Source organism: Hippopotamus amphibius, chromosome 6 (assembly GCF_030028045.1).
Source record: "Hippopotamus amphibius kiboko isolate mHipAmp2 chromosome 6, mHipAmp2.hap2, whole genome shotgun sequence".
NCBI lineage: Eukaryota > Metazoa > Chordata > Mammalia > Artiodactyla > Hippopotamidae > Hippopotamus > Hippopotamus amphibius.
Genome location: NC_080191.1, coordinates 96,071,905 through 96,143,993, shown reverse-complemented (window position 1 = coordinate 96,143,993; position 72,089 = coordinate 96,071,905).

The following is a 72,089-nucleotide window of genomic DNA, read 5'->3' as shown; positions in this document are numbered from 1 at the left end:
AACACTCCCAAACTCATTGTACGAAGCCATCCACCTGATCCCCAAACCAGACAAAGATACTACAAGAAAAGAAAACTGGAGAGCAATATCACCGATGAACTTAGATGCAAAAATCCTCAACAAGATACTAGACAACAGACTCCAACATGACATTAAAAGGATCACACACCATGACACTGTGTTTTTACTTTCAAGCCTTGGCTCTTGTCAATAGGTGTGCAGGGGACGCTGGCCTGCCCGGGTCTCCCCAAATGATACTTTACTGTGCAAAGACAGCCAGGAGGTGGATTGCCACATCATGTGGCCGGCTCTCTGGTTTTGTTTTTCTTTGGCAGGAATCTCTTGATTGTTTTCAGTGGTGCCTGTTACCAGGGCGCAATACCACCAGTGGCTTAGGAGGCTTCCCTTTTCTCCAGGCCCTCTCCCGAAGGTATTGCTTCCAGACGTATTGACACTGGCAATCCTAACGGCTGCCAGGTGAAACCGCGAAGGCGTTTCAATTTCCATTTCTCCCATTCGCATGGGCGTGGAGCATATTTCCTGGGCCTTTCTTAGAAACCAACACAAAGGGAAACAAAACACGCATGGTGAATTCAACTTACCTCTTGAAACCGCCTGTTGCCAATCAATCCTGTTTCGGGCTCTTTTCCAGTGCCTATCCCCAGGACATTTTTGCAGCGGGGGTGTCAATTACAACCCCGCTGGCCTTTTGAACAGGAAGGGCCGCTGAGCTCCCTTTGGAACGTTGTAGTTACAGGAGGCGGCCACAAGGCGGCAGCATTTTCCCACAGCTGGTCGGATTCCCCAGGAACGCAGACCTTGCGCACACGCGTGTTCTTGGAATATGAATTAGAGAGGAACGTGTCCGGACAGACACCTAAGGGCTTGTGTCTCACTCCTTCTCCCACTTACCCTTCCCACTCTCGATTCATCACACCCCCTGCAAACCCCTCCTGAAGAGTGTGTTGTCGGAGGCAAGTGGGGTGACTCTAAGGAAGGAGGTGAATGGCGGGAACCCCACCAGCAGGAGACCTGGACACCAGGTGATGTTTGAACACTGTTGTGCATGTCGGACCACCATCCTCTGGCTGCAGTGGGCTTGGCTTAGCTGCAGGAGGGCACACCTACATCTACAGAGACTGCTGCCAACCAGAAGGGACCAGGCACCACAGGTCCAAAGGGGATAATTCGCTGGTGCGACCCACTCCCGCGCCGACCTGCCTCACTGTGACCACACTCCAACTTTGGTGCCCAAGCCTGCTCACGCTCCAGGGAAGTGACACCCGCGCATCTCTCTGAGGCCTGAGAGGAACATACTGGATCTCGATCATTTTGCTTTTTATAGAGATTCTAATTTCTGTCCATGTCTAGTGAATTTACAATGCTGTTGACTTTCGCTGTGCAGCACCTTGATTCAGTTCTCCGTGTATGTATATATATACACATCCATTCTCTTTCGCATTCTCTTCCCACGTAGCTTAGTCCAGGGTGGTGCCGACCGCTCCCTGTGCTTTGTAGTAGGTGGTGGTGGATCGTCTGCTTTATACATATTAGAATGCATGTGTTAATCCCACCCTCCTCATTCAACCCACCTCCGCATGCCTTTGCCCTCTCGAAACCCTGTACTTGCGTTCTAAATCTGTGACTCTGTTTGTGCTTTCTACTTTCCTGGTATCGACTTTGAGATGCCACCTATACGTGCTATCGTTGGAATTTTCTCTTTCTCTGTTGGACGTCCCATGCTGAGTACAGGGAACTCCGGATCTATCGAAGATGCTGGAAATGGCAGGATATTATTCTGTTTCATGGCTGAGCAGTATTCCATGCTCTATGTGTACCAACTCTTCACTTTCCATTCATCTGGGGATGGACATTGTGTTTTTACTTTCAAGACTTGGCTGTTGTCAATAGGTGGCTAGTGACAGCTGGGGCACCTGTGTCTCTCTAAAGTACAAATGGTTCTGCAAACGCTTCCAAAACACTGCAGAGGAAAGAACACTCCCAAACTCATTGTACGAAGCCATCCACCTGATCCCCAAACCAGACAAAGATACTACAAGAAAAGAAAACTGGAGAGCAATATCACCGATGAACTTAGATGCAAAAATCCTCAACAAGATACTAGACAACAGACTCCAACATGACATTAAAAGGATCACACACCATGACACTGTGTTTTTACTTTCAAGCCTTGGCTCTTGTCAATAGGTGTGCAGGGGTCGCTGGCCTGCCCGGGTCTCCCCAAATGATACTTTACTGTGCAAAGACAGCCAGGAGGTGGATTGCCACATCATGTGGCCGGCTCTCTGGTTTTGTTTTGTTTTTGGCAGGAATCTCTTGATTGTTTTCAGTGGTGCCTGTTACCAGGGCGCAATACCACCAGTGGCTTAGGAGGCTTCCTTTTTCTCCAGGCCCTCTCCCGAAGGTATTGCTTCCAGACGTATTGATACTGGCAATCCTATCGGATGCCAGGTGAAACCGCGAAGGCGTTTCAATTTCCATTTCTCCCATTCGCATGGGCGTGGAGCATATTTCCTGGGCCTTTCTTAGAAACCAACACAAAGGGAAACAAAACACGCATGGTGAATTCAACTTACCTCTTGAAACCGCCTGTTGCCAATCAATCCTGTTTCGGGCTCTTTTCCAGTGCCTATCCCCAGGACATTTTTGCAGCGGGGGTGTCAATTACAACCCCGCTGGCCTTTTGAACAGGAAGGGCCGCTGAGCTCCCTTTGGAACGTTGTAGTTACAGGAGGCGGCCACAAGGCGGCAGCATTTTCCCACAGCTGGTCGGATTCCCCAGGAACGCAGACCTTGCGCACACGCGTGTTCTTGGAATATGAATTAGAGAGGAACGTGTCCGGACAGACACCTAAGAGCTTGTGTCTCACTCCTTCTCCCACTTACCCTTCCCACTCTCGATTCATCACACCCCCTGCAAACCCCTCCTGAAGAGTGTGTTGTCGGAGGCAAGTGGGGTGACTCTAAGGAAGGAGGTGAATGGCAGGAACCCCACCAGCAGGAGACCTGGACACCAGGTGATGTTTGAACACTGTTGTGCATGTCGGACCACCATCCTCTGGCTGCAGTGGGCTTGGCTTAGCTGCAGGAGGGCACACCTACATCTACAGAGACTGCTGCCAACCAGAAGGGACCAGGCACCACAGGTCCAAAGGGGATAATTCACTGGTGCGACCCACTCCTGCGCCGACCTGCCTCACTGTGACCACACTCCAACTTTGGTGCCCAAGCCTGCTCACGCTCCAGGGAAGTGACACCCGCGCATCTCTCTCAGGCCTGAGAGGAACATACTGGATCTCGATCATTTTGCTTTTTATAGAGATTCTAATTTCTGTCCATGTCTAGTGAATTTACAATGCTGTTGACTTTCGCTGTGCAGCACCTTGATTCAGTTCTCCGTGTATGTATATATATACACATCCATTCTCTTTCGCATTCTCTTCCCACGTAGCTTAGTCCAGGGTGGTGCCGACCGCTCCCTGTGCTTTGTAGTAGGTGGTTGTGGATCGTCTGCTTTATACATATTAGAATGCATGTGTTAATCCCACCCTCCTCATTCAACCCACCTCCGCATGCCTTTGCCCTCTCGAAACCCTGTACTTGCGTTCTAAATCTGTGACTCTGTTTGTGCTTTCTACTTTCCTGGTATCGACTTTGAGATGCCACCTATACGTGCTATCGTTGGAATTTTCTCTTTCTCTGTTGGACGTCCCATGCTGAGTACAGGGAACTCCAGATCTCTCGAAGATGCTGGAAATGGCAGGATATTATTCTGTTTCATGGCTGAGCAGTATTCCATGCTCTATGTGTACCAACTCTTCACTTTCCATTCATCTGGGGATGGACATTGTGTTTTTACTTTCAAGACTTGGCTGTTGTCAATAGGTGGCTAGTGACAGCTGGGGCACCCGTGTCTCTCTAAAGTACACATGGTTCTGCAAACGCTTCCAAAACACTGCAGAGGAAAGAACACTCCCAAACTCATTGTACGAAGCCATCCACCTGATCCCCAAACCAGACAAAGATACTACAAGAAAAGAAAACTGGAGAGCAATATCACCGATGAACTTAGATGCAAAAATCCTCAACAAGATACTAGCCAACAGACTCCAACATGACATTAAAAGGATCACACACCATGACACTGTGTGTTTACTTTCAAGCCTTGGCTCTTGTCAATAGGTGTGCAGGGGTCGCTGGCCTGCCCTGGTCTCCCCAAATGATACTTTACTGTGCAAAGACAGCCAGGAGGTGGATTGCCACATCATGTGGCCGGCTCTCTGGTTTTGTTTTTCTTTGGCAGGAATCTCTTGATTGTTTTCAGTGGTGCCTGTTACCAGGGCGCAATACCACCAGTGGCTTAGGAGGCTTCCCTTTTCTCCAGGCCCTCTCCCGAAGGTACTGCTTCCAGACGTATTGACACTGGCAATCCTAACGGCTGCCAGGTGAAACCGCGAAAGCGTTTCAATTTCCATTTCTCCCATTCGCATGGGCGTGGAGCATATTTCCTGGGCCTTTCTTAGAAACCAACACAAAGGGAAACAAAACACGCATGGTGAATTCAACTTACCTCTTGAAACCGCCTGTTGCCAATCAATCCTGTTTCGGGCTCTTTTCCAGTGCCTATCCCCAGGACATTTTTGCAGCGGGGGTGTCAATTACAACCCCGCTGGCCTTTTGAACAGGAAGGGCCGCTGAGCTCCCTTTGGAACGTTGTAGTTACAGGAGGCGGCCACAAGGCGGCAGCATTTTCCCACAGCTGGTCGGATTCCCCAGGAACGCAGACCTTGCGCACACGCGTGTTCTTGGAATATGAATTAGAGAGGAACGTGTCCGGACAGACACCTAAGGGCTTGTGTCTCACTCCTTCTCCCACTTACCCTTCCCACTCTCGATTCATCACACCCCCTGCAAACCCCTCCTGAAGAGTGTGTTGTCGGAGGCAAGTGGGGTGACTCTAAGGAAGGAGGTGAATGGCGGGAACCCCACCAGCAGGAGACCTGGACACCAGGTGATGTTTGAACACTGTTGTGCATGTCGGACCACCATCCTCTGGCTGCAGTGGGCTTGGCTTAGCTGCAGGAGGGCACACCTACATCTACAGAGACTGCTGCCAACCAGAAGGGACCAGGCACCACAGGTCCAAAGGGGTTAATTCGCTGGTGCGACCCACTCCCGCGCCGACCTGCCTCACTGTGACCACACTCCAACTTTGGTGCCCAAGCCTGCTCACGCTCCAGGGAAGTGACACCCGCGCATCTCTCTCAGGCCTGAGAGGAACATACTGGATCTCGATCATTTTGCTTTTTATAGAGATTCTAATTTCTGTCCATGTCTAGTGAATTTACAATGCTGTTGACTTTTGCTGTGCAGCACCTTGATTCAGTTCTCCGTGTATGTATATATATACACATCCATTCTCTTTCGCATTCTCTTCCCACGTAGCTTAGTCCAGGGTGGTGCCGACCGCTCCCTGTGCTTTGTAGTAGGTGGTTGTGGATCGTCTGCTTTATACATATTAGAATGCATGTGTTAATCCCACCCTCCTCATTCAACCCACCTCCGCATGCCTTTGCCCTCTCGAAACCCTGTACTTGCGTTCTAAATCTGTGACTCTGTTTGTGCTTTCTACTTTCCTGGTATCGACTTTGAGATGCCACCTATACGTGCTATCGTTGGAATTTTCTCTTTCTCTGTTGGACGTCCCATGCTGAGTACAGGGAACTCCGGATCTATCGAAGATGCTGGAAATGGCAGGATATTATTCTGTTTCATGGCTGAGCAGTATTCCATGCTCTATGTGTACCAACTCTTCACTTTCCATTCATCTGGGGATGGACATTTTGTTTTTACTTTCAAGACTTGGCTGTTGTCAATAGGTGGCTAGTGACAGCTGGGGCACCCGTGTCTCTCTAAAGTACACATGGTTCTGCAAACGCTTCCAAAACACTGCAGAGGAAAGAACACTCCCAAACTCATTGTACGAAGCCATCCACCTGATCCCCAAACCAGACAAAGATACTACAAGAAAAGAAAACTGGAGAGCAATATCACCGATGAACTTAGATGCAAAAATCCTCAACAAGATACTAGCCAACAGACTCCAACATGACATTAAAAGGATCACACACCATGACACTGTGTGTTTACTTTCAAGCCTTGGCTCTTGTCAATAGGTGTGCAGGGGTCGCTGGCCTGCCCGGGTCTCCCCAAATGATACTTTACTGTGCAAAGACAGCCAGGAGGTGGATTGCCACATCATGTGGCCGGCTCTCTGGTTTTGTTTTGTTTTTGGCAGGAAACTCTTGATTGTTTTCAGTGGTGCCTGTTACCAGGGCGCAATACCACCAGTGGCTTAGGAGGCTTCCCTTTTCTCCAGGCCCTCTCCCGAAGGTACTGCTTCCAGACGTATTGACACTGGCAATCCTAACGGCTGCCAGGTGAAACCGCGAAAGCGTTTCAATTTCCATTTCTCCCATTCGCATGGGCGTGGAGCATATTTCCTGGGCCTTTCTTAGAAACCAACACAAAGGGAAACAAAACACGCATGGTGAATTCAACTTACCTCTTGAAACCGCCTGTTGCCAATCAATCCTGTTTCGGGCTCTTTTCCAGTGCCTATCCCCAGGACATTTTTGCAGCGGGGGTGTCAATTACAACCCCGCTGGCCTTTTGAACAGGAAGGGCCGCTGAGCTCCCTTTGGAACGTTGTAGTTACAGGAGGCGGCCACAAGGCGGCAGCATTTTCCCACAGCTGGTCGGATTCCCCAGGAACGCAGACCTTGCGCACACGCGTGTTCTTGGAATATGAATTAGAGAGGAACGTGTCCGGACAGACACCTAAGGGCTTGTGTCTCACTCCTTCTCCCACTTACCCTTCCCACTCTCGATTCATCACACCCCCTGCAAACCCCTCCTGAAGAGTGTGTTGTCGGAGGCAAGTGGGGTGACTCTAAGGAAGGAGGTGAATGGCGGGAACCCCACCAGCAGGAGACCTGGACACCAGGTGATGTTTGAACACTGTTGTGCATGTCGGACCACCATCCTCTGGCTGCAGTGGGCTTGGCTTAGCTGCAGGAGGGCACACCTACATCTACAGAGACTGCTGCCAACCAGAAGGGACCAGGCACCACAGGTCCAAAGGGGATAATTCGCTGGTGCGACCCACTCCCGCGCCGACCTGCCTCACTGTGACCACACTCCAACTTTGGTGCCCAAGCCTGCTCACGCTCCAGGGAAGTGACACCAGCGCATCTCTCTCAGGCCTGAGAGGAACATACTGGATCTCGATCATTTTGCTTTTTATAGAGATTCTAATTTCTGTCCATGTCTAGTGAATTTACAATGCTGTTGACTTTCGCTGTGCAGCACCTTGATTCAGTTCTCCGTGTATGTATATATATACACATCCATTCTCTTTCGCATTCTCTTCCCACGTAGCTTAGTCCAGGGTGGTGCCGACCGCTCCCTGTGCTTTGTAGTAGGTGGTTGTGGATCGTCTGCTTTATACATATTAGAATGCATGTGTTAATCCCACCCTCCTCATTCAACCCACCTCCGCATGCCTTTGCCCTCTCGAAACCCTGTACTTGCGTTCTAAATCTGTGACTCTGTTTGTGCTTTCTACTTTCCTGGTATCGACTTTGAGATGCCACCTATACGTGCTATCGTTGGAATTTTCTCTTTCTCTGTTGGACGTCCCATGCTGAGTACAGGGAACTCCAGATCTCTCGAAGATGCTGGAAATGGCAGGATATTATTCTGTTTCATGGCTGAGCAGTATTCCATGCTCTATGTGTACCAACTCTTCACTTTCCATTCATCTGGGGATGGACATTGTGTTTTTACTTTCAAGACTTGGCTGTTGTCAATAGGTGGCTAGTGACAGCTGGGGCACCCGTGTCTCTCTAAAGTACACATGGTTCTGCAAACGCTTCCAAAACACTGCAGAGGAAAGAACACTCCCAAACTCATTGTACGAAGCCATCCACCTGATCCCCAAACCAGACAAAGATACTACAAGAAAAGAAAACTGGAGAGCAATATCACCGATGAACTTAGATGCAAAAATCCTCAACAAGATACTAGACAACAGACTCCAACATGACATTAAAAGGATCACACACCATGACACTGTGTTTTTACTTTCAAGCCTTGGCTCTTGTCAATAGGTGTGCAGGGGTCGCTGGCCTGCCCGGGTCTCCCCAAATGATACTTTACTGTGCAAAGACAGCCAGGAGGTGGATTGCCACATCATGTGGCCGGCTCTCTGGTTTTGTTTTTCTTTGGCAGGAATCTCTTGATTGTTTTCAGTGGTGCCTGTTACCAGGGCGCAATACCACCAGTGGCTTAGGAGGCTTCCCTTTTCTCCAGGCACTCTCCCGAAGGTATTGCTTCCAGACGTATTGACACTGGCAATCCTAACGGCTGCCAGGTGAAACCGCGAAGGCGTTTCAATTTCCATTTCTCCCATTCGCATGTCGTTGTGCATATTTCCTGGGCCTTTCTCAGAAACCAAAACAAAGGGAAACAAAACACGCATGGTGAATTCAACTTACCTCTTGAAACCGCCTGTTGCCAATCAATCCTGTTTCGGGCTCTTTTCCAGTGCCTATCCCCAGGACATTTTTGCAGCGGGGGTGTCAATTACAACCCCGCTGGCCTTTTGAACAGGAAGGGCCGCTGAGCTCCCTTTGGAACGTTGTAGTTACAGGAGGCGGCCACAAGGCGGCAGCATTTTCCCACAGCTGGTCGGATTCCCCAGGAACGCAGACCTTGCGCACACGCATGTTCTTGGAATATGAATTAGAGAGGAACGTGTCCGGACAGACACCTAAGGGCTTGTGTCTCACTCCTTCTCCCACTTACCCTTCCCACTCTCGATTCATCACACCCCCTGCAAACCCCTCCTGAAGAGTGTGTTGTCGGAGGCAAGTGGGGTGACTCTAAGGAAGGAGGTGAATGGCGGGAACCCCACCAGCAGGAGACCTGGACACCAGGTGATGTTTGAACACTGTTGTGCATGTCGGACCACCATCCTCTGGCTGCAGTGGGCTTGGCTTAGCTGCAGGAGGGCACACCTACATCTACAGAGACTGCTGCCAACCAGAAGGGACCAGGCACCACAGGTCCAAAGGGATTAATTCGCTGGTGCGACCCACTCCCGCGCCGACCTGCCTCACTGTGACCACACTCCAACTTTGGTGCCCAAGCCTGCTCATGCTCCAGGGAAGTGACACCCGCGCAGCTCTCTGAGGCCTGAGAGGAACATACTGGATCTCGATCATTTTGCTTTTTATAGAGATTCTAACTTCTGTCCATGTCTAGTGAATTTACAATGCTGTTGACTTTCGCTGTGCAGCACCTTGATTCAGTTCTCCGTGTATGTATATATATACACATCCATTCTCTTTCGCATTCTCTTCCCACGTAGCTTAGTCCAGGGTGGTGCCGACCGCTCCCTGTGCTTTGTAGAAGGTGGTTGTGGATCGTCTGCTTAATACATATTAGAATGCATGTGTTAATCCCACCCTCCTCATTCAACCCACCTCCGCATGCCTTTGCCCTCTCGAAACCCTGTACTTGCGTTCTAAATCTGTGACTCTGTTTGTGCTTTCTACTTTCCTGGTATCGACTTTGAGATGCCACCTATACGTGCTATCGTTGGAATTTTCTCTTTCTCTGTTGGACGTCCCATGCTGAGTACAGGGAACTCCAGATCTCTCGAAGATGCTGGAAATGGCAGGATATTATTCTGTTTCATGGCTGAGCAGTATTCCATGCTCTATGTGTACCAACTCTTCACTTTCCATTCATCTGGGGATGGACATTGTGTTTTTACTTTCAAGACTTGGCTGTTGTCAATAGGTGGCTAGTGACAGCTGGGGCACCCGTGTCTCTCTAAAGTACACATGGTTCTGCAAACGCTTCCAAAACACTGCAGAGGAAAGAACACTCCCAAACTCATTGTACGAAGCCATCCACCTGATCCCCAAACCAGACAAAGATACTACAAGAAAAGAAAACTGGAGAGCAATATCACCGATGAACTTAGATGCAAAAATCCTCAACAAGATACTAGACAACAGACTCCAACATGACATTAAAAGGATCACACACCATGACACTGTGTTTTTACTTTCAAGCCTTGGCTCTTGTCAATAGGTGTGCAGGGGTCGCTGGCCTGCCCGGGTCTCCCCAAATGATACTTTACTGTGCAAAGACAGCCAGGAGGTGGATTGCCACATCATGTGGCCGGCTCTCTGGTTTTGTTTTGTTTTTGGCAGGAATCTCTTGATTGTTTTCAGTGGTGCCTGTTACCAGGGCGCAATACCACCAGTGGCTTAGGAGGCTTCCTTTTTCTCCAGGCCCTCTCCCGAAGGTATTGCTTCCAGACGTATTGATACTGGCAATCCTATCGGATGCCAGGTGAAACCGCGAAGGCGTTTCAATTTCCATTTCTCCCATTCGCATGGGCGTGGAGCATATTTCCTGGGCCTTTCTTAGAAACCAACACAAAGGGAAACAAAACACGCATGGTGAATTCAACTTACCTCTTGAAACCGCCTGTTGCCAATCAATCCTGTTTCGGGCTCTTTTCCAGTGCCTATCCCCAGGACATTTTTGCAGCGGGGGTGTCAATTACAACCCCGCTGGCCTTTTGAACAGGAAGGGCCGCTGAGCTCCCTTTGGAACGTTGTAGTTACAGGAGGCGGCCACAAGGCGGCAGCATTTTCCCACAGCTGGTCGGATTCCCCAGGAACGCAGACCTTGCGCACACGCGTGTTCTTGGAATATGAATTAGAGAGGAATGTGTCCGGACAGACACCTAAGGGCTTGTGTCTCACTCCTTCTCCCACTTACCCTTCCCACTCTCGATTCATCACACCCCCTGCAAACCCCTCCTGAAGAGTGTGTTGTCGGAGGCAAGTGGGGTGACTCTAAGGAAGGAGGTGAATGGCGGGAACCCCACCAGCAGGAGACCTGGACACCAGGTGATGTTTGAACACTGTTGTGCATGTCGGACCACCATCCTCTGGCTGCAGTGGGCTTGGCTTAGCTGCAGGAGGGCACACCTACATCTACAGAGACTGCTGCCAACCAGAAGGGACCAGGCACCACAGGTCCAAAGGGGTTAATTCGCTGGTGCGACCCACTCCCGCGCCGACCTGCCTCACTGTGACCACACTCCAACTTTGGTGCCCATGCCTGCTCACGCTCCAGGGAAGTGACACCCGCGCATCTCTCTGAGGCCTGAGAGGAACATACTGGATCTCGATCATTTTGCTTTTTATAGAGATTCTAATTTCTGTCCATGTCTAGTGAATTTACAATGCTGTTGACTTTCGCTGTGCAGCACCTTTATTCAGTTCTCCGTGTATGTATATATATACACATCCATTCTCTTTCGCATTCTCTTCCCACGTAGGTTAGTCCAGGGTGGTGCCGACCGCTCCCTGTGCTTTGTAGAAGGTGGTTGTGGATCGTCTGCTTTATACATATTAGAATGCATGTGTTAATCCCACCCTCCTCATTCAACCCACCTCCGCATGCCTTGCCCTCTCGAAACCCTGTACTTGCGTTCTAAATCTGTGACTCTGTTTGTGCTTTCTACTTTCCTGGTATCGACTTTGAGATGCCACCTATACGTGCTATCGTTGGAATTTTCTCTTTCTCTGTTGGACGTCCCATGCTGAGTACAGGGAACTCCGGATCTCTCGAAGATGCTGGAAATGGCAGGATATTATTCTGTTTCATGGCTGAGCAGTATTCCATGCTCTATGTGTACCAACTCTTCACTTTCCATTCATCTGGGGATGGACATTGTGTTTTTACTTTCAAGACTTGGCTGTTGTCAATAGGTGGCTAGTGACAGCTGGGGCACCCGTGTCTCTCTAAAGTACACATGGTTCTGCAAACGCTTCCAAAACACTGCAGAGGAAAGAACACTCCCAAACTCATTGTACGAAGCCATCCACCTGATCCCCAAACCAGACAAAGATACTACAAGAAAAGAAAACTGGAGAGCAATATCACCGATGAACTTAGATGCAAAAATCCTCAACAAGATACTAGCCAACAGACTCCAACATGACATTAAAAGGATCACACACCATGACACTGTGTTTTTACTTTCAAGCCTTGGCTCTTGTCAATAGGTGTGCAGGGGTCGCTGGCCTGCCCGGGTCTCCCCAAATGATACTTTACTGTGCAAAGACAGCCAGGAGGTGGATTGCCACATCATGTGGCCGGCTCTCTGGTTTTGTTTTTCTTTGGCAGGAATCTCTTGATTGTTTTCAGTGGTGCCTGTTACCAGGGCGCAATACCACCAGTGGCTTAGGAGGCTTCCCTTTTCTCCAGGCCCTCTCCCGAAGGTATTGCTTCCAGACGTATTGACACTGGCAATCCTAACGGCTGCCAGGTGAAACCGCGAAGGCGTTTCAATTTCCATTTCTCCCATTCGCATGGGCGTGGAGCATATTTCCTGGGCCTTTCTTAGAAACCAACACAAAGGGAAACAAAACACGCATGGTGAATTCAACTTACCTCTTGAAACCGCCTGTTGCCAATCAATCCTGTTTCGGGCTCTTTTCCAGTGCCTATCCCCAGGACATTTTTGCAGCGGGGGTGTCAATTACAACCCCGCTGGCCTTTTGAACAGGAAGGGCCGCTGAGCTCCCTTTGGAACGTTGTAGTTACAGGAGGCGGCCACAAGGCGGCAGCATTTTCCCACAGCTGGTCGGATTCCCCAGGAACGCAGACCTTGCGCACACGCGTGTTCTTGGAATATGAATTAGAGAGGAACGTGTCCGGACAGACACCTAAGGGCTTGTGTCTCACTCCTTCTCCCACTTACCCTTCCCACTCTCGATTCATCACACCCCCTGCAAACCCCTCCTGAAGAGTGTGTTGTCGGAGGCAAGTGGGGTGACTCTAAGGAAGGAGGTGAATGGCAGGAACCCCACCAGCAGGAGACCTGGACACCAGGTGATGTTTGAACACTGTTGTGCATGTCGGACCACCATCCTCTGGCTGCAGTGGGCTTGGCTTAGCTGCAGGAGGGCACACCTACATCTACAGAGACTGCTGCCAACCAGAAGGGACCAGGCACCACAGGTCCAAAGGGGTTAATTCGCTGGTGCGACCCACTCCCGCGCCGACCTGCCTCACTGTGACCACACTCCAACTTTGGTGCCCAAGCCTGCTCACGCTCCAGGGAAGTGACACCAGCGCATCTCTCTCAGGCCTGAGAGGAACATACTGGATCTCGATCATTTTGCTTTTTATAGAGATTCTAATTTCTGTCCATGTCTAGTGAATTTACAATGCTGTTGACTTTTGCTGTGCAGCACCTTGATTCAGTTCTCCGTGTATGTATATATATACACATCCATTCTCTTTCGCATTCTCTTCCCACGTAGCTTAGTCCAGGGTGGTGCCGACCGCTCCCTGTGCTTTGTAGTAGGTGGTTGTGGATCGTCTGCTTTATACATATTAGAATGCATGTGTTAATCCCACCCTCCTCATTCAACCCACCTCCGCATGCCTTTGCCCTCTCGAAACCCTGTACTTGCGTTCTAAATCTGTGACTCTGTTTGTGCTTTCTACTTTCCTGGTATCGACTTTGAGATGCCACCTATACGTGCTATCGTTGGAATTTTCTCTTTCTCTGTTGGACGTCCCATGCTGAGTACAGGGAACTCCGGATCTATCGAAGATGCTGGAAATGGCAGGATATTATTCTGTTTCATGGCTGAGCAGTATTCCATGCTCTATGTGTACCAACTCTTCACTTTCCATTCATCTGGGGATGGACATTGTGTTTTTACTTTCAAGACTTGGCTGTTGTCAATAGGTGGCTAGTGACAGCTGGGGCACCCGTGTCTCTCTAAAGTACACATGGTTCTGCAAACGCTTCCAAAACACTGCAGAGGAAAGAACACTCCCAAACTCATTGTACGAAGCCATCCACCTGATCCCCAAACCAGACAAAGATACTACAAGAAAAGAAAACTGGAGAGCAATATCACCGATGAACTTAGATGCAAAAATCCTCAACAAGATACTAGCCAACAGACTCCAACATGACATTAAAAGGATCACACACCATGACACTGTGTGTTTACTTTCAAGCCTTGGCTCTTGTCAATAGGTGTGCAGGGGTCGCTGGCCTGCCCTGGTCTCCCCAAATGATACTTTACTGTGCAAAGACAGCCAGGAGGTGGATTGCCACATCATGTGGCCGGCTCTCTGGTTTTGTTTTTCTTTGGCAGGAATCTCTTGATTGTTTTCAGTGGTGCCTGTTACCAGGGCGCAATACCACCAGTGGCTTAGGAGGCTTCCCTTTTCTCCAGGCCCTCTCCCGAAGGTACTGCTTCCAGACGTATTGACACTGGCAATCCTAACGGCTGCCAGGTGAAACCGCGAAAGCGTTTCAATTTCCATTTCTCCCATTCGCATGGGCGTGGAGCATATTTCCTGGGCCTTTCTTAGAAACCAACACAAAGGGAAACAAAACACGCATGGTGAATTCAACTTACCTCTTGAAACCGCCTGTTGCCAATCAATCCTGTTTCGGGCTCTTTTCCAGTGCCTATCCCCAGGACATTTTTGCAGCGGGGGTGTCAATTACAACCCCGCTGGCCTTTTGAACAGGAAGGGCCGCTGAGCTCCCTTTGGAACGTTGTAGTTACAGGAGGCGGCCACAAGGCGGCAGCATTTTCCCACAGCTGGTCGGATTCCCCAGGAACGCAGACCTTGCGCACACGCGTGTTCTTGGAATATGAATTAGAGAGGAACGTGTCCGGACAGACACCTAAGGGCTTGTGTCTCACTCCCTCTCCCACTTACCCTTCCCACTCTCGATTCATCACACCCCCTGCAAACCCCTCCTGAAGAGTGTGTTGTCGGAGGCAAGTGGGGTGACTCTAAGGAAGGAGGTGAATGGCGGGAACCCCACCAGCAGGAGACCTGGACACCAGGTGATGTTTGAACACTGTTGTGCATGTCGGACCACCATCCTCTGGCTGCAGTGGGCTTGGCTTAGCTGCAGGAGGGCACACCTACATCTACAGAGACTGCTGCCAACCAGAAGGGACCAGGCACCACAGGTCCAAAGGGGTTAATTCGCTGGTGCGACCCACTCCCGCGCCGACCTGCCTCACTGTGACCACACTCCAACTTTGGTGCCCAAGCCTGCTCACGCTCCAGGGAAGTGACACCCGCGCAGCTCTCTGAGGCCTGAGAGGAACATACTGGATCTCGATCATTTTGCTTTTTATAGAGATTCTAATTTCTGTCCATGTCTAGTGAATTTACAATGCTGTTGACTTTCGCTGTGCAGCACCTTGATTCAGTTCTCCGTGTATGTATATATATACACATCCATTCTCTTTCGCATTCTCTTCCCACGTAGCTTAGTCCAGGGTGGTGCCGACCGCTCCCTGTGCTTTGTAGTAGGTGGTTGTGGATCGTCTGCTTTATACATATTAGAATGCATGTGTTAATCCCACCCTCCTCATTCAACCCACCTCCGCATGCCTTTGCCCTCTCGAAACCCTGTACTTGCGTTCTAAATCTGTGACTCTGTTTGTGCTTTCTACTTTCCTGGTATCGACTTTGAGATGCCACCTATACGTGCTATCGTTGGAATTTTCTCTTTCTCTGTTGGACGTCCCATGCTGAGTACAGGGAACTCCGGATCTATCGAAGATGCTGGAAATGGCAGGATATTATTCTGTTTCATGGCTGAGCAGTATTCCATGCTCTATGTGTACCAACTCTTCACTTTCCATTCATCTGGGGATGGACATTGTGTTTTTACTTTCAAGACTTGGCTGTTGTCAATAGGTGGCTAGTGACAGCTGGGGCACCCGTGTCTCTCTAAAGTACACATGGTTCTGCAAACGCTTCCAAAACACTGCAGAGGAAAGAACACTCCCAAACTCATTGTACGAAGCCATCCACCTGATCCCCAAACCAGACAAAGATACTACAAGAAAAGAAAACTGGAGAGCAATATCACCGATGAACTTAGATGCAAAAATCCTCAACAAGATACTAGCCAACAGACTCCAACATGACATTAAAAGGATCACACACCATGACACTGTGTGTTTACTTTCAAGCCTTGGCTCTTGTCAATAGGTGTGCAGGGGTCGCTGGCCTGCCCGTGTCTCCCCAAATGATACTTTACTGTGCAAAGACAGCCAGGAGGTGGATTGCCACATCATGTGGCCGGCTCTCTGGTTTTGTTTTTCTTTGGCAGGAATCTCTTGATTGTTTTCAGTGGTGCCTGTTACCAGGGCGCAATACCACCAGTGGCTTAGGAGGCTTCCCTTTTCTCCAGGCCCTCTCCCGAAGGTATTGCTTCCAGACGTATTGACACTGGCAATCCTAACGGCTGCCAGGTGAAACCGCGAAGGCGTTTCAATTTCCATTTCTCCCATTCGCATGTCGTTGTGCATATTTCCTGGGCCTTTCTTAGAAACCAACACAAAGGGAAACAAAACACGCATGGTGAATTCAACTTACCTCTTGAAACCGCCTGTTGCCAATCAATCCTGTTTCGGGCTCTTTTCCAGTGCCTATCCCCAGGACATTTTTGCAGCGGGGGTGTCAATTACAACCCCGCTGGCCTTTTGAACAGGAAGGGCCGCTGAGCTCCCTTTGGAACGTTGTAGTTACAGGAGGCGGCCACAAGGCGGCAGCATTTTCCCACAGCTGGTCGGATTCCCCAGGAACGCAGACCTTGCGCACACGCGTGTTCTTGGAATATGAATTAGAGAGGAACGTGTCCGGACAGACACCTAAGGGCTTGTGTCTCACTCCTTCTCCCACTTACCCTTCCCACTCTCGATTCATCACACCCCCTGCAAACCCCTCCTGAAGAGTGTGTTGTCGGAGGCAAGTGGGGTGACTCTAAGGAAGGAGGTGAATGGCAGGAACCCCACCAGCAGGAGACCTGGACACCAGGTGATGTTTGAACACTGTTGTGCATGTCGGACCACCATCCTCTGGCTGCAGTGGGCTTGGCTTAGCTGCAGGAGGGCACACCTACATCTACAGAGACTGCTGCCAACCAGAAGGGACCAGGCACCACAGGTCCAAAGGGGATAATTCGCTGGTGCGACCCACTCCCGCGCCGACCTGCCTCACTGTGACCACACTCCAACTTTGGTGCCCAAGCCTGCTCACGCTCCAGGGAAGTGACACCAGCGCATCTCTCTCAGGCCTGAGAGGAACATACTGGATCTCGATCATTTTGCTTTTTATAGAGATTCTAATTTCTGTCCATGTCTAGTGAATTTACAATGCTGTTGACTTTCGCTGTGCAGCACCTTGATTCAGTTCTCCGTGTATGTATATATATACACATCCATTCTCTTTCGCATTCTCTTCCCACGTAGCTTAGTCCAGGGTGGTGCCGACCGCTCCCTGTGCTTTGTAGTAGGTGGTTGTGGATCGTCTGCTTTATACATATTAGAATGCATGTGTTAATCCCACCCTCCTCATTCAACCCACCTCCGCATGCCTTTGCCCTCTCGAAACCCTGTACTTGCGTTCTAAATCTGTGACTCTGTTTGTGCTTTCTACTTTCCTGGTATCGACTTTGAGATGCCACCTATACGTGCTATCGTTGGAATTTTCTCTTTCTCTGTTGGACGTCCCATGGTGAGTACAGGGAACTCCGGATCTATCGAAGATGCTGGAAATGGCAGGATATTATTCTGTTTCATGGCTGAGCAGTATTCCATGCTCTATGTGTACCAACTCTTCACTTTCCATTCATCTGGGGATGGACATTGTGTTTTTACTTTCAAGACTTGGCTGTTGTCAATAGGTGGCTAGTGACAGCTGGGGCACCCGTGTCTCTCTAAAGTACACATGGTTCTGCAAACGCTTCCAAAACACTGCAGAGGAAAGAACACTCCCAAACTCATTGTACGAAGCCATCCACCTGATCCCCAAACCAGACAAAGATACTACAAGAAAAGAAAACTGGAGAGCAATATCACCGATGAACTTAGATGCAAAAATCCTCAACAAGATACTAGCCAACAGACTCCAACATGACATTAAAAGGATCACACACCATGACACTGTGTGTTTACTTTCAAGCCTTGGCTCTTGTCAATAGGTGTGCAGGGGTCGCTGGCCTGCCCTGGTCTCCCCAAATGATACTTTACTGTGCAAAGACAGCCAGGAGGTGGATTGCCACATCATGTGGCCGGCTCTCTGGTTTTGTTTTTCTTTGGCAGGAATCTCTTGATTGTTTTCAGTGGTGCCTGTTACCAGGGCGCAATACCACCAGTGGCTTAGGAGGCTTCCCTTTTCTCCAGGCCCTCTCCCGAAGGTACTGCTTCCAGACGTATTGACACTGGCAATCCTAACGGCTGCCAGGTGAAACCGCGAAAGCGTTTCAATTTCCATTTCTCCCATTCGCATGGGCGTGGAGCATATTTCCTGGGCCTTTCTTAGAAACCAACACAAAGGGAAACAAAACACGCATGGTGAATTCAACTTACCTCTTGAAACCGCCTGTTGCCAATCAATCCTGTTTCGGGCTCTTTTCCAGTGCCTATCCCCAGGACATTTTTGCAGCGGGGGTGTCAATTACAACCCCGCTGGCCTTTTGAACAGGAAGGGCCGCTGAGCTCCCTTTGGAACGTTGTAGTTACAGGAGGCGGCCACAAGGCGGCAGCATTTTCCCACAGCTGGTCGGATTCCCCAGGAACGCAGACCTTGCGCACACGCGTGTTCTTGGAATATGAATTAGAGAGGAACGTGTCCGGACAGACACCTAAGGGCTTGTGTCTCACTCCCTCTCCCACTTACCCTTCCCACTCTCGATTCATCACACCCCCTGCAAACCCCTCCTGAAGAGTGTGTTGTCGGAGGCAAGTGGGGTGACTCTAAGGAAGGAGGTGAATGGCGGGAACCCCACCAGCAGGAGACCTGGACACCAGGTGATGTTTGAACACTGTTGTGCATGTCGGACCACCATCCTCTGGCTGCAGTGGGCTTGGCTTAGCTGCAGGAGGGCACACCTACATCTACAGAGACTGCTGCCAACCAGAAGGGACCAGGCACCACAGGTCCAAAGGGGTTAATTCGCTGGTGCGACCCACTCCCGCGCCGACCTGCCTCACTGTGACCACACTCCAACTTTGGTGCCCAAGCCTGCTCACGCTCCAGGGAAGTGACACCCGCGCAGCTCTCTGAGGCCTGAGAGGAACATACTGGATCTCGATCATTTTGCTTTTTATAGAGATTCTAATTTCTGTCCATGTCTAGTGAATTTACAATGCTGTTGACTTTCGCTGTGCAGCACCTTGATTCAGTTCTCCGTGTATGTATATATATACACATCCATTCTCTTTCGCATTCTCTTCCCACGTAGCTTAGTCCAGGGTGGTGCCGACCGCTCCCTGTGCTTTGTAGTAGGTGGTTGTGGATCGTCTGCTTTATACATATTAGAATGCATGTGTTAATCCCACCCTCCTCATTCAACCCACCTCCGCATGCCTTTGCCCTCTCGAAACCCTGTACTTGCGTTCTAAATCTGTGACTCTGTTTGTGCTTTCTACTTTCCTGGTATCGACTTTGAGATGCCACCTATACGTGCTATCGTTGGAATTTTCTCTTTCTCTGTTGGACGTCCCATGCTGAGTACAGGGAACTCCGGATCTATCGAAGATCCTGGAAATGGCAGGATATTATTCTGTTTCATGGCTGAGCAGTATTCCATGCTCTATGTGTACCAACTCTTCACTTTCCATTCATCTGGGGATGGACATTGTGTTTTTACTTTCAAGACTTGGCTGTTGTCAATAGGTGGCTAGTGACAGCTGGGGCACCCGTGTCTCTCTAAAGTACACATGGTTCTGCAAACGCTTCCAAAACACTGCAGAGGAAAGAACACTCCCAAACTCATTGTACGAAGCCATCCACCTGATCCCCAAACCAGACAAAGATACTACAAGAAAAGAAAACTGGAGAGCAATATCACCGATGAACTTAGATGCAAAAATCCTCAACAAGATACTAGACAACAGACTCCAACATGACATTAAAAGGATCACACACCATGACACTGTGTTTTTACTTTCAAGCCTTGGCTCTTGTCAATAGGTGTGCAGGGGTCGCTGGCCTGCCCGGGTCTCCCCAAATGATACTTTACTGTGCAAAGACAGCCAGGAGGTGGATTGCCACATCATGTGGCCGGCTCTCTGGTTTTGTTTTTCTTTGGCAGGAATCTCTTGATTGTTTTCAGTGGTGCCTGTTACCAGGGCGCAATACCACCAGTGGCTTAGGAGGCTTCCCTTTTCTCCAGGCCCTCTCCCGAAGGTATTGCTTCCAGACGTATTGACACTGGCAATCCTAACGGCTGCCAGGTGAAACCGCGAAGGCGTTTCAATTTCCATTTCTCCCATTCGCATGGTCGTGGAGCATATTTCCTGGGCCTTTCTCAGAAACCACCACAAAGGGAAACAAAACATGCATGGTGAATTCAACTTACCTCTTGAAACCGCCTGTTGCCAATCAATCCTGTTTCGGGCTCTTTTCCAGTGCCTATCCCCAGGACATTTTTGCAGCGGGGGTGTCAATTACAACCCCGCTGGCCTTTTGAACAGGAAGGGCCGCTGAGCTCCCTTTGGAACGTTGTAGTTACAGGAGGCGGCCACAAGGCAGCAGCATTTTCCCACAGCTGGTCGGATTCCCCAGGAACGCAGACCTTGCGCACACGCGTGTTCTTGGAATATGAATTAGAGAGGAACGTGTCCGGACAGACACCTAAGGGCTTGTGTCTCACTCCTTCTCCCACTTACCCTTCCCACTCTCGATTCATCACACCCCCTGCAAACCCCTCCTGAAGAGTGTGTTGTCGGAGGCAAGTGGGGTGACTCTAAGGAAGGAGGTGAATGGCGGGAACCCCACCAGCAGGAGACCTGGACACCAGGTGATGTTTGAACACTGTTGTGCATGTCGGACCACCATCCTCTGGCTGCAGTGGGCTTGGCTTAGCTGCAGGAGGGCACACCTACATCTACAGAGACTGCTGCCAACCAGAAGGGACCAGGCACCACAGGTCCAAAGGGGTTAATTCGCTGGTGCGACCCACTCCCGCGCCGACCTGCCTCACTGTGACCACACTCCAACTTTGGTGCCCAAGCCTGCTCACGCTCCAGGGAAGTGACACCCGCGCATCTCTCTGAGGCCTGAGAGGAACATACTGGATCTCGATCATTTTGCTTTTTATAGAGATTCTAATTTCTGTCCATGTCTAGTGAATTTACAATGCTGTTGACTTTCGCTGTGCAGCACCTTGATTCAGTTCTCCGTGTATGTATATATATACACATCCATTCTCTTTCGCATTCTCTTCCCACGTAGCTTAGTCCAGGGTGGTGCCGACCGCTCCCTGTGCTTTGTAGTAGGTGGTTGTGGATCGTCTGCTTTATACATATTAGAATGCATGTGTTAATCCCACCCTCCTCATTCAACCCACCTCCGCATGCCTTTGCCCTCTCGAAACCCTGTACTTGCGTTCTAAATCTGTGATTCTGTTTGTGCTTTCTACTTTCCTGGTATCGACTTTGAGATGCCACCTATACGTGCTATCGTTGGAATTTTCTCTTTCTCTGTTGGACGTCCCATGCTGAGTACAGGGAACTCCGGATCTATCGAAGATGCTGGAAATGGCAGGATATTATTCTGTTTCATGGCTGAGCAGTATTCCATGCTCTATGTGTACCAACTCTTCACTTTCCATTCATCTGGGGATGGACATTGTGTTTTTACTTTCAAGACTTGGCTGTTGTCAATAGGTGGCTAGTGACAGCTGGGGCACCCGTGTCTCTCTAAAGTACACATGGTTCTGCAAACGCTTCCAAAACACTGCAGAGGAAAGAACACTCCCAAACTCATTGTACGAAGCCATCCACCTGATCCCCAAACCAGACAAAGATACTACAAGAAAAGAAAACTGGAGAGCAATATCACCGATGAACTTAGATGCAAAAATCCTCAACAAGATACTAGACAACAGACTCCAACATGACATTAAAAGGATCACACACCATGACACTGTGTTTTTACTTTCAAGCCTTGGCTCTTGTCAATAGGTGTGCAGGGGTCGCTGGCCTGCCCGGGTCTCCCCAAATGATACTTTACTGTGCAAAGACAGCCAGGAGGTGGATTGCCACATCATGTGGCCGGCTCTCTGGTTTTGTTTTTCTTTGGCAGGAATCTCTTGATTGTTTTCAGTGGTGCCTGTTACCAGGGCGCAATACCACCAGTGGCTTAGGAGGCTTCCCTTTTCTCCAGGCCCTCTCCCGAAGGTATTGCTTCCAGACGTATTGACACTGGCAATCCTAACGGCTGCCAGGTGAAACCGCGAAGGCGTTTCAATTTCCATTTCTCCCATTCGCATGGTCGTGGAGCATATTTCCTGGGCCTTTCTCAGAAACCACCACAAAGGGAAACAAAACATGCATGGTGAATTCAACTTACCTCTTGAAACCGCCTGTTGCCAATCAATCCTGTTTCGGGCTCTTTTCCAGTGCCTATCCCCAGGACATTTTTGCAGCGGGGGTGTCAATTACAACCCCGCTGGCCTTTTGAACAGGAAGGGCCGCTGAGCTCCCTTTGGAACGTTGTAGTTACAGGAGGCGGCCACAAGGCGGCAGCATTTTCCCACAGCTGGTCGGATTCCCCAGGAACGCAGACCTTGCGCACACGCGTGTTCTTGGAATATGAATTAGAGAGGAACGTGTCCGGACAGACACCTAAGGGCTTGTGTCTCACTCCTTCTCCCACTTACCCTTCCCACTCTCGATTCATCACACCCCCTGCAAACCCCTCCTGAAGAGTGTGTTGTCGGAGGCAAGTGGGGTGACTCTAAGGAAGGAGGTGAATGGCGGGAACCCCACCAGCAGGAGACCTGGACACCAGGTGATGTTTGAACACTGTTGTGCATGTCGGACCACCATCCTCTGGCTGCAGTGGGCTTGGCTTAGCTGCAGGAGGGCACACCTACATCTACAGAGACTGCTGCCAACCAGAAGGGACCAGGCACCACAGGTCCAAAGGGGTTAATTCGCTGGTGCGACCCACTCCCGCGCCGACCTGCCTCACTGTGACCACACTCCAACTTTGGTGCCCAAGCCTGCTCACGCTCCAGGGAAGTGACACCAGCGCATCTCTCTCAGGCCTGAGAGGAACATACTGGATCTCGATCATTTTGCTTTTTATAGAGATTCTAATTTCTGTCCATGTCTAGTGAATTTACAATGCTGTTGACTTTCGCTGTGCAGCACCTTGATTCAGTTCTCCGTGTATGTATATATATACACATCCATTCTCTTTCGCATTCTCTTCCCACGTAGCTTAGTCCAGGGTGGTGCCGACCGCTCCCTGTGCTTTGTAGAAGGTGGTTGTGGATCGTCTGCTTTATACATATTAGAATGCATGTGTTAATCCCACCCTCCTCATTCAACCCACCTCTGCATGCCTTTGCCCTCTCGAAACCCTGTACTTGCGTTCTAAATCTGTGACTCTGTTTGTGCTTTCTACTTTCCTGGTATCGACTTTGAGATGCCACCTATACGTGCTATCGTTGGAATTTTCTCTTTCTCTGTTGGACGTCCCATGCTGAGTACAGGGAACTCCAGATCTCTCGAAGATGCTGGAAATGGCAGGATATTATTCTGTTTCATGGCTGAGCAGTATTCCATGCTCTATGTGTACCAACTCTTCACTTTCCATTCATCTGGGGATGGACATTGTGTTTTTACTTTCAAGACTTGGCTGTTGTCAATAGGTGGCTAGTGACAGCTGGGGCACCTGTGTCTCTCTAAAGTACACATGGTTCTGCAAACGCTTCCAAAACACTGAAGAGGAAAGAACACTCCCAAACTCATTGTACGAAGCCATCCACCTGATCCCCAAACCAGACAAAGATACTACAAGAAAAGAAAACTGGAGAGCAATATCACCGATGAACTTAGATGCAAAAATCCTCAACAAGATACTAGCCAACAGACTCCAACATGACATTAAAAGGATCACACACCATGACACTGTGTTTTTACTTTCAAGCCTTGGCTCTTGTCAATAGGTGTGCAGGGGTCGCTGGCCTGCCCGGGTCTCCCCAAATGATACTTTACTGTGCAAAGACAGCCAGGAGGTGGATTGCCACATCATGTGGCCGGCTCTCTGGTTTTGTTTTTCTTTGGCAGGAATCTCTTGATTGTTTTCAGTGGTGCCTGTTACCAGGGCGCAATACCACCAGTGGCTTAGGAGGCTTCCCTTTTCTCCAGGCACTCTCCCGAAGGTATTGCTTCCAGACGTATTGACACTGGCAATCCTAACGGCTGCCAGGTGAAACCGCGAAGGCGTTTCAATTTCCATTTCTCCCATTCGCATGGTCGTGGAGCATATTTCCTGGGCCTTTCTCAGAAACCACCACAAAGGGAAACAAAACATGCATGGTGAATTCAACTTACCTCTTGAAACCGCCTGTTGCCAATCAATCCTGTTTCGGGCTCTTTTCCAGTGCCTATCCCCAGGACATTTTTGCAGCGGGGGTGTCAATTACAACCCCGCTGGCCTTTTGAACAGGAAGGGCCGCTGAGCTCCCTTTGGAACGTTGTAGTTACAGGAGGCGGCCACAAGGCGGCAGCATTTTCCCACAGCTGGTCGGATTCCCCAGGAACGCAGACCTTGCGCACACGCGTGTTCTTGGAATATGAATTAGAGAGGAACGTGTCCGGACAGACACCTAAGGGCTTGTGTCTCACTCCTTCTCCCACTTACCCTTCCCACTCTCGATTCATCACACCCCCTGCAAACCCCTCCTGAAGAGTGTGTTGTCGGAGGCAAGTGGGGTGACTCTAAGGAAGGAGGTGAATGGCGGGAACCCCACCAGCAGGAGACCTGGACACCAGGTGATGTTTGAACACTGTTGTGCATGTCGGACCACCATCCTCTGGCTGCAGTGGGCTTGGCTTAGCTGCAGGAGGGCACACCTACATCTACAGAGACTGCTGCCAACCAGAAGGGACCAGGCACCACAGGTCCAAAGGGGTTAATTCGCTGGTGCGACCCACTCCCGCGCCGACCTGCCTCACTGTGACCACACTCCAACTTTGGTGCCCAAGCCTGCTCACGCTCCAGGGAAGTGACACCCGCGCATCTCTCTGAGGCCTGAGAGGAACATACTGGATCTCGATCATTTTGCTTTTTATAGAGATTCTAATTTCTGTCCATGTCTAGTGAATTTACAATGCTGTTGACTTTCGCTGTGCAGCACCTTGATTCAGTTCTCCGTGTATGTATATATATACACATCCATTCTCTTTCGCATTCTCTTCCCACGTAGCTTAGTCCAGGGTGGTGCCGACCGCTCCCTGTGCTTTGTAGAAGGTGGTTGTGGATCGTCTGCTTAATACATATTAGAATGCATGTGTTAATCCCACCCTCCTCATTCAACCCACCTCTGCATGCCTTTGCCCTCTCGAAACCCTGTACTTGCGTTCTAAATCTGTGACTCTGTTTGTGCTTTCTACTTTCCTGGTATCGACTTTGAGATGCCACCTATACGTGCTATCGTTGGAATTTTCTCTTTCTCTGTTGGACGTCCCATGCTGAGTACAGGGAACTCCAGATCTCTCGAAGATGCTGGAAATGGCAGGATATTATTCTGTTTCATGGCTGAGCAGTATTCCATGCTCTATGTGTACCAACTCTTCACTTTCCATTCATCTGGGGATGGACATTGTGTTTTTACTTTCAAGACTTGGCTGTTGTCAATAGGTGGCTAGTGACAGCTGGGGCACCTGTGTCTCTCTAAAGTACACATGGTTCTGCAAACGCTTCCAAAACACTGAAGAGGAAAGAACACTCCCAAACTCATTGTACGAAGCCATCCACCTGATCCCCAAACCAGACAAAGATACTACAAGAAAAGAAAACTGGAGAGCAATATCACCGATGAACTTAGATGCAAAAATCCTCAACAAGATACTAGCCAACAGACTCCAACATGACATTAAAAGGATCACACACCATGACACTGTGTTTTTACTTTCAAGCCTTGGCTCTTGTCAATAGGTGTGCAGGGGTCGCTGGCCTGCCCGGGTCTCCCCAAATGATACTTTACTGTGCAAAGACAGCCAGGAGGTGGATTGCCACATCATGTGGCCGGCTCTCTGGTTTTGTTTTTCTTTGGCAGGAATCTCTTGATTGTTTTCAGTGGTGCCTGTTACCAGGGCGCAATACCACCAGTGGCTTAGGAGGCTTCCCTTTTCTCCAGGCACTCTCCCGAAGGTATTGCTTCCAGACGTATTGACACTGGCAATCCTAACGGCTGCCAGGTGAAACCGCGAAGGCGTTTCAATTTCCATTTCTGCCATTCGCATGTCGTTGTGCATATTTCCTGGGCCTTTCTTAGAAACCAAAACAAAGGGAAACAAAACACGCATGGTGAATTCAACTTACCTCTTGAAACCGCCTGTTGCCAATCAATCCTGTTTCGGGCTCTTTTCCAGTGCCTATCCCCAGGACATTTTTGCAGCGGGGGTGTCAATTACAACCCCGCTGGCCTTTTGAACAGGAAGGGCCGCTGAGCTCCCTTTGGAACGTTGTAGTTACAGGAGGCGGCCACAAGGCGGCAGCATTTTCCCACAGCTGGTCGGATTCCCCAGGAACGCAGACCTTGCGCACACGCATGTTCTTGGAATATGAATTAGAGAGGAACGTGTCCGGACAGACACCTAAGGGCTTGTGTCTCACTCCTTCTCCCACTTACCCTTCCCACTCTCGATTCATCACACCCCCTGCAAACCCCTCCTGAAGAGTGTGTTGTCGGAGGCAAGTGGGGTGACTCTAAGGAAGGAGGTGAATGGCGGGAACCCCACCAGCAGGAGACCTGGACACCAGGTGATGTTTGAACACTGTTGTGCATGTCGGACCACCATCCTCTGGCTGCAGTGGGCTTGGCTTAGCTGCAGGAGGGCACACCTACATCTACAGAGACTGCTGCCAACCAGAAGGGACCAGGCACCACAGGTCCAAAGGGGTTAATTCGCTGGTGCGACCCACTCCCGCGCCGACCTGCCTCACTGTGACCACACTCCAACTTTGGTGCCCAAGCCTGCTCACGCTCCAGGGAAGTGACACCCGCGCATCTCTCTGAGGCCTGAGAGGAACATACTGGATCTCGATCATTTTGCTTTTTATAGAGATTCTAATTTCTGTCCATGTCTAGTGAATTTACAATGCTGTTGACTTTCGCTGTGCAGCACCTTGATTCAGTTCTCTGTGTATGTATATATATACACATCCATTCTCTTTCGCATTCTCTTCCCACGTAGCTTAGTCCAGGGTGGTGCCGACCGCTCCCTGTGCTTTGTAGAAGGTGGTTGTGGATCGTCTGCTTAATACATATTAGAATGCATGTGTTAATCCCACCCTCCTCATTCAACCCACCTCCGCATGCCTTTGCCCTCTCGAAACCCTGTACTTGCGTTCTAAATCTGTGACTCTGTTTGTGCTTTCTACTTTCCTGGTATCGACTTTGAGATGCCACCTATACGTGCTATCGATGGAATTTTCTCTTTCTCTGTTGGACGTCCCATGCTGAGTACAGGGAACTCCGGATCTCTCGAAGATGCTGGAAATGGCAGGATATTATTCTGTTTCATGGCTGAGCAGTATTCCATGCTCTATGTGTACCAACTCTTCACTTTCCATTCATCTGGGGATGGACATTGTGTTTTTACTTTCAAGACTTGGCTGTTGTCAATAGGTGGCTAGTGACAGCTGGGGCACCCGTGTCTCTCTAAAGTACACATGGTTCTGCAAACGCTTCCAAAACACTGCAGAGGAAAGAACACTCCCAAACTCATTGTACGAAGCCATCCACCTGATCCCCAAACCAGACAAAGACACTACAAGAAAAGAAAACTGGAGAGCAATATCACCGATGAACTTAGATGCAAAAATCCTCAACAAGATACTAGCCAACAGACTCCAACATGACATTAAAAGGATCACACACCATGACACTGTGTGTTTACTTTCAAGCCTTGGCTCTTGTCAATAGGTGTGCAGGGGTCGCTGGCCTGCCCTGGTCTCCCCAAATGATACTTTACTGTGCAAAGACAGCCAGGAGGTGGATTGCCACATCATGTGGCCGGCTCTCTGGTTTTGTTTTTCTTTGGCAGGAATCTCTTGATTGTTTTCAGTGGTGCCTGTTACCAGGGCGCAATACCACCAGTGGCTTAGGAGGCTTCCCTTTTCTCCAGGCCCTCTCCCGAAGGTACTGCTTCCAGACGTATTGACACTGGCAATCCTAACGGCTGCCAGGTGAAACCGCGAAAGCGTTTCAATTTCCATTTCTCCCATTCACATGGGCGTGGAGCATATTTCCTGGGCCTTTCTTAGAAACCAACACAAAGGGAAACAAAACACGCATGGTGAATTCAACTTACCTCTTGAAACCGCCTGTTGCCAATCAATCCTGTTTCGGGCTCTTTTCCAGTGCCTATCCCCAGGACATTTTTGCAGCGGGGGTGTCAATTACAACCCCGCTGGCCTTTTGAACAGGAAGGGCCGCTGAGCTCCCTTTGGAACGTTGTAGTTACAGGAGGCGGCCACAAGGCGGCAGCATTTTCCCACAGCTGGTCGGATTCCCCAGGAACGCAGACCTTGCGCACACGCGTGTTCTTGGAATATGAATTAGAGAGGAACGTGTCCGGACAGACACCTAAGGGCTTGTGTCTCACTCCTTCTCCCACTTACCCTTCCCACTCTCGATTCATCACACCCCCTGCAAACCCCTCCTGAAGAGTGTGTTGTCGGAGGCAAGTGGGGTGACTCTAAGGAAGGAGGTGAATGGCGGGAACCCCACCAGCAGGAGACCTGGACACCAGGTGATGTTTGAACACTGTTGTGCATGTCGGACCACCATCCTCTGGCTGCAGTGGGCTTGGCTTAGCTGCAGGAGGGCACACCTACATCTACAGAGACTGCCGCCAACCAGAAGGGACCAGGCACCACAGGTCCAAAGGGGATAATTCGCTGGTGCGACCCACTCCCGCGCCGACCTGCCTCACTGTGACCACACTCCAACTTTGGTGCCCAAGCCTGCTCACGCTCCAGGGAAGTGACACCCGCGCATCTCTCTGAGGCCTGAGAGGAACATACTGGATCTCGATCATTTTGCTTTTTATAGAGATTCTAATTTCTGTCCATGTCTAGTGAATTTACAATGCTGTTGACTTTCGCTGTGCAGCACCTTGATTCAGTTCTCCGTGTATGTATATATATACACATCCATTCTCTTTCGCATTCTCTTCCCACGTAGCTTAGTCCAGGGTGGTGCCGACCGCTCCCTGTGCTTTGTAGTAGGTGGTTGTGGATCGTCTGCTTTATACATATTAGAATGCATGTGTTAATCCCACCCTCCTCATTCAACCCACCTCCGCATGCCTTTGCCCTCTCGAAACCCTGTACTTGCGTTCTAAATCTGTGACTCTGTTTGTGCTTTCTACTTTCCTGGTATCGACTTTGAGATGCCACCTATACGTGCTATCGTTGGAATTTTCTCTTTCTCTGTTGGACGTCCCATGCTGAGTACAGGGAACTCCGGATCTCTCGAAGATGCTGGAAATGGCAGGATATTATTCTGTTTCATGGCTGAGCAGTATTCCATGCTCTATGTGTACCAACTCTTCACTTTCCATTCATCTGGGGATGGACATTGTGTTTTTACTTTCAAGACTTGGCTGTTGTCAATAGGTGGCTAGTGACAGCTGGGGCACCCGTGTCTCTCTAAAGTACACATGGTTCTGCAAACGCTTCCAAAACACTGCAGAGGAAAGAACACTCCCAAACTCATTGTACGAAGCCATCCACCTGATCCCCAAACCAGACAAAGATACTACAAGAAAAGAAAACTGGAGAGCAATATCACTGATGAACTTAGATGCAAAAATCCTCTACAAGATACTAGCCAACAGACTCCAACATGACATTAAAAGGATCACACACCATGACACTGTGTGTTTACTTTCAAGCCTTGGCTCTTGTCAATAGGTGTGCAGGGGTCGCTGGCCTGCCCTGGTCTCCCCAAATGATACTTTACTGTGCAAAGACAGCCAGGAGGTGGATTGCCACATCATGTGGCCGGCTCTCTGGTTTTGTTTTTCTTTGGCAGGAATCTCTTGATTGTTTTCAGTGGTGCCTGTTACCAGGGCGCAATACCACCAGTGGCTTAGGAGGCTTCCCTTTTCTCCAGGCCCTCTCCCGAAGGTACTGCTTCCAGACGTATTGACACTGGCAATCCTAACGGCTGCCAGGTGAAACCGCGAAAGCGTTTCAATTTCCATTTCTCCCATTCGCATGGGCGTGGAGCATATTTCCTGGGCCTTTCTTAGAAACCAACACAAAGGGAAACAAAACACGCATGGTGAATTCAACTTACCTCTTGAAACCGCCTGTTGCCAATCAATCCTGTTTCGGGCTCTTTTCCAGTGCCTATCCCCAGGACATTTTTGCAGCGGGGGTGTCAATTACAACCCCGCTGGCCTTTTGAACAGGAAGGGCCGCTGAGCTCCCTTTGGAACGTTGTAGTTACAGGAGGCGGCCACAAGGCGGCAGCATTTTCCCACAGCTGGTTGGATTCCCCAGGAACGCAGACCTTGTGCACACGCGTGTTCTTGGAATATGAATTAGAGAGGAACGTGTCCGGACAGACACCTAAGGGCTTGTGTCTCACTCCTTCTCCCACTTACCCTTCCCACTCTCGATTCATCACACCCCCTGCAAACCCCTCCTGAAGAGTGTGTTGTCGGAGGCAAGTGGGGTGACTCTAAGGAAGGAGGTGAATGGCGGGAACCCCACCAGCAGGAGACCTGGACACCAGCTGATGTTTGAACACTGTTGTGCATGTCGGACCACCATCCTCTGGCTGCAGTGGGCTTGGCTTAGCTGCAGGAGGGCACACCTACATCTACAGAGACTGCTGCCAACCAGAAGGGACCAGGCACCACAGGTCCAAAGGGGTTAATTCGCTGGTGCGACCCACTCCCGCGCCGACCTGCCTCACTGTGACCACACTCCAACTTTGGTGCCCAAGCCTGCTCACGCTCCAGGGAAGTGACACCCGCGCATCTCTCTGAGGCCTGAGAGGAACATACTGGATCTCGATCATTTTGCTTTTTATAGAGATTCTAATTTCTGTCCATGTCTAGTGAATTTACAATGCTGTTGACTTTCGCTGTGCAGCACCTTGATTCAGTTCTCCGTGTATGTATATATATACACATCCATTCTCTTTCGCATACTCTTCCCACGTAGCTTAGTCCAGGGTGGTGGCGACCGCTCCCTGTGCTTTGTAGAAGGTGGTTGTGGATCGTCTGCTTAATACATATTAGAATGCATGTGTTAATCCCACCCTCCTCATTCAACCCACCTCTGCATGCCTTTGCCCTCTCGAAACCCTGTACTTGCGTTCTAAATCTGTGACTCTGTTTGTGCTTTCTACTTTCCTGGTATCGACTTTGAGATGCCACCTATACGTGCTATCGTTGGAATTTTCTCTTTCTCTGTTGGACGTCCCATGCTGAGTACAGGGAACTCCAGATCTCTCGAAGATGCTGGAAATGGCAGGATATTATTCTGTTTCATGGCTGAGCAGTATTCCATGCTCTATGTGTACCAACTCTTCACTTTCCATTCATCTGGGGATGGACATTGTGTTTTTACTTTCAAGACTTGGCTGTTGTCAATAGGTGGCTAGTGACAGCTGGGGCACCCGTGTCTCTCTAAAGTACACATGGTTCTGCAAACGCTTCCAAAACACTGCAGAGGAAAGAACACTCCCAAACTCATTGTACGAAGCCATCCACCTGATCCCCAAACCAGACAAAGATACTACAAGAAAAGAAAACTGGAGAGCAATATCACCGATGAACTTAGATGCAAAAATCCTCAACAAGATACTAGACAACAGACTCCAACATGACATTAAAAGGATCACACACCATGACACTGTGTTTTTACTTTCAAGCCTTGGCTCTTGTCAATAGGTGTGCAGGGGTCGCTGGCCTGCCCGGGTCTCCCCAAATGATACTTTACTGTGCAAAGACAGCCAGGAGGTGGATTGCCACATCATGTGGCCGGCTCTCTGGTTTTGTTTTTCTTTGGCAGGAATCTCTTGATTGTTTTCAGTGGTGCCTGTTACCAGGGCGCAATACCACCAGTGGCTTAGGAGGCTTCCCTTTTCTCCAGGCACTCTCCCGAAGGTATTGCTTCCAGACGTATTGACACTGGCAATCCTAACGGCTGCCAGGTGAAACCGCGAAGGCGTTTCAATTTCCATTTCTCCCGTTCGCATGGTCGTGGAGCATATTTCCTGGGCCTTTCTCAGAAACCAACACAAAGGGAAACAAAACATGCATGGTGAATTCAACTTACCTCTTGAAACCGCCTGTTGCCAATCAATCCTGTTTCGGGCTCTTTTCCAGTGCCTATCCCCAGGACATTTTTGCAGCGGGGGTGTCAATTACAACCCCGCTGGCCTTTTGAACAGGAAGGGCCGCTGAGCTCCCTTTGGAACGTTGTAGTTACAGGAGGCGGCCACAAGGCGGCAGCATTTTCCCACAGCTGGTCGGATTCCCCAGGAACGCAGACCTTGCGCACACGCGTGTTCTTGGAATATGAATTAGAGAGGAACGTGTCCGGACAGACACCTAAGGGCTTGTGTCTCACTCCTTCTCCCACTTACCCTTCCCACTCTCGATTCATCACACCCCCTGCAAACCCCTCCTGAAGAGTGTGTTGTCGGAGGCAAGTGGGGTGACTCTAAGGAAGGAGGTGAATGGCGGGAACCCCACCAGCAGGAGACCTGGACACCAGCTGATGTTTGAACACTGTTGTGCATGTCGGACCACCATCCTCTGGCTGCAGTGGGCTTGGCTTAGCTGCAGGAGGGCACACCTACATCTACAGAGACTGCTGCCAACCAGAAGGGACCAGGCACCACAGGTCCAAAGGGGTTAATTCGCTGGTGCGACCCACTCCCGCGCCGACCTGCCTCACTGTGACCACACTCCAACTTTGGTGCCCAAGCCTGCTCACGCTCCAGGGAAGTGACACCCGCGCATCTCTCTGAGGCCTGAGAGGAACATACTGGATCTCGATCATTTTGCTTTTTATAGAGATTCTAATTTCTGTCCATGTCTAGTGAATTTACAATGCTGTTGACTTTCGCTGTGCAGCACCTTGATTCAGTTCTCCGTGTATGTATATATATACACATCCATTCTCTTTCGCATACTCTTCCCACGTAGCTTACTCCAGGGTGGTGGCGACCGCTCCCTGTGCTTTGTAGAAGGTGGTTGTTGATCGTCTGCTTAATACATATTAGAATGCATGTGTTAATCCCACCCTCCTCATTCAACCCACCTCTGCATGCCTTTGCCCTCTCGAAACCCTGTACTTGCGTTCTAAATCTGTGACTCTGTTTGTGCTTTCTACTTTCCTGGTATCGACTTTGAGATGCCACCTATACGTGCTATCGTTGGAATTTTCTCTTTCTCTGTTGGACGTCCCATGCTGAGTACAGGGAACTCCAGATCTCTCGAAGATGCTGGAAATGGCAGGATATTATTCTGTTTCATGGCTGAGCAGTATTCCATGCTCTATGTGTACCAACTCTTCACTTTCCATTCATCTGGGGATGGACATTGTGTTTTTACTTTCAAGACTTGGCTGTTGTCAATAGGTGGCTAGTGACAGCTGGGGCACCCGTGTCTCTCTAAAGTACACATGGTTCTGCAAACGCTTCCAAAACACTGCAGAGGAAAGAACACTCCCAAACTCATTGTACGAAGCCATCCACCTGATCCCCAAACCAGACAAAGATACTACAAGAAAAGAAAACTGGAGAGCAATATCACCGATGAACTTAGATGCAAAAATCCTCAACAAGATACTAGACAACAGACTCCAACATGACATTAAAAGGATCACACACCATGACACTGTGTTTTTACTTTCAAGCCTTGGCTCTTGTCAATAGGTGTGCAGGGGTCGCTGGCCTGCCCGGGTCTCCCCAAATGATACTTTACTGTGCAAAGACAGCCAGGAGGTGGATTGCCACATCATGTGGCCGGCTCTCTGGTTTTGTTTTTCTTTGGCAGGAATCTCTTGATTGTTTTCAGTGGTGCCTGTTACCAGGGCGCAATACCACCAGTGGCTTAGGAGGCTTCCCTTTTCTCCAGGCACTCTCCCGAAGGTATTGCTTCCAGACGTATTGACACTGGCAATCCTAACGGCTGCCAGGTGAAACCGCGAAGGCGTTTCAATTTCCATTTCTCCCATTCGCATGTCGTTGTGCATATTTCCTGGGCCTTTCTTAGAAACCAAAACAAAGGGAAACAAAACACGCATGGTGAATTCAACTTACCTCTTGAAACCGCCTGTTGCCAATCAATCCTGTTTCGGGCTCTTTTCCAGTGCCTATCCCCAGGACATTTTTGCAGCGGGGGTGTCAATTACAACCCCGCTGGCCTTTTGAACAGGAAGGGCCGCTGAGCTCCCTTTGGAACGTTGTAGTTACAGGAGGCGGCCACAAGGCGGCAGCATTTTCCCACAGCTGGTCGGATTCCCCAGGAACGCAGACCTTGCGCACACGCATGTTCTTGGAATATGAATTAGAGAGGAACGTGTCCGGACAGACACCTAAGGGCTTGTGTCTCACTCCTTCTCCCACTTACCCTTCCCACTCTCGATTCATCACACCCCCTGCAAACCCCTCCTGAAGAGTGTGTTGTCGGAGGCAAGTGGGGTGACTCTAAGGAAGGAGGTGAATGGCGGGAACCCCACCAGCAGGAGACCTGGACACCAGGTGATGTTTGAACACTGTTGTGCATGTCGGACCACCATCCTCTGGCTGCAGTGGGCTTGGCTTAGCTGCAGGAGGGCACACCTACATCTACAGAGACTGCTGCCAACCAGAAGGGACCAGGCACCACAGGTCCAAAGGGGTTAATTCGCTGGTGCGACCCACTCCCGCGCCGACCTGCCTCACTGTGACCACACTCCAACTTTGGTGCCCAAGCCTGCTCACGCTCCAGGGAAGTGACACCCGCGCAGCTCTCTCAGGCCTGAGAGGAACATACTGGATCTCGATCATTTTGCTTTTTATAGAGATTCTAATTTCTGTCCATGTCTAGTGAATTTACAATGCTGTTGACTTTCGCTGTGCAGCACCTTGATTCAGTTCTCCGTGTATGTATATATATACACATCCATTCTCTTTCGCATTCTCTTCCCACGTAGCTTAGTCCAGGGTGGTGCCGACCGCTCCCTGTGCTTTGTAGAAGGTGGTTGTGGATCGTCTGCTTAATACATATTAGAATGCATGTGTTAATCCCACCCTCCTCATTCAACCCACCTCCGCATGCCTTTGCCCTCTCGAAACCCTGTACTTGCGTTCTAAATCTGTGACTCTGTTTGTGCTTTCTACTTTCCTGGTATCGACTTTGAGATGCCACCTATACGTGCTATCGATGGAATTTTCTCTTTCTCTGTTGGACGTCCCATGCTGAGGACAGGGAACTCCAGATCTCTCGAAGATGCTGGAAATGGCAGGATATTATTCTGTTTCATGGCTGAGCAGTATTCCATGCTCTATGTGTACCAACTCTTCACTTTCCATTCATCTGGGGATGGACATTGTGTTTTTACTTTCAAGACTTGGCTGTTGTCAATAGGTGGCTAGTGACAGCTGGGGCACCCGTGTCTCTCTAAAGTACACATGGTTCTGCAAACGCTTCCAAAACACTGCAGAGGAAAGAACACTCCCAAACTCATTGTACGAAGCCATCCACCTGATCCCCAAACCAGACAAAGATACTACAAGAAAAGAAAACTGGAGAGCAATATCACCGATGAACTTAGATGCAAAAATCCTCAACAAGATACTAGCCAACAGACTCCAACATGACATTAAAAGGATCACACACCATGACACTGTGTGTTTACTTTCAAGCCTTGGCTCTTGTCAATAGGTGTGCAGGGGTCGCTGGCCTGCCCTGGTCTCCCCAAATGATACTTTACTGTGCAAAGACAGCCAGGAGGTGGATTGCCACATCATGTGGCCGGCTCTCTGGTTTTGTTTTTCTTTGGCAGGAATCTCTTGATTGTTTTCAGTGGTGCCTGTTACCAGGGCGCAATACCACCAGTGGCTTAGGAGGCTTCCCTTTTCTCCAGGCCCTCTCCCGAAGGTACTGCTTCCAGACGTATTGACACTGGCAATCCTAACGGCTGCCAGGTGAAATCGCGAAAGCGTTTCAATTTCCATTTCTCCCATTCGCATGGGCGTGGAGCATATTTCCTGGGCCTTTCTTAGAAACCAACACAAAGGGAAACAAAACACGCATGGTGAATTCAACTTACCTCTTGAAACCGCCTGTTGCCAATCAATCCTGTTTCGGGCTCTTTTCCAGTGCCTATCCCCAGGACATTTTTGCAGCGGGGGTGTCAATTACAACCCCGCTGGCCTTTTGAACAGGAAGGGCCGCTGAGCTCCCTTTGGAACGTTGTAGTTACAGGAGGCGGCCACAAGGCGGCAGCATTTTCCCACAGCTGGTCGGATTGCCCAGGAACGCAGACCTTGCGCACACGCGTGTTCTTGGAATATGAATTAGAGAGGAACGTGTCCGGACAGACACCTAAGGGCTTGTGTCTCACTCCTTCTCCCACTTACCCTTCCCACTCTCGATTCATCACACCCCCTGCAAACCCCTCCTGAAGAGTGTGTTGTCGGAGGCAAGTGGGGTGACTCTAAGGAAGGAGGTGAATGGCGGGAACCCCACCAGCAGGAGACCTGGACACCAGGTGATGTTTGAACACTGTTGTGCATGTCGGACCACCATCCTCTGGCTGCAGTGGGCTTGGCTTAGCTGCAGGAGGGCACACATACATCTACAGAGACTGCTGCCAACCAGAAGGGACCAGGCACCACAGGTCCAAAGGAGTTAATTCGCTGGTGCGACCCACTCCCGCGCCGACCTGCCTCACTGTGACCACACTCCAACTTTGGTGCCCAAGCCTGCTCACGCTCCAGGGAAGTGACACCCCGCATCTCTCTGAGGCCTGAGAGGAACATACTGGATCTCGATCATTTTGCTTTTTATAGAGATTCTAATTTCTGTCCATGTCTAGTGAATTTACAATGCTGTTGACTTTCGCTGTGCAGCACCTTGATTCAGTTCTCCGTGTATGTATATATATACACATCCATTCTCTTTCGCATTCTCTTCCCACGTAGCTTAGTCCAGGGTGGTGGCGACCGCTCCCTGTGCTTTGTAGAAGGTGGTTGTGGATCGTCTTCTTAATACATATTAGAATGCATGTGTTAATCCCACCCTCCTCATTCAACCCACCTCCGCATGCCTTTGCCCTCTCGAAACCCTGTACTTGCGTTCTAAATCTGTGACTCTGTTTGTGCTTTCTACTTTCCTGGTATCGACTTTGAGATGCCACCTATACGTGCTATCGTTGGAATTTTCTCTTTCTCTGTTGGACGTCCCATGCTGAGTACAGGGAACTCCGGATCTATCGAAGATGCTGGAAATGGCAGGATATTATTCTGTTTCATGGCTGAGCAGTATTCCATGCTCTATGTGTACCAACTCTTCACTTTCCATTCATCTGGGGATGGACATTGTGTTTTTACTTTCAAGACTTGGCTGTTGTCAATAGGTGGCTAGTGACAGCTGGGGCACCCGTGTCTCTCTAAAGTACACATGGTTCTGCAAACGCTTCCAAAACACTGCAGAGGAAAGAACACTCCCAAACTCATTGTACGAAGCCATCCACCTGATCCCCAAACCAGACAAAGATACTACAAGAAAAGAAAACTGGAGAGCAATATCACCGATGAACTTAGATGCAAAAATCCTCAACAAGATACTAGACAACAGACTCCAACATGACATTAAAAGGATCACACACCATGACACTGTGTTTTTACTTTCAAGCCTTGGCTCTTGTCAATAGGTGTGCAGGGGTCGCTGGCCTGCCCGGGTCTCCCCAAATGATACTTTACTGTGCAAAGACAGCCAGGAGGTGGATTGCCACATCATGTGGCCGGCTCTCTGGTTTTGTTTTGTTTTTGGCAGGAATCTCTTGATTGTTTTCAGTGGTGCCTGTTACCAGGGCGCAATACCACCAGTGGCTTAGGAGGCTTCCCTTTTCTCCAGGCCCTCTCCCGAAGGTATTGCTTCCAGACGTATTGACACTGGCAATCCTAACGGCTGCCAGGTGAAACCGCGAAGGCGTTTCAATTTCCATTTCTCCCATTCGCATGGGCGTGGAGCATATTTCCTGGGCCTTTCTTAGAAACCAACACAAAGGGAAACAAAACACGCATGGTGAATTCAACTTACCTCTTGAAACCGCCTGTTGCCAATCAATCCTGTTTCGGGCTCTTTTCCAGTGCCTATCCCCAGGACATTTTTGCAGCGGGGGTGTCAATTACAACCCCGCTGGCCTTTTGAACAGGAAGGGCCGCTGAGCTCCCTTTGGAACGTTGTAGTTACAGGAGGCGGCCACAAGGCGGCAGCATTTTCCCACAGCTGGTCGGATTCCCCAGGAACGCAGACCTTGCGCACACGCGTGTTCTTGGAATATGAATTAGAGAGGAACGTGTCCGGACAGACACCTAAGGGCTTGTGTCTCACTCCTTCTCCCACTTACCCTTCCCACTCTCGATTCATCACACCCCCTGCAAACCCCTCCTGAAGAGTGTGTTGTCGGAGGCAAGTGGGGTGACTCTAAGGAAGGAGGTGAATGGCGGGAACCCCACCAGCAGGAGACCTGGACACCAGGTGATGTTTGAACACTGTTGTGCATGTCGGACCACCATCCTCTGGCTGCAGTGGGCTTGGCTTAGCTGCAGGAGGGCACACCTACATCTACAGAGACTGCTGCCAACCAGAAGGGACCAGGCACCACAGGTCCAAAGGGGTTAATTCGCTGGTGCGACCCACTCCCGCGCCGACCTGCCTCACTGTGACCACACTCCAACTTTGGTGCCCAAGCCTGCTCACGCTCCAGGGAAGTGACACCCGCGCAGCTCTCTGAGGCCTGAGAGGAACATACTGGATCTCGATCATTTTGCTTTTTATAGAGATTCTAATTTCTGTCCATGTCTAGTGAATTTACAATGCTGTTGACTTTCGCTGTGCAGCACCTTGATTCAGTTCTCCGTGTATGTATATATATACACATCCATTCTCTTTCGCATTCTCTTCCCACGTAGCTTAGTCCAGGGTGGTGCCGACCGCTCCCTGTGCTTTGTAGTAGGTGGTTGTGGATCGTCTGCTTTATACATATTAGAATGCATGTGTTAATCCCACCCTCCTCATTCAACCCACCTCCGCATGCCTTTGCCCTCTCGAAACCCTGTACTTGCGTTCTAAATCTGTGACTCTGTTTGTGCTTTCTACTTTCCTGGTATCGACTTTGAGATGCCACCTATACGTGCTATCGTTGGAATTTTCTCTTTCTCTGTTGGACGTCCCATGCTGAGTACAGGGAACTCCGGATCTATCGAAGATGCTGGAAATGGCAGGATATTATTCTGTTTCATGGCTGAGCAGTATTCCATGCTCTATGTGTACCAACTCTTCACTTTCCATTCATCTGGGGATGGACATTGTGTTTTTACTTTCAAGACTTGGCTGTTGTCAATAGGTGGCTAGTGACAGCTGGGGCACCCGTGTCTCTCTAAAGTACACATGGTTCTGCAAACGCTTCCAAAACACTGCAGAGGAAAGAACACTCCCAAACTCATTGTACGAAGCCATCCACCTGATCCCCAAACCAGACAAAGATACTACAAGAAAAGAAAACTGGAGAGCAATATCACCGATGAACTTAGATGCAAAAATCCTCAACAAGATACTAGCCAACAGACTCCAAAATGACATTAAAAGGATCACACACCATGACACTGTGTGTTTACTTTCAAGCCTTGGCTCTTGTCAATAGGTGTGCAGGGGTCGCTGGCCTGCCCGTGTCTCCCCAAATGATACTTTACTGTGCAAAGACAGCCAGGAGGTGGATTGCCACATCATGTGGCCGGCTCTCTGGTTTTGTTTTTCTTTGGCAGGAATCTCTTGATTGTTTTCAGTGGTGCCTGTTACCAGGGCGCAATACCACCAGTGGCTTAGGAGGCTTCCCTTTTCTCCAGGCCCTCTCCCGAAGGTATTGCTTCCAGACGTATTGACACTGGCAATCCTAACGGCTGCCAGGTGAAACCGCGAAGGCGTTTCAATTTCCATTTCTCCCATTCGCATGTCGTTGTGCATATTTCCTGGGCCTTTCTTAGAAACCAAAACAAAGGGAAACAAAACACGCATGGTGAATTCAACTTACCTCTTGAAACCGCCTGTTGCCAATCAATCCTGTTTCGGGCTCTTTTCCAGTGCCTATCCCCAGGACATTTTTGCAGCGGGGGTGTCAATTACAACCCCGCTGGCCTTTTGAACAGGAAGGGCCGCTGAGCTCCCTTTGGAACGTTGTAGTTACAGGAGGCGGCCACAAGGCGGCAGCATTTTCCCACAGCTGGTCGGATTCCCCAGGAACGCAGACCTTGCGCACACGCATGTTCTTGGAATATGAATTAGAGAGGAACGTGTCCGGACAGACACCTAAGGGCTTGTGTCTCACTCCTTCTCCCACTTACCCTTCCCACTCTCGATTCATCACACCCCCTGCAAACCCCTCCTGAAGAGTGTGTTGTCGGAGGCAAGTGGGGTGACTCTAAGGAAGGAGGTGAATGGCGGGAACCCCACCAGCAGGAGACCTGGACACCAGGTGATGTTTGAACACTGTTGTGCATGTCGGACCACCATCCTCTGGCTGCAGTGGGCTTGGCTTAGCTGCAGGAGGGCACACCTACATCTACAGAGACTGCTGCCAACCAGAAGGGACCAGGCACCACAGGTCCAAAGGGGTTAATTCGCTGGTGCGACCCACTCCCGCGCCGACCTGCCTCACTGTGACCACACTCCAACTTTGGTGCCCAAGCCTGCTCACGCTCCAGGGAAGTGACACCCGCGCAGCTCTCTGAGGCCTGAGAGGAACATACTGGATCTCGATCATTTTGCTTTTTATAGAGATTCTAATTTCTGTCCATGTCTAGTGAATTTACAATGCTGTTGACTTTCGCTGTGCAGCACCTTGATTCAGTTCTCCGTGTATGTATATATATACACATCCATTCTCTTTCGCATTCTCTTCCCACGTAGCTTAGTCCAGGGTGGTGGCGACCGCTCCCTGTGCTTTGTAGAAGGTGGTTGTGGATCGTCTGCTTAATACATATTAGAATGCATGTGTTAATCCCACCCTCCTCATTCAACCCACCTCCGCATGCCTTTGCCCTCTCGAAACCCTGTACTTGCGTTCTAAATCTGTGACTCTGTTTGTGCTTTCTACTTTCCTGGTATCGACTTTGAGATGCCACCTATACGTGCTATCGTTGGAATTTTCTCTTTCTCTGTTGGACGTCCCATGCTGAGTACAGGGAACTCCAGATCTATCGAAGATGCTGGAAATGGCAGGATATTATTCTGTTTCATGGCTGAGCAGTATTCCATGCTCTATGTGTACCAACTCTTCACTTTCCATTCATCTGGGGATGGACATTGTGTTTTTACTTTCAAGACTTGGCTGTTGTCAATAGGTGGCTAGTGACAGCTGGGGCACCCGTGTCTCTCTAAAGTACACATGGTTCTGCAAACGCTTCCAAAACACTGCAGAGGAAAGAACACTCCCAAACTCATTGTACGAAGCCATCCACCTGATCCCCAAACCAGACAAAGATACTACAAGAAAAGAAAACTGGAGAGCAATATCACCGATGAACTTAGATGCAAAAATCCTCAACAAGATACTAGCCAACAGACTCCAACATGACATTAAAAGGATCACACACCATGACACTGTGTTTTTACTTTCAAGCCTTGGCTCTTGTCAATAGGTGTGCAGGGGTCGCTGGCCTGCCCTGGTCTCCCCAAATGATACTTTACTGTGCAAAGACAGCCAGGAGGTGGATTGCCACATCATGTGGCCGGCTCTCTGGTTTTGTTTTGTTTTTGGCAGGAATCTCTTGATTGTTTTCAGTGGTGCCTGTTACCAGGGCGCAATACCACCAGTGGCTTAGGAGGCTTCCTTTTTCTCCAGGCCCTCTCCCGAAGGTATTGCTTCCAGACGTATTGACACTGGCAATCCTAACGGCTGCCAGGTGAAACCGCGAAGGCGTTTCAATTTCCATTTCTCCCATTCGCATGGGCGTGGAGCATATTTCCTGGGCCTTTCTTAGAAACCAACACAAAGGGAAACAAAACACGCATGGTGAATTCAACTTACCTCTTGAAACCGCCTGTTGCCAATCAATCCTGTTTCGGGCTCTTTTCCAGTGCCTATCCCCAGGACATTTTTGCAGCGGGGGTGTCAATTACAACCCCGCTGGCCTTTTGAACAGGAAGGGCCGCTGAGCTCCCTTTGGAACGTTGTAGTTACAGGAGGCGGCCACAAGGCGGCAGCATTTTCCCACAGCTGGTCGGATTCCCCAGGAACGCAGACCTTGCGCACACGCGTGTTCTTGGAATATGAATTAGAGAGGAATGTGTCCGGACAGACACCTAAGGGCTTGTGTCTCACTCCTTCTCCCACTTACCCTTCCCACTCTCGATTCATCACACCCCCTGCAAACCCCTCCTGAAGAGTGTGTTGTCGGAGGCAAGTGGGGTGACTCTAAGGAAGGAGGTGAATGGCGGGAACCCCACCAGCAGGAGACCTGGACACCAGGTGATGTTTGAACACTGTTGTGCATGTCGGACCACCATCCTCTGGCTGCAGTGGGCTTGGCTTAGCTGCAGGAGGGCACACCTACATCTACAGAGACTGCTGCCAACCAGAAGGGACCAGGCACCACAGGTCCAAAGGGGATAATTCGCTGGTGCGACCCACTCCCGCGCCGACCTGCCTCACTGTGACCACACTCCAACTTTGGTGCCCAAGCCTGCTCACGCTCCAGGGAAGTGACACCCGCGCATCTCTCTGAGGCCTGAGAGGAACATACTGGATCTCGATCATTTTGCTTTTTATAGAGATTCTAATTTCTGTCCATGTCTAGTGAATTTACAATGCTGTTGACTTTCGCTGTGCAGCACCTTGATTCAGTTCTCCGTGTATGTATATATATACACATCCATTCTCTTTCGCATTCTCTTCCCACGTAGCTTAGTCCAGGGTGGTGCCGACCGCTCCCTGTGCTTTGTAGAAGGTGGTTGTGGATCGTCTGCTTAATACATATTAGAATGCATGTGTTAATCCCACCCTCCTCATTCAACCCACCTCCGCATGCCTTTGCCCTCTCGAAACCCTGTACTTGTGTTCTAAATCTGTGACTCTGTTTGTGCTTTCTACTTTCCTGGTATCGACTTTGAGATGCCACCTATACGTGCTATCGTTGGAATTTTCTCTTTCTCTGTTGGACGTCCCATGCTGAGTACAGGGAACTCCGGATCTATCGAAGATGCTGGAAATGGCAGGATATTATTCTGTTTCATGGCTGAGCAGTATTCCATGCTCTATGTGTACCAACTCTTCACTTTCCATTCATCTGGGGATGGACATTGTGTTTTTACTTTCAAGACTTGGCTGTTGTCAATAGGTGGCTAGTGACAGCTGGGGCACCCGTGTCTCTCTAAAGTACACATGGTTCTGCAAACGCTTCCAAAACACTGCAGAGGAAAGAACACTCCCAAACTCATTGTACGAAGCCATCCACCTGATCCCCAAACCAGACAAAGATACTACAAGAAAAGAAAACTGGAGAGCAATATCACCGATGAACTTAGATGCAAAAATCCTCAACAAGATACTAGACAACAGACTCCAACATGACATTAAAAGGATCACACACCATGACACTGTGTTTTTACTTTCAAGCCTTGGCTCTTGTCAATAGGTGTGCAGGGGTCGCTGGCCTGCCCGGGTCTCCCCAAATGATACTTTACTGTGCAAAGACAGCCAGGAGGTGGATTGCCACATCATGTGGCCGGCTCTCTGGTTTTGTTTTGTTTTTGGCAGGAATCTCTTGATTGTTTTCAGTGGTGCCTGTTACCAGGGCGCAATACCACCAGTGGCTTAGGAGGCTTCCCTTTTCTCCAGGCCCTCTCCCGAAGGTATTGCTTCCAGACGTATTGACACTGGCAATCCTAACGGCTGCCAGGTGAAACCGCGAAGGCGTTTCAATTTCCATTTCTCCCATTCACATGGGCGTGGAGCATATTTCCTGGGCCTTTCTTAGAAACCAACACAAAGGGAAACAAAACACGCATGGTGAATTCAACTTACCTCTTGAAACCGCCTGTTGCCAATCAATCCTGTTTCGGGCTCTTTTCCAGTGCCTATCCCCAGGACATTTTTGCAGCGGGGGTGTCAATTACAACCCCGCTGGCCTTTTGAACAGGAAGGGCCGCTGAGCTCCCTTTGGAACGTTGTAGTTACAGGAGGCGGCCACAAGGCGGCAGCATTTTCCCACAGCTGGTCGGATTCCCCAGGAACGCAGACCTTGCGCACACGCGTGTTCTTGGAATATGAATTAGAGAGGAACGTGTCCGGACAGACACCTAAGGGCTTGTGTCTCACTCCTTCTCCCACTTACCCTTCCCACTCTCGATTCATCACACCCCCTGCAAACCCCTCCTGAAGAGTGTGTTGTCGGAGGCAAGTGGGGTGACTCTAAGGAAGGAGGTGAATGGCGGGAACCCCACCAGCAGGAGACCTGGACACCAGGTGATGTTTGAACACTGTTGTGCATGTCGGACCACCATCCTCTGGCTGCAGTGGGCTTGGCTTAGCTGCAGGAGGGCACACCTACATCTACAGAGACTGCTGCCAACCAGAAGGGACCAGGCACCACAGGTCCAAAGGGGTTAATTCGCTGGTGCGACCCACTCCCGCGCCGACCTGCCTCACTGTGACCACACTCCAACTTTGGTGCCCAAGCCTGCTCACGCTCCAGGGAAGTGACACCCGCGCAGCTCTCTGAGGCCTGAGAGGAACATACTGGATCTCGATCATTTTGCTTTTTATAGAGATTCTAATTTCTGTCCATGTCTAGTGAATTTACAATGCTGTTGACTTTCGCTGTGCAGCACCTTGATTCAGTTCTCCGTGTATGTATATATATACACATCCATTCTCTTTCGCATTCTCTTCCCACGTAGCTTAGTCCAGGGTGGTGCCGACCGCTCCCTGTGCTTTGTAGTAGGTGGTTGTGGATCGTCTGCTTTATACATATTAGAATGCATGTGTTAATCCCACCCTCCTCATTCAACCCACCTCCGCATGCCTTTGCCCTCTCGAAACCCTGTACTTGCGTTCTAAATCTGTGACTCTGTTTGTGCTTTCTACTTTCCTGGTATCGACTTTGAGATGCCACCTATACGTGCTATCGTTGGAATTTTCTCTTTCTCTGTTGGACGTCCCATGCTGAGTACAGGGAACTCCGGATCTATCGAAGATGCTGGAAATGGCAGGATATTATTCTGTTTCATGGCTGAGCAGTATTCCATGCTCTATGTGTACCAACTCTTCACTTTCCATTCATCTGGGGATGGACATTGTGTTTTTACTTTCAAGACTTGGCTGTTGTCAATAGGTGGCTAGTGACAGCTGGGGCACCCGTGTCTCTCTAAAGTACACATGGTTCTGCAAACGCTTCCAAAACACTGCAGAGGAAAGAACACTCCCAAACTCATTGTACGAAGCCATCCACCTGATCCCCAAACCAGACAAAGATACTACAAGAAAAGAAAACTGGAGAGCAATATCACCGATGAACTTAGATGCAAAAATCCTCAACAAGATACTAGACAACAGACTCCAACATGACATTAAAAGGATCACACACCATGACACTGTGTTTTTACTTTCAAGCCTTGGCTCTTGTCAATAGGTGTGCAGGGGTCGCTGGCCTGCCCGGGTCTCCCCAAATGATACTTTACTGTGCAAAGACAGCCAGGAGGTGGATTGCCACATCATGTGGCCGGCTCTCTGGTTTTGTTTTTCTTTGGCAGGAATCTCTTGATTGTTTTCAGTGGTGCCTGTTACCAGGGCGCAATACCACCAGTGGCTTAGGAGGCTTCCCTTTTCTCCAGGCCCTCTCCCGAAGGTATTGCTTCCAGACGTATTGACACTGGCAATCCTAACGGCTGCCAGGTGAAACCGCGAAGGCGTTTCAATTTCCATTTCTCCCATTCGCATGGTCGTGGAGCATATTTCCTGGGCCTTTCTCAGAAACCAACACAAAGGGAAACAAAACATGCATGGTGAATTCAACTTACCTCTTGAAACCGCCTGTTGCCAATCAATCCTGTTTCGGGCTCTTTTCCAGTGCCTATCCCCAGGACATTTTTGCAGCGGGGGTGTCAATTACAACCCCGCTGGCCTTTTGAACAGGAAGGGCCGCTGAGCTCCCTTTGGAACGTTGTAGTTACAGGAGGCGGCCACAAGGCGGCAGCATTTTCCCACAGCTGGTCGGATTCCCCAGGAACGCAGACCTTGCGCACACGCGTGTTCTTGGAATATGAATTAGAGAGGAACGTGTCCGGACAGACACCTAAGGGCTTGTGTCTCACTCCTTCTCCCACTTACCCTTCCCACTCTCGATTCATCACACCCCCTGCAAACCCCTCCTGAAGAGTGTGTTGTCGGAGGCAAGTGGGGTGACTCTAAGGAAGGAGGTGAATGGCGGGAACCCCACCAGCAGGAGACCTGGACACCAGGTGATGTTTGAACACTGTTGTGCATGTCGGACCACCATCCTCTGGCTGCAGTGGGCTTGGCTTAGCTGCAGGAGGGCACACCTACATCTACAGAGACTGCTGCCAACCAGAAGGGACCAGGCACCACAGGTCCAAAGGGGTTAATTCGCTGGTGCGACCCACTCCCGCGCCGACCTGCCTCACTGTGACCACACTCCAACTTTGGTGCCCAAGCCTGCTCACGCTCCAGGGAAGTGACACCCGCGCATCTCTCTGAGGCCTGAGAGGAACATACTGGATCTCGATCATTTTGCTTTTTATAGAGATTCTAATTTCTGTCCATGTCTAGTGAATTTACAATGCTGTTGACTTTCGCTGTGCAGCACCTTGATTCAGTTCTCCGTGTATGTATATATATACACATCCATTCTCTTTCGCATTCTCTTCCCACATAGCTTAGTCCAGGGTGGTGCCGACCGCTCCCTGTGCTTTGTAGTAGGTGGTTGTGGATCGTCTGCTTTATACATATTAGAATGCATGTGTTAATCCCACCCTCCTCATTCAACCCACCTCCGCATGCCTTTGCCCTCTCGAAACCCTGTACTTGCGTTCTAAATCTGTGACTCTGTTTGTGCTTTCTACTTTCCTGGTATCGACTTTGAGATGCCACCTATACGTGCTATCGTTGGAATTTTCTCTTTCTCTGTTGGACGTCCCATGCTGAGTACAGGGAACTCCGGATCTATCGAAGATGCTGGAAATGGCAGGATATTATTCTGTTTCATGGCTGAGCAGTATTCCATGCTCTATGTGTACCAACTCTTCACTTTCCATTCATCTGGGGATGGACATTGTGTTTTTACTTTCAAGACTTGGCTGTTGTCAATAGGTGGCTAGTGACAGCTGGGGCACCCGTGTCTCTCTAAAGTACACATGGTTCTGCAAACGCTTCCAAAACACTGCAGAGGAAAGAACACTCCCAAACTCATTGTACGAAGCCATCCACCTGATCCCCAAACCAGACAAAGATACTACAAGAAAAGAAAACTGGAGAGCAATATCACCGATGAACTTAGATGCAAAAATCCTCAACAAGATACTAGACAACAGACTCCAACATGACATTAAAAGGATCACACACCATGACACTGTGTTTTTACTTTCAAGCCTTGGCTCTTGTCAATAGGTGTGCAGGGGTCGCTGGCCTGCCCGGGTCTCCCCAAATGATACTTTACTGTGCAAAGACAGCCAGGAGGTGGATTGCCACATCATGTGGCCGGCTCTCTGGTTTTGTTTTTCTTTGGCAGGAATCTCTTGATTGTTTTCAGTGGTGCCTGTTACCAGGGCGCAATACCACCAGTGGCTTAGGAGGCTTCCCTTTTCTCCAGGCCCTCTCCCGAAGGTATTGCTTCCAGACGTATTGACACTGGCAATCCTAACGGCTGCCAGGTGAAACCGCGAAGGCGTTTCAATTTCCATTTCTCCCATTCGCATGGTCGTGGAGCATATTTCCTGGGCCTTTCTCAGAAACCACCACAAAGGGAAACAAAACATGCATGGTGAATTCAACTTACCTCTTGAAACCGCCTGTTGCCAATCAATCCTGTTTCGGGCTCTTTTCCAGTGCCTATCCCCAGGACATTTTTGCAGCGGGGGTGTCAATTACAACCCCGCTGGCCTTTTGAACAGGAAGGGCCGCTGAGCTCCCTTTGGAACGTTGTAGTTACAGGAGGCGGCCACAAGGCGGCAGCATTTTCCCACAGCTGGTCGGATTCCCCAGGAACGCAGACCTTGCGCACACGCGTGTTCTTGGAATATGAATTAGAGAGGAACGTGTCCGGACAGACACCTAAGGGCTTGTGTCTCACTCCTTCTCCCACTTACCCTTCCCACTCTCGATTCATCACACCCCCTGCAAACCCCTCCTGAAGAGTGTGTTGTCGGAGGCAAGTGGGGTGACTCTAAGGAAGGAGGTGAATGGCGGGAACCCCACCAGCAGGAGACCTGGACACCAGGTGATGTTTGAACACTGTTGTGCATGTCGGACCACCATCCTCTGGCTGCAGTGGGCTTGGCTTAGCTGCAGGAGGGCACACCTACATCTACAGAGACTGCTGCCAACCAGAAGGGACCAGGCACCACAGGTCCAAAGGGGTTAATTCGCTGGTGCGACCCACTCCCGCGCCGACCTGCCTCACTGTGACCACACTCCAACTTTGGTGCCCAAGCCTGCTCACGCTCCAGGGAAGTGACACCCGCGCATCTCTCTGAGGCCTGAGAGGAACATACTGGATCTCGATCATTTTGCTTTTTATAGAGATTCTAATTTCTGTCCATGTCTAGTGAATTTACAATGCTGTTGACTTTCGCTGTGCAGCACCTTGATTCAGTTCTCCGTGTATGTATATATATACACATCCATTCTCTTTCGCATTCTCTTCCCACGTAGCTTAGTCCAGGGTGGTGCCGACCGCTCCCTGTGCTTTGTAGAAGGTGGTTGTGGATCGTCTGCTTAATACATATTAGAATGCATGTGTTAATCCCACCCTCCTCATTCAACCCACCTCTGCATGCCTTTGCCCTCTCGAAACCCTGTACTTGCGTTCTAAATCTGTGACTCTGTTTGTGCTTTCTACTTTCCTGGTATCGACTTTGAGATGCCACCTATACGTGCTATCGTTGGAATTTTCTCTTTCTCTGTTGGACGTCCCATGCTGAGTACAGGGAACTCCAGATCTCTCGAAGATGCTGGAAATGGCAGGATATTATTCTGTTTCATGGCTGAGCAGTATTCCATGCTCTATGTGTACCAACTCTTCACTTTCCATTCATCTGGGGATGGACATTGTGTTTTTACTTTCAAGACTTGGCTGTTGTCAATAGGTGGCTAGTGACAGCTGGGGCACCTGTGTCTCTCTAAAGTACACATGGTTCTGCAAACGCTTCCAAAACACTGAAGAGGAAAGAACACTCCCAAACTCATTGTACGAAGCCATCCACCTGATCCCCAAACCAGACAAAGATACTACAAGAAAAGAAAACTGGAGAGCAATATCACCGATGAACTTAGATGCAAAAATCCTCAACAAGATACTAGCCAACAGACTCCAACATGACATTAAAAGGATCACACACCATGACACTGTGTTTTTACTTTCAAGCCTTGGCTCTTGTCAATAGGTGTGCAGGGGTCGCTGGCCTGCCCGGGTCTCCCCAAATGATACTTTACTGTGCAAAGACAGCCAGGAGGTGGATTGCCACATCATGTGGCCGGCTCTCTGGTTTTGTTTTTCTTTGGCAGGAATCTCTTGATTGTTTTCAGTGGTGCCTGTTACCAGGGCGCAATACCACCAGTGGCTTAGGAGGCTTCCCTTTTCTCCAGGCACTCTCCCGAAGGTATTGCTTCCAGACGTATTGACACTGGCAATCCTAACGGCTGCCAGGTGAAACCGCGAAGGCGTTTCAATTTCCATTTCTCCCATTCGCATGTCGTTGTGCATATTTCCTGGGCCTTTCTTAGAAACCAACACAAAGGGAAACAAAACACGCATGGTGAATTCAACTTACCTCTTGAAACCGCCTGTTGCCAATCAATCCTGTTTCGGGCTCTTTTCCAGTGCCTATCCCCAGGACATTTTTGCAGCGGGGGTGTCAATTACAACCCCGCTGGCCTTTTGAACAGGAAGGGCCGCTGAGCTCCCTTTGGAACGTTGTAGTTACAGGAGGCGGCCACAAGGCGGCAGCATTTTCCCACAGCTGGTCGGATTCCCCAGGAACGCAGACCTTGCGCACACGCGTGTTCTTGGAATATGAATTAGAGAGGAACGTGTCCGGACAGACACCTAAGGGCTTGTGTCTCACTCCTTCTCCCACTTACCCTTCCCACTCTCGATTCATCACACCCCCTGCAAACCCCTCCTGAAGAGTGTGTTGTCGGAGGCAAGTGGGGTGACTCTAAGGAAGGAGGTGAATGGCGGGAACCCCACCAGCAGGAGACCTGGACACCAGGTGATGTTTGAACACTGTTGTGCATGTCGGACCACCATCCTCTGGCTGCAGTGGGCTTGGCTTAGCTGCAGGAGGGCACACCTACATCTACAGAGACTGCTGCCAACCAGAAGGGACCAGGCACCACAGGTCCAAAGGGGTTAATTCGCTGGTGCGACCCACTCCCGCGCCGACCTGCCTCACTGTGACCACACTCCAACTTTGGTGCCCAAGCCTGCTCACGCTCCAGGGAAGTGACACCCGCGCATCTCTCTGAGGCCTGAGAGGAACATACTGGATCTCGATCATTTTGCTTTTTATAGAGATTCTAATTTCTGTCCATGTCTAGTGAATTTACAATGCTGTTGACTTTCGCTGTGCAGCACCTTGATTCAGTTCTCCGTGTATGTATATATATACACATCCATTCTCTTTCGCATTCTCTTCCCACGTAGCTTAGTCCAGGGTGGTGCCGACCGCTCCCTGTGCTTTGTAGTAGGTGGTTGTGGATCGTCTGCTTTATACATATTAGAATGCATGTGTTAATCCCACCCTCCTCATTCAACCCACCTCCGCATGCCTTTGCCCTCTCGAAACCCTGTACTTGCGTTCTAAATCTGTGACTCTGTTTGTGCTTTCTACTTTCCTGGTATCGACTTTGAGATGCCACCTATACGTGCTATCGTTGGAATTTTCTCTTTCTCTGTTGGACGTCCCATGCTGAGTACAGGGAACTCCGGATCTATCGAAGATGCTGGAAATGGCAGGATATTATTCTGTTTCATGGCTGAGCAGTATTCCATGCTCTATGTGTACCAACTCTTCACTTTCCATTCATCTGGGGATGGACATTGTGTTTTTACTTTCAAGACTTGGCTGTTGTCAATAGGTGGCTAGTGACAGCTGGGGCACCCGTGTCTCTCTAAAGTACACATGGTTCTGCAAACGCTTCCAAAACACTGCAGAGGAAAGAACACTCCCAAACTCATTGTACGAAGCCATCCACCTGATCCCCAAACCAGACAAAGATACTACAAGAAAAGAAAACTGGAGAGCAATATCACCGATGAACTTAGATGCAAAAATCCTCAACAAGATACTAGCCAACAGACTCCAACATGACATTAAAAGGATCACACACCATGACACTGTGTGTTTACTTTCAAGCCTTGGCTCTTGTCAATAGGTGTGCAGGGGTCGCTGGCCTGCCCTGGTCTCCCCAAATGATACTTTACTGTGCAAAGACAGCCAGGAGGTGGATTGCCACATCATGTGGCCGGCTCTCTGGTTTTGTTTTTCTTTGGCAGGAATCTCTTGATTGTTTTCAGTGGTGCCTGTTACCAGGGCGCAATACCACCAGTGGCTTAGGAGGCTTCCCTTTTCTCCAGGCCCTCTCCCGAAGGTACTGCTTCCAGACGTATTGACACTGGCAATCCTAACGGCTGCCAGGTGAAACCGCGAAAGCGTTTCAATTTCCATTTCTCCCATTCGCATGGGCATGGAGCATATTTCCTGGGCCTTTCTTAGAAACCAACACAAAGGGAAACAAAACACGCATGGTGAATTCAACTTACCTCTTGAAACCGCCTGTTGCCAATCAATCCTGTTTCGGGCTCTTTTCCAGTGCCTATCCCCAGGACATTTTTGCAGCGGGGGTGTCAATTACAACCCCGCTGGCCTTTTGAACAGGAAGGGCCGCTGAGCTCCCTTTGGAACGTTGTAGTTACAGGAGGCGGCCACAAGGCGGCAGCATTTTCCCACAGCTGGTCGGATTCCCCAGGAACGCAGACCTTGCGCACACGCGTGTTCTTGGAATATGAATTAGAGAGGAACGTGTCCGGACAGACACCTAAGGGCTTGTGTCTCACTCCTTCTCCCACTTACCCTTCCCACTCTCGATTCATCACACCCCCTGCAAACCCCTCCTGAAGAGTGTGTTGTCGGAGGCAAGTGGGGTGACTCTAAGGAAGGAGGTGAATGGCGGGAACCCCACCAGCAGGAGACCTGGACACCAGCTGATGTTTGAACACTGTTGTGCATGTCGGACCACCATCCTCTGGCTGCAGTGGGCTTGGCTTAGCTGCAGGAGGGCACACCTACATCTACAGAGACTGCTGCCAACCAGAAGGGACCAGGCACCACAGGTCCAAAGGGGTTAATTCGCTGGTGCGACCCACTCCCGCGCCGACCTGCCTCACTGTGACCACACTCCAACTTTGGTGCCCAAGCCTGCTCACGCTCCAGGGAAGTGACACCCGCGCATCTCTCTGAGGCCTGAGAGGAACATACTGGATCTCGATCATTTTGCTTTTTATAGAGATTCTAATTTCTGTCCATGTCTAGTGAATTTACAATGCTGTTGACTTTCGCTGTGCAGCACCTTGATTCAGTTCTCCGTGTATGTATATATATACACATCCATTCTCTTTCGCATTCTCTTCCCACGTAGCTTAGTCCAGGGTGGTGCCGACCGCTCCCTGTGCTTTGTAGTAGGTGGTTGTGGATCGTCTGCTTTATACATATTAGAATGCATGTGTTAATCCCACCCTCCTCATTCAACCCACCTCCGCATGCCTTTGCCCTCTCGAAACCCTGTACTTGCGTTCTAAATCTGTGACTCTGTTTGTGCTTTCTACTTTCCTGGTATCGACTTTGAGATGCCACCTATACGTGCTATCGTTGGAATTTTCTCTTTCTCTGTTGGACGTCCCATGCTGAGTACAGGGAACTCCGGATCTATCGAAGATGCTGGAAATGGCAGGATATTATTCTGTTTCATGGCTGAGCAGTATTCCATGCTCTATGTGTACCAACTCTTCACTTTCCATTCATCTGGGGATGGACATTGTGTTTTTACTTTCAAGACTTGGCTGTTGTCAATAGGTGGCTAGTGACAGCTGGGGCACCCGTGTCTCTCTAAAGTACACATGGTTCTGCAAACGCTTCCAAAACACTGCAGAGGAAAGAACACTCCCAAACTCATTGTACGAAGCCATCCACCTGATCCCCAAACCAGACAAAGATACTACAAGAAAAGAAAACTGGAGAGCAATATCACCGATGAACTTAGATGCAAAAATCCTCAACAAGATACTAGCCAACAGACTCCAACATGACATTAAAAGGATCACACACCATGACACTGTGTGTTTACTTTCAAGCCTTGGCTCTTGTCAATAGGTGTGCAGGGGTCGCTGGCCTGCCCTGGTCTCCCCAAATGATACTTTACTGTGCAAAGACAGCCAGGAGGTGGATTGCCACATCATGTGGCCGGCTCTCTGGTTTTGTTTTTCTTTGGCAGGAATCTCTTGATTGTTTTCAGTGGTGCCTGTTACCAGGGCGCAATACCACCAGTGGCTTAGGAGGCTTCCCTTTTCTCCAGGCCCTCTCCCGAAGGTACTGCTTCCAGACGTATTGACACTGGCAATCCTAACGGCTGCCAGGTGAAACCGCGAAAGCGTTTCAATTTCCATTTCTCCCATTCGCATGGGCATGGAGCATATTTCCTGGGCCTTTCTTAGAAACCAACACAAAGGGAAACAAAACACGCATGGTGAATTCAACTTACCTCTTGAAACCGCCTGTTGCCAATCAATCCTGTTTCGGGCTCTTTTCCAGTGCCTATCCCCAGGACATTTTTGCAGCGGGGGTGTCAATTACAACCCCGCTGGCCTTTTGAACAGGAAGGGCCGCTGAGCTCCCTTTGGAACGTTGTAGTTACAGGAGGCGGCCACAAGGCGGCAGCATTTTCCCACAGCTGGTCGGATTCCCCAGGAACGCAGACCTTGCGCACACGCGTGTTCTTGGAATATGAATTAGAGAGGAACGTGTCCGGACAGACACCTAAGGGCTTGTGTCTCACTCCTTCTCCCACTTACCCTTCCCACTCTCGATTCATCACACCCCCTGCAAACCCCTCCTGAAGAGTGTGTTGTCGGAGGCAAGTGGGGTGACTCTAAGGAAGGAGGTGAATGGCGGGAACCCCACCAGCAGGAGACCTGGACACCAGCTGATGTTTGAACACTGTTGTGCATGTCGGACCACCATCCTCTGGCTGCAGTGGGCTTGGCTTAGCTGCAGGAGGGCACACCTACATCTACAGAGACTGCTGCCAACCAGAAGGGACCAGGCACCACAGGTCCAAAGGGGTTAATTCGCTGGTGCGACCCACTCCCGCGCCGACCTGCCTCACTGTGACCACACTCCAACTTTGGTGCCCAAGCCTGCTCACGCTCCAGGGAAGTGACACCCGCGCATCTCTCTGAGGCCTGAGAGGAACATACTGGATCTCGATCATTTTGCTTTTTATAGAGATTCTAATTTCTGTCCATGTCTAGTGAATTTACAATGCTGTTGACTTTCGCTGTGCAGCACCTTGATTCAGTTCTCCGTGTATGTATATATATACACATCCATTCTCTTTCGCATTCTCTTCCCACGTAGCTTAGTCCAGGGTGGTGCCGACCGCTCCCTGTGCTTTGTAGTAGGTGGTTGTGGATCGTCTGCTTTATACATATTAGAATGCATGTGTTAATCCCACCCTCCTCATTCAACCCACCTCCGCATGCCTTTGCCCTCTCGAAACCCTGTACTTGCGTTCTAAATCTGTGACTCTGTTTGTGCTTTCTACTTTCCTGGTATCGACTTTGAGATGCCACCTATACGTGCTATCGTTGGAATTTTCTCTTTCTCTGTTGGACGTCCCATGCTGAGTACAGGGAACTCCGGATCTATCGAAGATGCTGGAAATGGCAGGATATTATTCTGTTTCATGGCTGAGCAGTATTCCATGCTCTATGTGTACCAACTCTTCACTTTCCATTCATCTGGGGATGGACATTGTGTTTTTACTTTCAAGACTTGGCTGTTGTCAATAGGTGGCTAGTGACAGCTGGGGCACCCGTGTCTCTCTAAAGTACACATGGTTCTGCAAACGCTTCCAAAACACTGCAGAGGAAAGAACACTCCCAAACTCATTGTACGAAGCCATCCACCTGATCCCCAAACCAAAGATACTACAAGAAAAGAAAACTGGAGAGCAATATCACCGATGAACTTAGATGCAAAAATCCTCAACAAGATACTAGACAACAGACTCCAACATGACATTAAAAGGATCACACACCATGACACTGTGTTTTTACTTTCAAGCCTTGGCTCTTGTCAATAGGTGTGCAGGGGTCGCTGGCCTGCCCGGGTCTCCCCAAATGATACTTTACCGTGCAAAGACAGCCAGGAGGTGGATTGCCACATCATGTGGCCGGCTCTCTGGTTTTGTTTTGTTTTTGGCAGGAATCTCTTGATTGTTTTCAGTGGTGCCTGTTACCAGGGCGCAATACCACCAGTGGCTTAGGAGGCTTCCCTTTTCTCCAGGCCCTCTCCCGAAGGTATTGCTTCCAGACGTATTGACACTGGCAATCCTAACGGCTGCCAGGTGAAACCGCGAAGGCGTTTCAATTTCCATTTCTCCCATTCGCATGGTCGTGGAGCATATTTCCTGGGCCTTTCTCAGAAACCAACACAAAGGGAAACAAAACATGCATGGTGAATTCAACTTACCTCTTGAAACCGCCTGTTGCCAATCAATCCTGTTTCGGGCTCTTTTCCAGTGCCTATCCCCAGGACATTTTTGCAGCGGGGGTGTCAATTACAACCCCGCTGGCCTTTTGAACAGGAAGGGCCGCTGAGCTCCCTTTGGAACGTTGTAGTTACAGGAGGCGGCCACAAGGCGGCAGCATTTTCCCACAGCTGGTCGGATTCCCCAGGAACGCAGACCTTGCGCACACGCGTGTTCTTGGAATATGAATTAGAGAGGAACGTGTCCGGACAGACACCTAAGGGCTTGTGTCTCACTCCTTCTCCCACTTACCCTTCCCACTCTCGATTCATCACACCCCCTGCAAACCCCTCCTGAAGAGTGTGTTGTCGGAGGCAAGTGGGGTGACTCTAAGGAAGGAGGTGAATGGCGGGAACCCCACCAGCAGGAGACCTGGACACCAGGTGATGTTTGAACACTGTTGTGCATGTCGGACCACCATCCTCTGGCTGCAGTGGGCTTGGCTTAGCTGCAGGAGGGCACACCTACATCTACAGAGACTGCTGCCAACCAGAAGGGACCAGGCACCACAGGTCCAAAGGGGTTAATTCGCTGGTGCGACCCACTCCCGCGCCGACCTGCCTCACTGTGACCACACTCCAACTTTGGTGCCCAAGCCTGCTCACGCTCCAGGGAAGTGACACCCGCGCATCTCTCTGAGGCCTGAGAGGAACATACTGGATCTCGATCATTTTGCTTTTTATAGAGATTCTAATTTCTGTCCATGTCTAGTGAATTTACAATGCTGTTGACTTTCGCTGTGCAGCACCTTGATTCAGTTCTCCGTGTATGTATATATATACACATCCATTCTCTTTCGCATACTCTTCCCACGTAGCTTAGTCCAGGGTGGTGGCGACCGCTCCCTGTGCTTTGTAGAAGGTGGTTGTTGGTCGTCTGCTTAATACATATTAGAATGCATGTGTTAATCCCACCCTCCTCATTCAACCCACCTCTGCATGCCTTTGCCCTCTCGAAACCCTGTACTTGCGTTCTAAATCTGTGACTCTGTTTGTGCTTTCTACTTTCCTGGTATCGACTTTGAGATGCCACCTATACGTGCTATCGTTGGAATTTTCTCTTTCTCTGTTGGACGTCCCATGCTGAGTACAGGGAACTCCAGATCTCTCGAAGATGCTGGAAATGGCAGGATATTATTCTGTTTCATGGCTGAGCAGTATTCCATGCTCTATGTGTACCAACTCTTCACTTTCCATTCATCTGGGGATGGACATTGTGTTTTTACTTTCAAGACTTGGCTGTTGTCAATAGGTGGCTAGTGACAGCTGGGGCACCCGTGTCTCTCTAAAGTACACATGGTTCTGCAAACGCTTCCAAAACACTGCAGAGGAAAGAACACTCCCAAACTCATTGTACGAAGCCATCCACCTGATCCCCAAACCAGACAAAGATACTACAAGAAAAGAAAACTGGAGAGCAATATCACCGATGAACTTAGATGCAAAAATCCTCAACAAGATACTAGACAACAGACTCCAACATGACATTAAAAGGATCACACACCATGACACTGTGTTTTTACTTTCAAGCCTTGGCTCTTGTCAATAGGTGTGCAGGGGTCGCTGGCCTGCCCGGGTCTCCCCAAATGATACTTTACTGTGCAAAGACAGCCAGGAGGTGGATTGCCACATCATGTGGCCGGCTCTCTGGTTTTGTTTTTCTTTGGCAGGAATCTCTTGATTGTTTTCAGTGGTGCCTGTTACCAGGGCGCAATACCACCAGTGGCTTAGGAGGCTTCCCTTTTCTCCAGGCCCTCTCCCGAAGGTACTGCTTCCAGACGTATTGACACTGGCAATCCTAACGGCTGCCAGGTGAAACCGCGAAAGCGTTTCAATTTCCATTTCTCCCATTCGCATGGGCGTGGAGCATATTTCCTGGGCCTTTCTTAGAAACCAACACAAAGGGAAACAAAACACGCATGGTGAATTCAACTTACCTCTTGAAACCGCCTGTTGCCAATCAATCCTGTTTCGGGCTCTTTTCCAGTGCCTATCCCCAGGACATTTTTGCAGCGGGGGTGTCAATTACAACCCCGCTGGCCTTTTGAACAGGAAGGGCCGCTGAGCTCCCTTTGGAACGTTGTAGTTACAGGAGGCGGCCACAAGGCGGCAGCATTTTCCCACAGCTGGTCGGATTCCCCAGGAACGCAGACCTTGCGCACACGCGTGTTCTTGGAATATGAATTAGAGAGGAACGTGTCCGGACAGACACCTAAGGGCTTGTGTCTCACTCCTTCTCCCACTTACCCTTCCCACTCTCGATTCATCACACCCCCTGCAAACCCCTCCTGAAGAGTGTGTTGTCGGAGGCAAGTGGGGTGACTCTAAGGAAGGAGGTGAATGGCGGGAACCCCACCAGCAGGAGACCTGGACACCAGGTGATGTTTGAACACTGTTGTGCATGTCGGACCACCATCCTCTGGCTGCAGGGGGCTTGGCTTAGCTGCAGGAGGGCACACCTACATCTACAGAGACTGCTGCCAACCAGAAGGGACCAGGCACCACAGGTCCAAAGGGGTTAATTTGCTGGTGCGACCCACTCCCGCGCCGACCTGCCTCACTGTGACCACACTCCAACTTTGGTGCCCAAGCCTGCTCACGCTCCAGGGAAGTGACACCCGCGCATCTCTCTCAGGCCTGAGAGGAACATACTGGATCTCGATCATTTTGCTTTTTATAGAGATTCTAATTTCTGTCCATGTCTAGTGAATTTACAATGCTGTTGACTTTCGCTGTGCAGCACCTTTATTCAGTTCTCCGTGTATGTATATATATACACATCCATTCTCTTTCGCATTCTCTTCCCACGTAGGTTATTCCAGGGTGGTGCCGACCGCTCCCTGTGCTTTGTAGAAGGTGGTTGTGGATCGTCTGCTTTATACATATTAGAATGCATGTGTTAATCCCACCCTCCTCATTCAACCCACCTCCGCATGCCTTGCCCTCTCGAAACCCTGTACTTGCGTTCTAAATCTGTGACTCTGTTTGTGCTTTCTACTTTCCTGGTATCGACTTTGAGATGCCACCTATACGTGCTATCGTTGGAATTTTCTCTTTCTCTGTTGGACGTCCCATGCTGAGTACAGGGAACTCCGGATCTATCGAAGATGCTGGAAATGGCATCATATTATTCTGTTTCATGGCTGAGCAGTATTCCATGCTCTATGTGTACCAACTCTTCACTTTCCATTCATCTGGGGATGGACATTGTGTTTTTACTTTCAAGACTTGGCTGTTGTCAATAGGTGGCTAGTGACAGCTGGGGCACCCGTGTCTCTCTAAAGTACACATGGTTCTGCAAACGCTTCCAAAACACTGCAGAGGAAAGAACACTCCCAAACTCATTGTACGAAGCCATCCACCTGATCCCCAAACCAGACAAAGATACTACAAGAAAAGAAAACTGGAGAGCAATATCACCGATGAACTTAGATGCAAAAATCCTCAACAAGATACTAGCCAACAGACTCCAACATGACATTAAAAGGATCACACACCATGACACTGTGTTTTTACTTTCAAGCCTTGGCTCTTGTCAATAGGTGTGCAGGGGTCGCTGGCCTGCCCGGGTCTCCCCAAATGATACTTTACTGTGCAAAGACAGCCAGGAGGTGGATTGCCACATCATGTGGCCGGCTCTCTGGTTTTGTTTTGTTTTTGGCAGGAATCTCTTGATTGTTTTCAGTGGTGCCTGTTACCAGGGCGCAATACCACCAGTGGCTTAGGAGGCTTCCCTTTTCTCCAGGCCCTCTCCCGAAGGTATTGCTTCCAGACGTATTGACACTGGCAATCCTAACGGCTGCCAGGTGAAACCGCGAAGGCGTTTCAATTTCCATTTCTCCCATTTGCATGGTCGTGGAGCATATTTCCTGGGCCTTTCTTAGAAACCAACACAAAGGGAAACAAAACACGCATGGTGAATTCAACTTACCTCTTGAAACCGCCTGTTGCCAATCAATCCTGTTTCGGGCTCTTTTCCAGTGCCTATCCCCAGGACATTTTTGCAGCGGGGGTGTCAATTACAACCCCGCTGGCCTTTTGAACAGGAAGGGCCGCTGAGCTCCCTTTGGAACGTTGTAGTTACAGGAGGCGGCCACAAGGCGGCAGCATTTTCCCACAGCTGGTCGGATTCCCCAGGAACGCAGACCTTGCGCACACGCGTGTTCTTGGAATATGAATTAGAGAGGAACGTGTCCGGACAGACACCTAAGGGCTTGTGTCTCACTCCTTCTCCCACTTACCCTTCCCACTCTCGATTCATCACACCCCCTGCAAACCCCTCCTGAAGAGTGTGTTGTCGGAGGCAAGTGGGGTGACTCTAAGGAAGGAGGTGAATTGCAGGAACCCCACCAGCAGGAGACCTGGACACCAGGTGATGTTTGAACACTGTTGTGCATGTCGGACCACCATCCTCTGGCTGCAGTGGGCTTGGCTTAGCTGCAGGAGGGCACACCTACATCTACAGAGACTGCTGCCAACCAGAAGGGACCAGGCACCACAGGTCCAAAGGGGATAATTCGCTGGTGCGACCCACTCCCGCGCCGACCTGCCTCACTGTGACCACACTCCAACTTTGGTGCCCAAGCCTGCTCACGCTCCAGGGAAGTGACACCAGCGCATCTCTCTCAGGCCTGAGAGGAACATACTGGATCTCGATCATTTTGCTTTTTATAGAGATTCTAATTTCTGTCCATGTCTAGTGAATTTACAATGCTGTTGACTTTCGCTGTGCAGCACCTTGATTCAGTTCTCCGTGTATGTATATATATACACATCCATTCTCTTTCGCATTCTCTTCCCACGTAGCTTAGTCCAGGGTGGTGCCGACCGCTCCCTGTGCTTTGTAGTAGGTGGTTGTGGATCGTCTGCTTTATACATATTAGAATGCATGTGTTAATCCCACCCTCCTCATTCAACCCACCTCCGCATGCCTTTGCCCTCTCGAAACCCTGTACTTGCGTTCTAAATCTGTGACTCTGTTTGTGCTTTCTACTTTCCTGGTATCGACGTTGAGATGCCACCTATACGTGCTATCGTTGGAATTTTCTCTTTCTCTGTTGGACGTCCCATGCTGAGTACAGGGAACTCCGGATCTATCGAAGATGCTGGAAATGGCAGGATATTATTCTGTTTCATGGCTGAGCAGTATTCCATGCTCTATGTGTACCAACTCTTCACTTTCCATTCATCTGGGGATGGACATTGTGTTTTTACTTTCAAGACTTGGCTGTTGTCAATAGGTGGCTAGTGACAGCTGGGGCACCCGTGTCTCTCTAAAGTACACATGGTTCTGCAAACGCTTCCAAAACACTGCAGAGGAAAGAACACTCCCAAACTCATTGTACGAAGCCATCCACCTGATCCCCAAACCAGACAAAGATACTACAAGAAAAGAAAACTGGAGAGCAATATCACCGATGAACTTAGATGCAAAAATCCTCAACAAGATACTAGCCAACAGACTCCAACATGACATTAAAAGGATCACACACCATGACACTGTGTGTTTACTTTCAAGCCTTGGCTCTTGTCAATAGGTGTGCAGGGGTCGCTGGCCTGCCCTGGTCTCCCCAAATGATACTTTACTGTGCAAAGACAGCCAGGAGGTGGATTGCCACATCATGTGGCCGGCTCTCTGGTTTTGTTTTTCTTTGGCAGGAATCTCTTGATTGTTTTCAGTGGTGCCTGTTACCAGGGCGCAATACCACCAGTGGCTTAGGAGGCTTCCCTTTTCTCCAGGCCCTCTCCCGAAGGTACTGCTTCCAGACGTATTGACACTGGCAATCCTAACGGCTGCCAGGTGAAATCGCGAAAGCGTTTCAATTTCCATTTCTCCCATTCGCATGGGCGTGGAGCATATTTCCTGGGCCTTTCTTAGAAACCAACACAAAGGGAAACAAAACACGCATGGTGAATTCAACTTACCTCTTGAAACCGCCTGTTGCCAATCAATCCTGTTTCGGGCTCTTTTCCAGTGCCTATCCCCAGGACATTTTTGCAGCGGGGGTGTCAATTACAACCTCGCTGGCCTTTTGAACAGGAAGGGCCGCTGAGCTCCCTTTGGAACGTTGTAGTTACAGGAGGCGGCCACAAGGCGGCAGCATTTTCCCACAGCTGGTCGGATTGCCCAGGAACGCAGACCTTGCGCACACGCGTGTTCTTGGAATATGAATTAGAGAGGAACGTGTCCGGACAGACACCTAAGGGCTTGTGTCTCACTCCTTCTCCCACTTACCCTTCCCACTCTCGATTCATCACACCCCCTGCAAACCCCTCCTGAAGAGTGTGTTGTCGGAGGCAAGTGGGGTGACTCTAAGGAAGGAGGTGAATGGCGGGAACCCCACCAGCAGGAGACCTGGACACCAGGTGATGTTTGAACACTGTTGTGCATGTCGGACCACCATCCTCTGGCTGCAGTGGGCTTGGCTTAGCTGCAGGAGGGCACACCTACATCTACAGAGACTGCTGCCAACCAGAAGGGACCAGGCACCACAGGTCCAAAGGAGTTAATTCGCTGGTGCGACCCACTCCCGCGCCGACCTGCCTCACTGTGACCACACTCCAACTTTGGTGCCCAAGCCTGCTCACGCTCCAGGGAAGTGACACCCCGCATCTCTCTGAGGCCTGAGAGGAACATACTGGATCTCGATCATTTTGCTTTTTATAGAGATTCTAATTTCTGTCCATGTCTAGTGAATTTACAATGCTGTTGACTTTCGCTGTGCAGCACCTTGATTCAGTTCTCCGTGTATGTATATATATACACATCCATTCTCTTTCGCATTCTCTTCCCACGTAGCTTAGTCCAGGGTGGTGGCGACCGCTCCCTGTGCTTTGTAGAAGGTGGTTGTGGATCGTCTGCTTAATACATATTAGAATGCATGTGTTAATCCCACCCTCCTCATTCAACCCACCTCCGCATGCCTTTGCCCTCTCGAAACCCTGTACTTGCGTTCTAAATCTGTGACTCTGTTTGTGCTTTCTACTTTCCTGGTATCGACTTTGAGATGCCACCTATACGTGCTATCGTTGGAATTTTCTCTTTCTCTGTTGGACGTCCCATGCTGAGTACAGGGAACTCCAGATCTATCGAAGATGCTGGAAATGGCAGGATATTATTCTGTTTCATGGCTGAGCAGTATTCCATGCTCTATGTGTACCAACTCTTCACTTTCCATTCATCTGGGGATGGACATTGTGTTTTTACTTTCAAGACTTGGCTGTTGTCAATAGGTGGCTAGTGACAGCTGGGGCACCCGTGTCTCTCTAAAGTACACATGGTTCTGCAAACGCTTCCAAAACACTGCAGAGGAAAGAACACTCCCAAACTCATTGTACGAAGCCATCCACCTGATCCCCAAACCAGACAAAGATACTACAAGAAAAGAAAACTGGAGAGCAATATCACCGATGAACTTAGATGCAAAAATCCTCAACAAGATACTAGCCAACAGACTCCAACATGACATTAAAAGGATCACACACCATGACACTGTGTTTTTACTTTCAAGCCTTGGCTCTTGTCAATAGGTGTGCAGGGGTCGCTGGCCTGCCCTGGTCTCCCCAAATGATACTTTACTGTGCAAAGACAGCCAGGAGGTGGATTGCCACATCATGTGGCCGGCTCTCTGGTTTTGTTTTGTTTTTGGCAGGAATCTCTTGATTGTTTTCAGTGGTGCCTGTTACCAGGGCGCAATACCACCAGTGGCTTAGGAGGCTTCCTTTTTCTCCAGGCCCTCTCCCGAAGGTATTGCTTCCAGACGTATTGATACTGGCAATCCTATCGGATGCCAGGTGAAACCGCGAAGGCGTTTCAATTTCCATTTCTCCCATTCGCATGGGCGTGGAGCATATTTCCTGGGCCTTTCTTAGAAACCAACACAAAGGGAAACAAAACACGCATGGTGAATTCAACTTACCTCTTGAAACCGCCTGTTGCCAATCAATCCTGTTTCGGGCTCTTTTCCAGTGCCTATCCCCAGGACATTTTTGCAGCGGGGGTGTCAATTACAACCCCGCTGGCCTTTTGAACAGGAAGGGCCGCTGAGCTCCCTTTGGAACGTTGTAGTTACAGGAGGCGGCCACAAGGCGGCAGCATTTTCCCACAGCTGGTCGGATTCCCCAGGAACGCAGACCTTGCGCACACGCGTGTTCTTGGAATATGAATTAGAGAGGAATGTGTCCGGACAGACACCTAAGGGCTTGTGTCTCACTCCTTCTCCCACTTACCCTTCCCACTCTCGATTCATCACACCCCCTGCAAACCCCTCCTGAAGAGTGTGTTGTCGGAGGCAAGTGGGGTGACTCTAAGGAAGGAGGTGAATGGCGGGAACCCCACCAGCAGGAGACCTGGACACCAGGTGATGTTTGAACACTGTTGTGCATGTCGGACCACCATCCTCTGGCTGCAGTGGGCTTGGCTTAGCTGCAGGAGGGCACACCTACATCTACAGAGACTGCTGCCAACCAGAAGGGACCAGGCACCACAGGTCCAAAGGGGATAATTCGCTGGTGCGACCCACTCCCGCGCCGACCTGCCTCACTGTGACCACACTCCAACTTTGGTGCCCAAGCCTGCTCACGCTCCAGGGAAGTGACACCCGCGCATCTCTCTGAGGCCTGAGAGGAACATACTGGATCTCGATCATTTTGCTTTTTATAGAGATTCTAATTTCTGTCCATGTCTAGTGAATTTACAATGCTGTTGACTTTCGCTGTGCAGCACCTTGATTCAGTTCTCCGTGTATGTATATATATACACATCCATTCTCTTTCGCATTCTCTTCCCACGTAGCTTAGTCCAGGGTGGTGCCGACCGCTCCCTGTGCTTTGTAGAAGGTGGTTGTGGATCGTCTGCTTAATACATATTAGAATGCATGTGTTAATCCCACCCTCCTCATTCAACCCACCTCCGCATGCCTTTGCCCTCTCGAAACCCTGTACTTGTGTTCTAAATCTGTGACTCTGTTTGTGCTTTCTACTTTCCTGGTATCGACTTTGAGATGCCACCTATACGTGCTATCGTTGGAATTTTCTCTTTCTCTGTTGGACGTCCCATGCTGAGTACAGGGAACTCCGGATCTATCGAAGATGCTGGAAATGGCAGGATATTATTCTGTTTCATGGCTGAGCAGTATTCCATGCTCTATGTGTACCAACTCTTCACTTTCCATTCATCTGGGGATGGACATTGTGTTTTTACTTTCAAGACTTGGCTGTTGTCAATAGGTGGCTAGTGACAGCTGGGGCACCCGTGTCTCTCTAAAGTACACATGGTTCTGCAAACGCTTCCAAAACACTGCAGAGGAAAGAACACTCCCAAACTCATTGTACGAAGCCATCCACCTGATCCCCAAACCAGACAAAGATACTACAAGAAAAGAAAACTGGAGAGCAATATCACCGATGAACTTAGATGCAAAAATCCTCAACAAGATACTAGACAACAGACTCCAACATGACATTAAAAGGATCACACACCATGACACTGTGTTTTTACTTTCAAGCCTTGGCTCTTGTCAATAGGTGTGCAGGGGTCGCTGGCCTGCCCGGGTCTCCCCAAATGATACTTTACTGTGCAAAGACAGCCAGGAGGTGGATTGCCACATCATGTGGCCGGCTCTCTGGTTTTGTTTTGTTTTTGGCAGGAATCTCTTGATTGTTTTCAGTGGTGCCTGTTACCAGGGCGCAATACCACCAGTGGCTTAGGAGGCTTCCCTTTTCTCCAGGCCCTCTCCCGAAGGTATTGCTTCCAGACGTATTGACACTGGCAATCCTAACGGCTGCCAGGTGAAACCGCGAAGGCGTTTCAATTTCCATTTCTCCCATTCGCATGGGCGTGGAGCATATTTCCTGGGCCTTTCTTAGAAACCAACACAAAGGGAAACAAAACACGCATGGTGAATTCAACTTACCTCTTGAAACCGCCTGTTGCCAATCAATCCTGTTTCGGGCTCTTTTCCAGTGCCTATCCCCAGGACATTTTTGCAGCGGGGGTGTCAATTACAACCCCGCTGGCCTTTTGAACAGGAAGGGCCGCTGAGCTCCCTTTGGAACGTTGTAGTTACAGGAGGCGGCCACAAGGCGGCAGCATTTTCCCACAGCTGGTCGGATTCCCCAGGAACGCAGACCTTGCGCACACGCGTGTTCTTGGAATATGAATTAGAGAGGAACGTGTCCGGACAGACACCTAAGGGCTTGTGTCTCACTCCTTCTCCCACTTACCCTTCCCACTCTCGATTCATCACACCCCCTGCAAACCCCTCCTGAAGAGTGTGTTGTCGGAGGCAAGTGGGGTGACTCTAAGGAAGGAGGTGAATGGCAGGAACCCCACCAGCAGGAGACCTGGACACCAGGTGATGTTTGAACACTGTTGTGCATGTCGGACCACCATCCTCTGGCTGCAGTGGGCTTGGCTTAGCTGCAGGAGGGCACACCTACATCTACAGAGACTGCTGCCAACCAGAAGGGACCAGGCACCACAGGTCCAAAGGGGATAATTCGCTGGTGCGACCCACTCCTGCGCCTACCTGCCTCACTGTGACCACACTCCAACTTTGGTGCCCAAGCCTGCTCACGCTCCAGGGAAGTGACACCCACGCATCTCTCTGAGGCCTGAGAGGAACATACTGGATCTCGATCATTTTGCTTTTTATAGAGATTCTAATTTCTGTCCATGTCTAGTGAATTTACAATGCTGTTGACTTTCGCTGTGCAGCACCTTGATTCAGTTCTCCGTGTATGTATATATATACACATCCATTCTCTTTCGCATTCTCTTCCCACGTAGCTTAGTCCAGGGTGGTGCCGACCGCTCCCTGTGCTTTGTAGTAGGTGGTTGTGCATCGTCTGCTTTATACATATTAGAATGCATGTGTTAATCCCACCCTCCTCATTCAACCCACCTCTGCATGCCTTTGCCCTCTCGAAACCCTGTACTTGCGTTCTAAATCTGTGACTCTGTTTGTGCTTTCTACTTTCCTGGTATCGACTTTGAGATGCCACCTATACGTGCTATCGTTGGAATTTTCTCTTTCTCTGTTGGACGTCCCATGCTGAGTACAGGGAACTCCGGATCTATCGAAGATGCTGGAAATGGCAGGATATTATTCTGTTTCATGGCTGAGCAGTATTCCATGCTCTATGTGTACCAACTCTTCACTTTCCATTCATCTGGGGATGGACATTGTGTTTTTACTTTCAAGACTTGGCTGTTGTCAATAGGTGGCTAGTGACAGCTGGGGCACCCGTGTCTCTCTAAAGTACACATGGTTCTGCAAACGCTTCCAAAACACTGCAGAGGAAAGAACACTCCCAAACTCATTGTACGAAGCCATCCACCTGATCCCCAAACCAGACAAAGATACTACAAGAAAAGAAAACTGGAGAGCAATATCACCGATGAACTTAGATGCAAAAATCCTCAACAAGATACTAGCCAACAGACTCCAACATGACATTAAAAGGATCACACACCATGACACTGTGTTTTTACTTTCAAGCCTTGGCTCTTGTCAATAGGTGTGCAGGGGTCGCTGGCCTGCCCTGGTCTCCCCAAATGATACTTTACTGTGCAAAGACAGCCAGGAGGTGGATTGCCACATCATGTGGCCGGCTCTCTGGTTTTGTTTTTCTTTGGCAGGAATCTCTTGATTGTTTTCAGTGGTGCCTGTTACCAGGGCGCAATACCACCAGTGGCTTAGGAGGCTTCCCTTTTCTCCAGGCCCTCTCCCGAAGGTACTGCTTCCAGACGTATTGACACTGGCAATCCTAACGGCTGCCAGGTGAAACCGCGAAGGCGTTTCAATTTCCATTTCTCCCATTCGCATGGGCGTGGAGCATATTTCCTGGGCCTTTCTTAGAAACCAACACAAAGGGAAACAAAACACGCATGGTGAATTCAACTTACCTCTTGAAACCGCCTGTTGCCAATCAATCCTGTTTCGGGCTCTTTTCCAGTGCCTATCCCCAGGACATTTTTGCAGCGGGGGTGTCAATTACAACCCCGCTGGCCTTTTGAACAGGAACTGCCGCTGAGCTCCCTTTGGAACGTTGTAGTTACAGGAGGCGGCCACAAGGCGGCAGCATTTTCCCACAGCTGGTCGGATTCCCCAGGAACGCAGACCTTGCGCACATGCGTGTTCTTGGAATATGAATTAGAGAGGAACGTGTCCGGACAGACACCTAAGGGCTTGTGTCTCACTCCTTCTCCCACTTACCCTTCCCACTCTCGATTCATCACACCCCCTGCAAACCCCTCCTGAAGAGTGTGTTGTCGGAGGCAAGTGGGGTGACTCTAAGGAAGGAGGTGAATGGCGGGAACCCCACCAGCAGGAGACCTGGACACCAGGTGATGTTTGAACACTGTTGTGCATGTCGGACCACCATCCTCTGGCTGCAGTGGGCTTGGCTTAGCTGCAGGAGGGCACACCTACATCTACAGAGACTGCTGCCAACCAGAAGGGACCAGGCACCACAGGTCCAAAGGGGATAATTCGCTGGTGCGACCCACTCCCGCGCCGACCTGCCTCACTGTGACCACACTCCAACTTTGGTGCCCAAGCCTGCTCACGCTCCAGGGAAGTGACACCCGCGCATCTCTCTGAGGCCTGAGAGGAACATACTGGATCTCGATCATTTTGCTTTTTATAGAGATTCTAATTTCTGTCCATGTCTAGTGAATTTACAATGCTGTTGACTTTCGCTGTGCAGCACCTTGATTCAGTTCTCCGTGTATGTATATATATACACATCCATTCTCTTTCGCATTCTCTTCCCACGTAGCTTATTCCAGGGTGGTGCCGACCGCTCCCTGTGCTTTGTAGAAGGTGGTTGTGGATCGTCTGCTTAATACATATTAGAATGCATGTGTTAATCCCACCCTCCTCATTCAACCCACCTCCGCATGCCTTTGCCCTCTCGAAACCCTGTACTTGTGTTCTAAATCTGTGACTCTGTTTGTGCTTTCTACTTTCCTGGTATCGACTTTGAGATGCCACCTATACGTGCTATCGTTGGAATTTTCTCTTTCTCTGTTGGACGTCCCATGCTGAGTACAGGGAACTCCGGATCTATCGAAGATGCTGGAAATGGCAGGATATTATTCTGTTTCATGGCTGAGCAGTATTCCATGCTCTATGTGTACCAACTCTTCACTTTCCATTCATCTGGGGATGGACATTGTGTTTTTACTTTCAAGACTTGGCTGTTGTCAATAGGTGGCTAGTGACAGCTGGGGCACCCGTGTCTCTCTAAAGTACACATGGTTCTGCAAACGCTTCCAAAACACTGCAGAGGAAAGAACACTCCCAAACTCATTGTACGAAGCCATCCACCTGATCCCCAAACCAGACAAAGATACTACAAGAAAAGAAAACTGGAGAGCAATATCACCGATGAACTTAGATGCAAAAATCCTCAACAAGATACTAGACAACAGACTCCAACATGACATTAAAAGGATCACACACCATGACACTGTGTTTTTACTTTCAAGCCTTGGCTCTTGTCAATAGGTGTGCAGGGGTCGCTGGCCTGCCCGGGTCTCCCCAAATGATACTTTACTGTGCAAAGACAGCCAGGAGGTGGATTGCCACATCATGTGGCCGGCTCTCTGGTTTTGTTTTGTTTTTGGCAGGAATCTCTTGATTGTTTTCAGTGGTGCCTGTTACCAGGGCGCAATACCACCAGTGGCTTAGGAGGCTTCCCTTTTCTCCAGGCCCTCTCCCGAAGGTATTGCTTCCAGACGTATTGACACTGGCAATCCTAACGGCTGCCAGGTGAAACCGCGAAGGCGTTTCAATTTCCATTTCTCCCATTCGCATGGGCGTGGAGCATATTTCCTGGGCCTTTCTTAGAAACCAACACAAAGGGAAACAAAACACGCATGGTGAATTCAACTTACCTCTTGAAACCGCCTGTTGCCAATCAATCCTGTTTCGGGCTCTTTTCCAGTGCCTATCCCCAGGACATTTTTGCAGCGGGGGTGTCAATTACAACCCCGCTGGCCTTTTGAACAGGAAGGGCCGCTGAGCTCCCTTTGGAACGTTGTAGTTACAGGAGGCGGCCACAAGGCGGCAGCATTTTCCCACAGCTGGTCGGATTCCCCAGGAACGCAGACCTTGCGCACACGCGTGTTCTTGGAATATGAATTAGAGAGGAACGTGTCCGGACAGACACCTAAGGGCTTGTGTCTCACTCCTTCTCCCACTTACCCTTCCCACTCTCGATTCATCACACCCCCTGCAAACCCCTCCTGAAGAGTGTGTTGTCGGAGGCAAGTGGGGTGACTCTAAGGAAGGAGGTGAATGGCAGGAACCCCACCAGCAGGAGACCTGGACACCAGGTGATGTTTGAACACTGTTGTGCATGTCGGACCACCATCCTCTGGCTGCAGTGGGCTTGGCTTAGCTGCAGGAGGGCACACCTACATCTACAGAGACTGCTGCCAACCAGAAGGGACCAGGCACCACAGGTCCAAAGGGGATAATTCGCTGGTGCGACCCACTCCTGCGCCTACCTGCCTCACTGTGACCACACTCCAACTTTGGTGCCCAAGCCTGCTCACGCTCCAGGGAAGTGACACCCACGCATCTCTCTGAGGCCTGAGAGGAACATACTGGATCTCGATCATTTTGCTTTTTATAGAGATTCTAATTTCTGTCCATGTCTAGTGAATTTACAATGCTGTTGACTTTCGCTGTGCAGCACCTTGATTCAGTTCTCCGTGTATGTATATATATACACATCCATTCTCTTTCGCATTCTCTTCCCACGTAGCTTAGTCCAGGGTGGTGCCGACCGCTCCCTGTGCTTTGTAGTAGGTGGTTGTGCATCGTCTGCTTTATATATATTAGAATGCATGTGTTAATCCCACCCTCCTCATTCAACCCACCTCTGCATGCCTTTGCCCTCTCGAAACCCTGTACTTGCGTTCTAAATCTGTGACTCTGTTTGTGCTTTCTACTTTCCTGGTATCGACTTTGAGATGCCACCTATACGTGCTATCGTTGGAATTTTCTCTTTCTCTGTTGGACGTCCCATGCTGAGTACAGGGAACTCCGGATCTATCGAAGATGCTGGAAATGGCAGGATATTATTCTGTTTCATGGCTGAGCAGTATTCCATGCTCTATGTGTACCAACTCTTCACTTTCCATTCATCTGGGGATGGACATTGTGTTTTTACTTTCAAGACTTGGCTGTTGTCAATAGGTGGCTAGTGACAGCTGGGGCACCCGTGTCTCTCTAAAGTACACATGGTTCTGCAAACGCTTCCAAAACACTGCAGAGGAAAGAACACTCCCAAACTCATTGTACGAAGCCATCCACCTGATCCCCAAACCAGACAAAGATACTACAAGAAAAGAAAACTGGAGAGCAATATCACCGATGAACTTAGATGCAAAAATCCTCAACAAGATACTAGCCAACAGACTCCAACATGACATTAAAAGGATCACACACCATGACACTGTGTTTTTACTTTCAAGCCTTGGCTCTTGTCAATAGGTGTGCAGGGGTCGCTGGCCTGCCCTGGTCTCCCCAAATGATACTTTACTGTGCAAAGACAGCCAGGAGGTGGATTGCCACATCATGTGGCCGG